Source organism: Aegilops tauschii, chromosome 2, assembly GCF_002575655.3.
Source record: "Aegilops tauschii subsp. strangulata cultivar AL8/78 chromosome 2, Aet v6.0, whole genome shotgun sequence".
Taxonomy (NCBI): Eukaryota; Viridiplantae; Streptophyta; class Magnoliopsida; order Poales; family Poaceae; genus Aegilops; species Aegilops tauschii.
In genome coordinates, this window is record NC_053036.3 from 156,698,236 (window position 1) to 156,770,324 (window position 72,089).

The following is a 72,089-nucleotide window of genomic DNA, read 5'->3' on the forward strand; positions in this document are numbered from 1 at the left end:
CATACTGCTTCCGCCATCAATCAGAACGCGGGAGAATCGGGCAGCCCGCCTCTCCGTTGCGAGGGTGACATCCAGCACCAATGCGTAGGAGCCAGGGGATGACATCACCTCTGGGTGGTCGGCCCGGCTCCAGTTGATAGGCCTTTCGGACCAATGCATGAACTCAGGGTTGCTGGAGGCGACTCAGTCGACCTCTTGGTGCTGTCGGCGCCGGCTGCGCTTGTCTTCGACCTGGCTTGTGAAGACGACATAGGCGGGGTGTTCATCAGGGAACTCGTCTTGGATGGTTCTGACTGCTGGTCGAGCAGCCGGCTGCTGGGGGGCTGGAGGCGGCGGGCCAGGAGGCGGAGGCGGCACCAGCCCCTCGCCCTTGGAGATCCGGGTGAGCCAGTGGCACTTTCGGGTCGTGTGGTTGGATGGCTTCGTGCCGCTGTAGCACTTGCAGGGGGCATCGAGAGTCTGCTCGTAGGAGAAGGCCGGCTGCCAAGCCGGCCTGCCGGCCTTCTTGGGAGCGCGCCGCTCTTCGGGCTGCTCGTCTTCGACTGTGGCCACCTGCCGACTGGTGAAAGGTGGCATAGGGGCCTTGTGTTTGTGGTCCTTCTGGTAGGGGCGCCGATTGGAGTCGCTAGCCGACGTCTTAGGAGCCGGAGCGAGCACCTTCCCAGAGGCGTCCACTCGGAGCTCGATCTTCATCGAGGAGTCGGCTATGGCGTACTTGTCTGCAATGACCAGCAGCTCGTCGAGGGTAGCCGGCTCATCGCAGAGGAGTCGGTGCTTGAGGAGGGTGCCCTCTCGGCACCCGGCGGTGAAGTATTCGATGGCCTGCACCTCGGGCACCCCCTCGCAGGAGTTGCGGAGCTCGGCCCACCGCGTGAGGTAGTCGCGGGTCGATTCGCTGGGCCCTTGGACGCATAAGGAGAGCTGGCGGGGCTTGGGAGGCCGCTTGTACGTGCTGGTGAAGTTGCAGACGAAGACTTCCGTGAAGTCCAGCCAGCTGTTGACGCTGTAGGGCTTGAGGCTGTTGAGCCAGGTGCGTGCCGTGCCTTGCAGCATGAGAGGGACGTACTTTACTGCTACGCGCCTGTTGCCGTTCGCTATACTGACGGCAGTAGAGTAGTCGATGAGCCAATCTTCCGGCTTCACAGAGCCGTTGTACTTGGGCGTGTCTCTGGGGAGCGAGAACCCTTTGGGGAAGGGCTCGTCGTGGATGCGGGGGCCAAAGCATGGCGGGCCGACATCGTCTTCTTCTTCTAGCACCAGGGATCGAGCTAGGCGGTCGATCCGGTGGCGGGCGTCGCTCTCGCCAACTCCACCACGGCGGCCTAGTCGGCCACCGAGAGTCGGATGCGTGACAGGCGGCGGGGTGGGACACCTCTCTCCACGAGGCGAGGGAGGAGGCGGATTTCCCTGGCGCTCCACCGCTCGAGGGCGGCCTTCCGCGTCGCGCTCGATGGTGATTCGAGTCCGGCTGCGGCTAGCAGCTGGCTCCTTGTCCTTCCTTGTGTGGGCGCCGCTCGTAGTCGGCGACCGGGATGTCACGGCGTGCTCTCGACGCGGGGGAGGACTCTCAGCGCGGGCGCCGGCTTCATGCCGTTCTGTGGCTGCATCGATCAGCTACTGGATACGTCTTGTCATGTAGGGGAGCTCATCAGCCCCCAGCCCGTTCAGCTCTTCTGCTGCCGCCTGAGCGGCTCGCAGATTTTCGAGCGGTGTGGCGTAAACGAGGCGGTCCGCCCCCAGCATGCTGGCGATGGCCGCGCCGCACTTCTTGACGAGGCCGACTCGGCTCGGCCCGCTGTGAGGCGGCGTACCAAAAGCGGCGCGGTCGACTTCGCGCTGGTGGGCCTCAGTGAGGGCGAGACGACGTGCCTCCAAGGTCTCGTCGTCGGCATCGGCCGGGATGGGGATGGACAAGTCATGCATCGCCGCCTGTAGGTCGTCGTGGGCGCTCTCGCCCGAGTCGGCGACGTGGCTGACGACCAGCACCTCAGTGACAGCGCTGCTGCCGCTGTCAGCTCGAGGGAGAGGGTTGTCGAAGACTACCACGTCGGAGGGGTAGGCGTCAAACGATGCCGTGTCGGAGTCGACAAGCATCGGGTCAGTGGAGCCGACCGACTCCAAGTCTATAGCAAGCTCGCTGGAGACGTGAAGCTGGTCGAGGACGCTGGCGAGGCGGCTCTCGGGGTAGTCCGTGCCCGCGTCGGACGCGGGCTCGTCGGAGATGCGAGTCTCGCCAAGAAGATCGGCGAGGCAGCTTGCCGCGGAGGCATCGTCGACGCCTTGCAGCGCGTCGGGGCAAGCGCCGTTGGGCGTAGCAGGCTGGCTGTGCTCGCGGGGGAGAAAAAGGGTTCCCGTCCAGAACAGGTCTCCGGACGACGGTGCACCTAGCCCCAAGGTGGGCGCCAAATGTCGGGTGGTAGGTGCGACATATGCCAGTAAAACATCGCCGGTGCCTAGAAACGGGATGAGGCGAAGACATGCACGCCGGCGGATCTTACCCAGGTTCGGGGCTCTCTGTGGAGATAACACCACTAGTCCTGCTCTGCGGGGTCTCCGCATGATCACTAGATCAATACAAGTTGCTACAAGCGCTCCTTGAGCTGTTTGGATAGAGGAAGAGGAAGGGCGAGGCTAGCTCTCCTTTTCTCTCTAGGTGGTGTGTGGAATTCTATTCGATCCCCCTTTGCATGGGTGCCCCGGGGGGTTTATATAGGCCTACCCCCCAGGGGTACGATGGTAATCCGGCTGGGCGCGGGTCCCAGCCGTTAGTGTCTATGCTCGCCGGCTTCTCCGCCGGTCATTGTGGCCCGCCGACTGCCCGCCTCTTGGCCGGTAGGCCGGCCCCACCGCTTGGGGGCTTTGTCGGCGGCTGGTTACTGTTGCCTCACCTCTGATGACGAGGGCTTTGTTGAGGTAAGCGTGGCTACAGTGTCACCGGCTTGCGAGCTTTCACTGTAGCCTTACCTCGTCTTGTCTCCTTAATGGGGCGCATGTTTCGAGGGAGGGAGGTAGCCGGCTATTGGGAGCCGGCCACATCCCTGGCTGACTAGAGGAGGCCAGGCCGCCTTCAGATGTCTCTCTGGCAAAGGGGCCCGCCGCCCACGGGCCGTATTGGCACCTGTCGTGGGTGACATCGAGGCCAACATGGCTACAGTGCCGCGCCGGATGGGGGATGGCTGGCCCGTACGGCGCCCTGTGGCCATGCCTGTTCCGGGATTCGGGGGTAGTGGGTTGTACTGTGGCCACACCCCATCCTATTACCGCTATGTGGGTACAGCCTTGGTGGGTGCAGTCTTGGCCGGCTTCTGGGAGCCGGCTTTCTTCATGGCCGGCTTCTGGGAGCCGGCTTTCTTCATGGCCGGCTTCTGGGAGTCGGTCCTCTTGCGGCCGGCTTCCTGGAGTCGGCTATCTCGTTTCTTTCTTGGAGGAGATTTTTGAGGCTGGGTTGCCTTCTGGGAGTGGGCCCTCGGCCGGAGGAAGGCAGCCCTATGCTTTGTATGCTTGAAGGCTTGAATGGCCTGGTAATTTTTTTTTGAGGAGCCAGGGGGAGTCGGTTAGGCTACCCGTGGCTATTTACTCCGACAAGGGTAGGAGCAATTTCCAATATGCTGGCAAGACTGGCATCCATGATTACCATATTTAGCTGAGCGATTTCTTCACAATGTTCAGGAGGCAAAGAATCCATTAGAGTATTCAGGTTGGCAGGCCTTCGGCTGAGAGCATCAGCCACCACATTAGCTTTACCCGGGTGATAATTTATACCGAGGTCGTAATCCTTAACCAACTCGAGCCATCTTCGCTGACGAAGGTTTAGATCGGGCTGAGTGAATATATACTTGAGACTCTTGTGGTCGGTAAATATCTGGCACCTCTTTCCAATAAGATAGTGTCTTCAAAGTGTGCACCACCGCAGCCAATTCCAAATCATGAGTGGGATAATTTCCTTCGTGCGGCCGTAGTTGTCGGAATGCATAGGCCACAACCTTGCCATCTTGCATAAGTACACATCCAAGGACTTTTCTGGAGGCGTCGCAATAGACATCAAAACTGCGGTAGATGTCGGGAAGAGTCAATACTGGTGCTGACGTCAGTCTGATTTTTAACTCATTGAAACTCCATTCGCAGTCCTCGGTCCATTCAAACTTCTTATCCTTCTTTAGGAGTTCTATCATTGGCTTGGCAATCTTAGAGAATCCTTCAATAAAGCGGAAATAATACCCGGCTAGTCCAAGGAAAATCCGGATTTCTGAGACTGTCGTGGGTGCGGACCAATCAAGCACATCTTTCACCTTACTTGGATACATGGCTATTCCTTCTTCTGAGAGAACATGCCCTAAAAATCCCACTTGCTTGAGCCAAAATTCTCATTTGCTGAACTTCACGTAGAGCTGATGGTCGGGGAGTCTTTGCAAAACTACTCGGAGATGATTGTCGGTGTACAAAAGTAGGGGTCTCCTTTTGACCCCTTTACTTGTGCACGAGCAGTCAGAGCCGCGCCCGCGGCCACACTTAACAGGGCAAAGGAGGGAAGCCGGAGGGAAACCGAAGCACAAGACAAACAAGGCAACGCCAAGACCAAGAAACACAAAAGAGCAAGAGGGCGAGGTGGACTCCTCCGGCAAGACCCTTGCCGGGGCAGCCTCCGCAGCCCCGGCAAGACCCTTGCCGGGGCAAGTTGCCCGATGCCAGCAGAACAAGCCACCCTTGAGCCCGCGGGTTCCAACAGCACCAACCAACTACATTGGAACCAAGGCTTGGGAGGCACCTCTGTGGTGGCATGCAGATCTTCGTCAAGATCATGAACACACAACATCAGATGAGGACCAGAAGACGACGACGCTTGGCGAGATCCTTGCCGAGGAGATCCACGGGACCCCCAGCAAGACACTTGTCAGGGATGACCACGATGCCGCGGCAATACCCTTGCCAAGGCCCCGGCAAGGCCCTTGCCAAGGACATGCAGGTCTTCATGAAGGCTCCACCACCGCGCCAGCCCAGCAGCCAGCGAACGTGGCGCCACGACGCCTCGTCAGCTCGGACGCGTGTCGAAGCCAGGTGAGGCGGCGACAGTTGGGACGTGCTTCCATGCCATCCCCGATAAAGGGAGAGGGGAACATCGGCAGCACATTAAATGTGTTTGTCCCACGGTGCCAGAGGATAGTGTCAGGACCCCGATTCTAAGTCACACCGATCTAGCTTGTAACACCTCATATCACTTTGCGGCCTCACGCACGGCATTCCCACGGGTGTCGCCTTACCATGGCCCGGGACCGTTTGCGCCTTTTGGCTCACGTATATGATAATGTCGCTAGCATCCATATGACAGAGAACCCGGGCCGACATGACTAGTCGTGAACCCAAAGTGGCACTAACTTACGGGGACAGGCATACGTGAATCAACATCGAGCATGTCGGTCAGCAGCGTGCGAATCCGGGCTGTAGCACTGGGCTAACAGGACTCCGGGAACCCGGGCTGTAGCAGGCTAGGCAGGACTCCGGATGTCACCGCGTGACATTTCCCCGAAGGGACAGACACAGGAACGAAGTGAATCACATGCCGGCCAGTCAGGTGTCCGGAGCAGTAGTGTTGGGCTAGCAGGACTCCGATGAACCGGCCTGTAGCGGACTACTCTGGTTCATGGAAGCACAAGACTACATTTCCCCATAAGAGAGGCTACCAAGGATAAGCAACTAGGTTGTCGGATCCCACACATACCAAGCATTTCAATCATACACGCAATATGCTCGATATGTGTTAATACAACATGGCATCACAACATAACTCTACGACTCAAGTACTTATTCATTAGGCTCCGAGGAGCGAGATATTACAAACATGGGTCTTATGACCCAACATTCAGAGCATACAAGTCAAAGCACATGTGGAAGCTTAACATGTCTGAGTACAGACATCTACAAATGAAAAAGGCTGAGAAGCCTGACTATCTACCAGATCCTACCGAGGGCACAAGATCGTAGTTGAGGTATCAAGCTAAACGTCGAAGTCCACACGGAACTACTAGCGAGACTTACGTCTCTCTGCAAAACATAAAATAAGCAAACGTGAGTACAAATGTACCCAGCAAGACTTACGTCAGAACTATTTACATATGCATCAGTATCAAAGGGGGTGGTGGAGTTTAACTGCAGGAAGCCAGCTTTGACTCGGTGGCTATCCTAAACTACGACTGCAAGTAACTCTTTTGAGGTGGCGCACACGAGTCCACATATTCACCATATCAATACACCACTATGGATCCGCTCCCGTCTCCCTACGAGAACGCCATCCATAGCACTCACGCTTATCTTGCGCATTTTAGAGTATCCACTTTCACTTGTCTATGAACTGTACAGGCAACCCAGAAGTCCTTTTCCGCGGACACGGCTATTCGAATAGATGATGTTAACCCTGCAGGGGTGTACTTCTTCACACACGCTCTCGCCACTTACCACCATGTACACTTCGTGTATCTCGGCAACCTTCAAGCGGAAGCCTGGCGAGGGAGTCGGCCACGACCTGACTAACCACACAAGTCTCTCGTCCAGGTTTATCGCCTATTCGGGTTCCATCCGCAAGGAGATCCAGCCGGGATGTCGCTCACGGCCCCAAACGATGTGTGCAGGGTTCCCGAGCCCACCATCCGGGTGCCACTTGGTACACCGGGCCACTGTGCCTAGTCTGTCCCAAGCCCACCTGTACCGGGTGCCACTTAGTAGACTACTAGCACTACCTACAAACACCAGAAACTAGTTGCAACTCCTGGACAGAGATCATGTTGATTAATAAGTCGAGAGGGGTCGAGTTACCGGAACCCAATGCGTGGTAGTAACTGTTCATGGATCACAAACACAGAACTCAGTTCCTGAGGACGGCTGCAATGAGACAACCCACCATGTACTCCTACATGGCCTCTCACCGCTACCTTTACCAAATCGTGTTCACAGACTTAGCTCTCACACAGTAGGACATGTTCACCACATTCCAATTCGTCCCCGATTAATCAGACCTGACTCAACTCTAAGAAGTAGCAGGCATGACAAACAAGCATGAATGAGTAGGCACATCAGGGCTCAAACAATTCCTACTCATGCTAGTGGGTTTCATCTATTTACTGTGGCAATGACAGGTCATGCAGAGGAAAGGGGTTCAACTACCGCAACATGTAATAGTTGAATCGTTGTTGTCCTAATGCAGTAAAAGAGAGCAGGAGCGAGAGAGTGGGATTGTATCGAAATGAACAAGGGGGTTTTGCTTGCCTGGCACTTCTGAAGATAGTATAGCTCTTCATTAGTGTCATCGATCTCATCGCCGGATCAACGTCTACTGAGGGGGAAAAAATACCGGCAATAGAGAGGAAACACAATCAATGCAATGCACAATATGATGCATGATCATGACATGGAAATTTGAGTGTGTTGGGCTAATGCAACTACAACCAGGTGGGTCTGTGCTTATTTGAAGCAAAGATTCAAATACAACTCAAGTTATGGCTTCATATATGTGCATTAACATGTTTGACCTAAACAGCAAGGTTAAGTTGCTCTAACATGCATGAAACCAGTACATATGGATAAATTGGATTTTTTTGATCATTTTTCATATATAAATCTTTTCATTCTGAGCTATAGATTATTTTCTATGATTTTTAGAAGTTTATAGGATATTCAGGAATTTCCTATATAAGAATAAATCCAGAAAAAGGTTAACTGCGTCAGCATGACATCGTGCTGACGTCAGCAGGTCAAAGGCGCCAGCTCAGGTCAAACCTGACGGCTGGGACCCACATGTTAGTGTAACAACTAACTAACAGAGTTAGTTAGTGTTACATTAGCACTAATCTAGGTTAATTAGGGCCTGGGCCCACATGTGAATGAGTCAACCAATTAACTAAGTTAATTTGCGCTAACTAAGCTAACACCTAAACTAAACAGGGGCATGGCCCACACGTGAGTGACCCTGGGGGGTCAAATCCCTGGTCAACCGGGGCTAATCCACCGGCGACTCGACGCCGGCGAGGCCAGACGCGGCGGCGAGGTGCGGGATTCCTCCTCCGGCGACCAAATGGCCGGCGGAGGGCATCTACGTGATGCGGACGAACTCGCGCATCGAGTGGTGGTGGCAGTTGGGCCCGGGGTGGTCGGGGTTGTCGCCGGCGTCGTCCTGGGTGGTCGCCGGAGCTCGGGTGAGCTCGAAGTCGACGCTACGGTGGCCGGGGAGGCTCATGCGGGGCACCTACGTGCTCTACTTGGCGCGGGAAGGAAGTTGAGCACAACGGCCCGACCGCTAGGTGGCCGGAGGCTCGGCGGCGGCGGTCACTGGCGGCGGCGCGTGCGGGCGAGCAAGGTGCGGCGGCTACGGCGCACGAGAGCGAGAACGGAGAGGGGGAAACGGTTCGGTGGCTCACGGCGGTTGCAGCAGGCGTCGAAGCGGGCTCGGGGAAGGCCGGTCGGCGACGATTCGATGATGGGAATCCGCGGCGGCCGACGATGAAGAAGAGGTCGGGGAGGCGTTTTGAGGCATCTGGCGTCGAGTGGGTCGACGGGGAGGACGAGGGCGTCGAGGCGGAGGCCATGGACACGTCGGCGAGGCGAGGGAGGGTCTGTGGCCGTGGCTACGGCGAGCGGTGATGACGGCGGCGCTCGGGTGTGTTCGGGAGAGAGCCAGGGAAGGGGATGGGTCGAGGAGGTGAGCGAGGGGGTTCCAGGGGGTGCATGGCGTCTCCAGCCAGCTCCAAGTGGTGGGCGGCAAGAAGGAGGAGGCGTGGCGAGCTCGGCGGTGTCGCGGTGTCCCTCCTCTGCCTACTGGCAGAGGTAGGCGATGACTGGCACCAGGCCAGTGGGCTGGGCCGTGCTGGGCCAGGCCAGGTAAGCGCCAGGCAAGTGCTTTCTCCACTTTGTCTTCTAGTTTTCTTCTTTTTTCTATTTATGCAATTTTGTTTTAATTAGGTTTTTCAAACCAAATTGCTTTTAAAATTTCTGAAAAATAGTTGTGGGCACTAAATGAATTATTCCAGAGGCCCTCAACTAAATCCAAAATTGTTGGAGCATTTAAAATATTTATATTATTTAAATGCCCCAATTCAAATACAATATGAGTTAATTCAAATAACAAGAATGGCCAAAAAATATGTGCATCATTTTTGGCAGAGGTTTTCACCTTTATCAAAAATCATGAACTTTTCTAAAGGGCATTCTGGGTTTATTGAAAGATTTAAACTTGAACCTAGTTGAATTGATTTAGTGTCAGGGCTTGGTCATCCCCAATTCAAATTTCCTTGGAATTTAAACATGATGCATGCTCACTGATGCAACTATTTACAGTCATGAATCTAGGGCTATGACAACTCACCCCCACTAAACAAGAATCTCGTCCCGAGATTCAAGCGTAGGGTAAGAGGAAGTGAGGACACAAAAGCTAACACAATCTTCTCGATCCAAATTCCCTCATCGAAGATGTTGATTCATTGCTTCAAATTGATCTTGTCATCTTTGCTTCCGTGATCTTCATCCAACACGATGACGATAGAAGAAACTCTATAGGAACCGATCTTCTTAAAGATCGAGCAACTTACGATCAACTCACGGAATGAGATGTTGAACATCTCTCGAGCTACGACACGAAGCATACATCCAGAGGGATGGAGTGAAACAGAGAACGAGGATCCAAGTTGATAAGCACAATTCCATGCTGAATAAGATGGTGCATGGTTTCAAGATAACGAGGAGTTATCTGCCATGATTCCATAATGGCACCTTAGGGAAAGGTGACTTGTAGAAATATTCCCTTAAGTGGCAAAAAGAATTACTTTTGATTCAGAGATCATTGAAACTCTTTATACCAGCTTAAGGCAAATCACAACAATCGTTTGGCGGAGTTCGGGAGAACGACACACTCGGGCTAGAATGGATGATGTGGACTACCTTGTTGAAGACAACGCAAGGGATGATTTTGCCTGCGCGTGCTCCTAAGAACTTGAGCATTTCCATACTCATCAAGGTCTTACCAACATTCGTGTCGGGGATCCTGGCAACACATCATACTACCATGATGAATAGTGATGGACAATCCAGATGTAAAGGAAGACAACACTTTCTCAGATTTCACCTTAGCGAGGCCAAGGGAACGAAATCTAGATGATCGACCGAGAGACATTTAGCACTCCGCTTCTAATGTTCTTCTTGATGTACTAGCATAACCCATTCGATATGGTTTGATATCTTGAACATCAAGTAGAAGGTCGTACTTCGGGAGCGCAAGAATCCATAAGGAATAACTACGGAAGTAAATCCTACGGAATCCTTATGGGGAGGTGGCCAACTTTATCAATCAGGATACTACAATAATAGGTCTTTCGGCTGGATGTGTTGGCCACGACATCCACTTACCGAGTTACAGAGACCAATATTATAGTTCTTGGGAGGCGTTCCAACCATCATATCTACCTGAGGTTCAGATCTGGCTGGTATCAGGATATTTCAGACAGCATGTCCGGAAAAAGGAAGTTTGCAACACAAACCGACGGGATGGAGTTGTGAGGTTCTCGGGAGATGAAGTTTAGTAGCAAGCTCCAAAACATGAGCGGGTTCTGCTACAAACATGTGAACACATTGTCCTAGATAAGCATGGCCACAGAGTAGTCTTACAATAAAACACTACCGAGTTCTGGTTGGGAACCATCTTCGAGGATATCGAAGCCCTTGCATAAGTCCAGATCCTAAGAAGGAACTTCTTCTCCTTGAACAATCAGTGGCTTGGTGTGCTAGGGATACGTATGGGATGAAGGTAGCTAATCTGTCAAACCACAGAATACTTTGCACGTGCGTGACTGACTTGCGATGATCCCAGGGAAGCAAAAAAAATCTTTCTCGAACTCACGGCGGCAACTTGCACCAAATGCACATGAATTCGAGGAAGTCACTTCTTCCATCCAAGCATAAGCTTCATGATCAGAACACAAAGGCATTGCTTACAAAGTTTTCAACACTAGGTTGATGTTCAACATGAATCATGGGGGAGACAAAATGCTGCTGATGGGCTCAACGGCAACTCATCAGAATTTCCATATCACTGGACTTCCACCATCATGTGAACACAGTGATAGCATTGGTCAGACCCAAAGATGTAATGGTGTATGCTCGAGGGATCAACCACGAGTAGGAAAACATTACGAACATCGTTGGTTCTGATTTGACTTGACGATAGCCCACACTCAAGTCAAAGTTTTGTCAAGGCAATATATCCAACAACTGATCACGAGGATGTAACGCCCACGATGCGGCTATATCTCCCACGTGTCGAGGCACGACTTAGAGGCATAACCGCATTGTGGTTTTGTCGCAAGAAGGGTCATCTTCACACGATCCCATGTAATGAACAAGAATGGGATAAAGAGTTGGCTTACAATCGCCACTTCACACAATACATAAATAAAACATACATCATTCAGAGATACACACATAGGTCCGACTACGGAACCAAAAGAAAAGAAGACAACCCAACTGCCAGATCCCCGATCGTCCCAACTAGGCACCACTACTGATCAATATGAAAAGAAACAACACAGCGAACAAGATCTTCATGGAGCTCCCACTTGAGCTCAGTTGCGTCACCTGCACTGTTATCGTCGGCACCTGCAACTGTTTTGGAAGTATCTGTGAGTCATGAGGACTCAGCAATCTCACACCCGCGAGATCAAGACTATTTAAGCTTATAGAAAGGAAAGGGTAGTGAGGTGGAGCTGCAGCAAGCACTAAGCATATATGGTGGCTAACATACGCAAATAAGAGCGAGAAGAGAAGCAACGGAACGGTCGTGAACTAGCAATGATCAAGAAGTGATCCTGAACTCCTACTTACGTAAAACATAACCCAGAAACCGTGTTCACTTCCCGGACTCCGCCGAGAAGAGACCATCACGGCTACACACGCGGTTGATGCGTTTTAAATAGGGTCAAGTGTCAAGTTCTCTACAACCGGATATTAACAAATTCCCATCTGCCACATAACCGCGGGCACGGCTCTCGAAAGTTTAATACCCTGGAGGGGTGTCCCAACTTAGCCCATTATAAGCTCTCAGGGTCAACGAAGGATAAACCTTCTCCCGGGAAGACCCGATCAGTCTCGGAATCTCGGTTTACAAGACATTTCGACAATGGTAAAACAAGACCAGCAAAGCCGCCCGGATGTGCCGACAAATCCCGATAGGAGCTGCACATATCTCGTTCTCAGGGCACACCGGATAAGTCAAGCTACGAGTAAAACCAGACCTCGAGTTTCCCCGAGGTGGCCCCGCAGGCTGCTCGGTTCGGACCAACACTCGAAGGAGCACTGGCCCGGGGGGTCTAAAATAAAGATGACCCTTGAGTCTGCAGAACCCAAGGGAAAAGGGGATAGGTGGTAGCAAATGGTAAAACCAAGGTTGGGCCTTGTTGGAGGAGTTTTATTCAAAGCGAACTGTCAAGGGGTCCCATAAATCACCCAACCGCGTAAGGAACACAAAAACAAGGAACATAACACCGGTATGATGGAAACTAGGGGCGGCAAGAGTGGAACAAAACAACAGGCATAAGCCCGAGCCTTCCACCCTTTACCAAGTATATAGATGCATTAATAATATAAGAGATATTGTGATATCCCAACATAAACATAATCCAACATGGAGCAATCTTCATCTTCACCTGCCACTAGCAACGCTATAAGAGGGGCTGAGCAAAAGCGGTAACATAGCCAAACAACGGTTTGCTAGGAAGGGTGACAAAGGTTAGAGGTTCATGGCAATATGGGAGGCATGAAATAGCAAGAGGTAGGTAGCCCAGCATAGCAATAGAGCGAACAACTAGCAAGCAAAGATAGAAGTGATTTCGTGGGTATGGTCATCTTGCCTGAGATCCCGCTAGGAAGAAGAGCGAGTCCATGAAGAAGACAAACGGATGTAGTCGAACGAATCCTCACAACTCCGGAACGAAACCGAAGCTAACGAGAGAAGCAACCGAGAAAGAAACAAACAACATAATAAACAACCACCACATACACATGGCATGATGCAAAAACAAATATGATGCATGTCCGGTTTAATGAGGCATGGCATGGCAAAGTGCAACAAACAACACTACAAATTAAGTGGAGCTCAATATGCAATGATTTGCATATTGACGAAACACCACATCAAATATTTAGTTCTCTCTCGGTTATGTACCCAACAATATTAAATGTTATTAAACATGGCAAGGGGGTGAAGCATATGGAAACTACCTATTTAGGCAAGTTTAAATGAGGCCGGAAATAACAAATAACAATTCTGGAAAATCCCGATATGTTATTTAGCAATTTAAAACAAACACAACTTTAAACATTTAAATGTTGTTATCATGATGCGGATGACATATGCAAGGTATATGCAATTTTATGAAAGTGTTGGTATAAAATGATACGAGGCATTTGTTACCGTGGTGGAAGAAAGCGGGTGCCACGGCAACGAATCCGAAAATGATGCCACAGCAACATAACGGTGATCCGACAACTCGTCGAGATGTCGGTGCAAAAGAAACTGTGGATGAACGGAACATGCAAACGATGGTGGGGTGATCCCGGTTACCGGGTTCCCACATGACGGTGGCAAGGAAACGAGGAACGTGCAAGGACCAATTCGGACATGGTGCAAACACGGGCAACTCAAACAACACATGCTTTCGTTCCACGGACGTCGTCTCGGGTTATACCTTCGAGGCGTGACTTTTCGGAACGGATCAAGTTCGTAGAGGAAGTAGTTGTACACGGCGATGGTATTAGAAGTAGTGGTTCACATCTCGCAATCGTGCAAACTCCGTAGATGTTCGGGGTCATCGGTAGAGGTACTTGACGCAATCCATGCAAACGGTGCTTGTTCGGGCATCGGTCTTGACGAAGGTGTACTTGGCCAACGTAGTGGTACTCGACGTCTTGTCGAACCCAAGCGATGGTAGTCGTACATGACGCATTGTGGAAGTAGTTGAACTCGCGGTCTTCGCGGCGACGGTAGTCGTACACGTATTGACGAGGTACTTGACGTTTCAGTGTGTAGTCGTTCGAGCGTCCGTGTGGTCTTGCCGATTCCAAGGTTCTCAGTGGAAGCCATGGCACTCCCTGGTGGCACCGAGGTGGTCTAGTAGCAGTAGCAAGGGCGTCGGGGAGGTGATGGCCGTGGCAGGACTTGGCGTACGGAGGAGGTTCGAGGCGGCAGCGTAGAGGAGGAACACCGGCGACGCGGCTGCGGGCACCAAGAGGCATGGCTCCGACGGACAGAGCCGGAGACGAGGTGCAGGAGGGCGGAGAGGGACTCGGCGGGACGGCCTAAACCTGCTGCTGATGGCGCTCGTGGCCATGGGACGCGGAGGCCAAGGTCGAAAGCGAGGCACGGTGGCTTGAGGAGGCGGACGAGCTCCAGGACGGGCGCGGCTGGTGGTTGCCGCAGGTCTCCGGCGACGGGCGGCGCGACGGAGAGGCTACGCGGGGACGGCACTGCGTCTCTTGCGGCGGCTGCTGCAGAAGCTTGGGGCGCGGCCATGGCTGAGGGAGCAGAGGAGGGGGCGAAGCAGAGGAGGAGGCTTGGGCGCTGGAGGGAGCAGCAAGGCAGCACCATGGAGGGCGCGAGCAGAAGGGAGCTCCTCTCCCTCGCTCGATGCGTGCGTGTGTGTGAGTGACGGTGCAGGGAGGGACGAGAGGGAGAGAAGGGGAATCGATCGGGCTAGGGTTATGGCGCGGCTGGGCCTTGGGCCAAGTGGACTGCGGCTACAGGAGGCCCAAGTGGCCGGCTGTGATTCTCTCTCTTCTCTCTCCCTTATTTCTTTTTAGCAAAAAAATATTAGAGAGAAGAAAAAGAAAGATAGGGTTAGGGAAAGAATTTGCGCATGCGGACAACTTTCCCGGACTCACAAAAATGCGCTTGATCCAGGAAAAATAGAAGTGGCCTAGTTGGACGATATAAATTCAAATGCATTTGAATTTAATTCAAATGATTTGAAGGAAGTGAGGGTTGGGAAGGTCCAAAAATGTTCGGATTTTTGGTGGGGCTCCGGAATAAGATGAAAAAATATAATGCGAGGTTGGAGACCAAGAATTAAGATAACAAAGGCATTGGGATATTTGCAAGTGTGTTATGGTGAACTCCAACTAATGGAATATTTTAATATAGCTCCCTAATAATACTGGGAGGATATATGTTATAAAGAGAAATCACCATGTGCATTTCCCTCGATTTAAATGGATCGAAGATCCATGCAATTTACTTGGTTGAGTTTTAAAAATTAATGACATGATGGCATGATGCAATGAAAAATAAAAGAGCAAGCAGAAAAGAAACACACGGCGATCACGAAAATAAGGAAGTCTTCTGAAGCGTCGGTCTCGGGGCATTACCACACTCCACCACTACAAGAGGATCTCGTCCCGACATCTAGGATGGCACCGGAAAGATACGGAAGAGGAAACGGTAAAACAAATTGCTTCTTTGACAAACGAGTGAAACCAAAGAACCTTGAGAGGTCGCAAAGCTTGAAGAAATGACACGACGGAGGTGAACAAAATTTACAACATTCCGTTCAGCAAGAGGAACAAGGACCATTGCGAGAACCTTTGTAGGTTGAAGAATATGAGACAAGAGCTTAACGGATCAAAAAGAATATGAAAGCACACCGGTAGAAAAGAGAAACAAGGAACACCATGTGAACCTTGAGGTTAATTGACACGATAGATATTTAAACCACTCCGGTTAAAACAAGATAGGGAAGGAATAAGAATGATATAATTTGGGCAGCACTCCGACTGTAAATGGAAGGAATTGAACATGATCTTGACAATATGAGAGGATACTCGATGAAATTAACAACACATTGCCTCCGGAACTACTGAAAGAAAGGCACAAGGGGTAAGAAAGATTTCATACAGCACTCCGGTTGAGGGAGGAGACAAAACTTGATAAGAAGAGAGAACTCGAATGAAAACACGACACTCCGGCTAAACGGATAAGAAAGGAAAAAAATTACATGATCTTGACAAAACAAGATGATTTGTCGAAGAGAGCAACATCACAATGCCTCCGGGACAAACGAATAGAAGATAGATCGTCGGAAAAAGATAACGGAGAAGAAAATGACAACTTCTGCCACAAATGAGCTTGGAAAGCATCCTTCCAAGAAGGTTATAACAGAGTTGTTGGGAAAAACCAACAACAAAAGGATATGATGCTCGTGGGCTTATGGAGACATATCAAAACATGAGGTGAAATTTTGCCACTAACAAAAACAATTGCTTGCTTGAGATCAATGAAGAGATGAAATCTTCTCTCGCTGAGAGGATAGGAGAAAACTTGGATCATTGATAAGCACCATAATAGCAACATTCCTTAGGGAAGGCTTTAGGTGAAACATGACACAAGATAGATCCAACGAAGAGATTGGTGGATTTAAAATATCTCATTCTTGACAACATGTGAATCATGAAACGCGAACTCAAATTGTCAAGAATGACATAACACCACCTCAAAAGGTAAGAGAAAGAATTGCACTTCGGAATGCAAGATGAAGAATTCTTGAACTTCTCAAAACAAACATGTGTTGAGCACCATGTTTATTTTGAGTATAGCCTGGCGGATCATAACTTCAAGAGAAATCTTGAAGAACAATTGAAAAATGAAAGGAATCCTTGACGAACCACCATGTAGAGCCTCCATGAAGAACTTCGGTAATAAAAGAATGATCAAAAGAAATGGAAAGTTGAAAAGAACTCCGGGAGAAGCCTTGCAATGATTAGATGAAGCTTTGAAATGATATAATTGAAATAACTTGGAATTCCGGAAAGAAAGATGAAAAAATGAAATCAAGAATTTTGATGAACCTCCGGAATAAGGAATTGAATTTACTCGATGAAACAAGAATAAGAATTACATTATGCTCATCCTTCACCAATTAATTGATGAGAAGCAATGGATTTGTCATACTACTTATTCTCGTAGAAAGGATTAAGATAGATATTGCGCAAACTAGTGAAGGTCTTCATCGAAACACCGGTAGGATTGAAACAACGAATAAATTTATATGATAACGAGGGAAGAGAAATCTTGAACGAACCACCGCGAGAATTGAAAATGAACGAAGAAAATATCAAGAAATACCGGGAAGAATTAGAAAATGAACAAAGATACTTGAGAGAATTTAGATACAGGTGAACGAAGAGATCACGAGCTGATTAGAGAATAATTGGACGATGCACCAGAATAATATGGAGATGACCGAAGAGACATCAATTTAGAATAATTGGTGAACGAAGCTGAAAACTTAGAACGAAGAAATCTTCTGAGATGATGGCCTTTGGATGAACAAGAAACGAAAACAACTCTGAAATGCTCCGGATGGGTAAGAAAAGAATTACGCAATTGGAAACAATTTGAGAGGATGGCAACAAGTAAGAACCATGAATCTTCAAGAGAACGGACCAAGATTCACGAGAAATTCTTCTTCGGTCTTCAAATGTGGAGAATGATGATGAGAAACACCACCATGAATTATTGAGGCACTCCGGAACCATGAAGAATAGAAAGGTTGAATCAACAATGAAATGAATTTGAAAGATCTTGGAGAAAGACATTTGACTGATGATAATTCATTCTTACGTCAAACTTTGAAATGAATTTGAGAATAACTCCAGAAAAGTTAGAAGAGTCAGGTAAGATCCTGGGAAAAGACCTGTGGGTTAGGGCCCACTCAAAAGAAACACCGTTGAAATGATTACTTAAAAAGGAGATTGCACCGGTTGAATTAAATGGATCAAAAGAGATAACAACCTGGAGATAGCTTGAACGGATTGGGAATGGAAATGCGAGTCTTCTGAGATATCTTCAGCACTCCAGATAACATAAATAGCAGGAGGTGGATGATTAAGAGATGCACCGACATGAGAAAGCATTTGAAACGAGGAAAGGGTATGATCGACAAAGCTTGAATTGAATCCACCGGAGAAGAAAAGAATGAAGAATGATGAACTTGAAGTTTCGTAAGCATCTTCATGGAAAATCACCGGATAAGAACATTGAAAGAAAAGAATGAAGAGACTTCGCATCAATAAAAGGATACATGATTGAGAAATCTGAGTCCTTAAAGAAAAAGGGTGGGAGGGCGGGAAAAACAAAGGCAACTTGGGACGGATGAAACGAACAATGTTGGGAAACTGAGAGGTGATCTTGCGAATGTTGAAACGGTTGGATCCACTTGAAGAGAAGCACGCCGGTTGGAAATAGAATTAAGATGGCAATCTCGATGATCAAGAAGGATTAGTATGAGAACACCGTTTAGGATAAGGTATGGAATCAACACTTGCATTGAAGCAACTCTAATACCACAACTTAAAACAAAACAGAAAAAAAACAAAGGATTGGCTCGCAGAATAAGCCGGAACAAACATATGATAGAGATTTCGTCCGAAGTTTTCGTGGTGGGGCCCACACGGACTCGATCGTACAGCACCATCATGGACAAGGCAGTGCACATGACATACTAAGCGTCCCCGAGTCGGCATAGCCAAGGACTCTTTAAGACACTACGAGACCACTATAAAACCAACCGTGTACAGTCGGACCACTAGACGTCGAACCCCAATCTCATATCATGCGTCTGTCGGAAAGATATCCTAAGAGCTACTTGAATTCCCACTTATAAACTCCCGAAACTTTCGGGTTATGCAATCAGGTGTTGGGGATACAGGGGACACAAAATATGTCACCCAAACTAACAATACCTAGATCCAGCTGTATCCATCCTTCAACACATAACCAAGAAACCTTCGGAAATCGTTTACCTCAACCTTCGAAAAACATCCGTTATACGAGTTATGGCAATACTCCCGAACTCCCGCCCCAGTACTGCGTGGCGTCGAGGTGATCTCACCAACAACTGCATAAAAGAGATTTCGATGTCGGCGAAACTCAGGTATTCCAGAACTGCAATGATAAAATTGTGACGACAACACCTCGGAGCTCAACTCCCCGGGACACTGCCACAACCCCTAAATGTCAGGAGGCACCAAGAACAATGTTCTCGTCACAAAACCATCGGAACGATTCCAAGATACCCGCGTGATCCTAAATTTTTTTTTTTTAAATTTGAGGAGAGAAGAGTCAAAACTTCTACGTCAGGAGGCCTCACCAGAGCGACAAAGGGACTGAGGAGTAAAAAGAATCCTACTCTCCGATATATATAATCCTAAGACTCAAAACATTTTTGTTCTAGACTCAACAACGCCAGCGATTCGATCAAGCAGGGGGCTCCTAAGTCGGGGATGGCTCTGATTACCAACTTTTAACGCCCACGATGCGGCTATATCTCCCACGTGTCGAGGCACGAGTTAGAGGCATAACCGCATTGTGGTTTTGTCGCAAGAAGGGTCATCTTCACACGATCCCATGTAATGAACAAGAATGGGATAAAGAGTGGGCTTACAATCGCCACTTCACACAATACATAAATAAAACATACATCATTCAGAGATACACACATAGGTCCGACTACGGAACCAAAAGAAAAGAAGTCAACCCAACTGCCAGATCCCCGATCGTCCCAACTGGGCACCACTACTGATCAATATGAAAAGAAACAACACAGCGAACAAGATCTTCATCGAGCTCCCACTTGAGCTCAGTTGCGTCACCTGCACTGTTATCATCGGCACCTGTAACTGTTTTGGAAGTATCTGTGAGTCACGAGGACTCAGCAATCTCACACCCACGAGATCAAGACTATTTAAGCTTATAGGAAGGAAAGGGTAGTGAGGTGGAGCTGCAGCAAGCACTAAGCATATATGGTGGCTAACATACGCAAATAAGAGCGAGAAGAGAAGCAACGAAACGGTCGTGAACTAGCAATGATCAAGAAGTGATCCTGAACTCCTACTTACGTCAAACATAACCCAGAAACCGTGTTCACTTCCCGGACTCCACCGAGAAGAGACCATCACGGCTACACACGCAGTTGATGCGTTTTAAATAGGGTCAAGTGTCAAGTTCTCTACAACCGGATATTAACAAATTCCCATCTGCCACATAACCGCGGGCACAGCTCTCGAAAGTTTAATACCCTGCAGGGGTGTCCCAACTTAGCCCATTATAAGCTCTCACGGTCAACGAAGGATAAACCTTCTCCCGGGAAGACCCGATCAGTCTCGGAATCCCGGTTTACAAGACATTTCGACAATGGTAAAACAAGACCAACAAAGCCGCCCGGATGTGCCGACAAATCCCGATAGGAGCTGCACATATCTCGTTCTCAGGGCACACCGGATAAGTCAAGCTACGAGTAAAACCAGACCTCGAGTTTCCCCGAGGTGGCCCCGCAGGCTCCTCGGTTCGGACCAACACTCGAAGGAGCACTGGCCCGGGGGGGTCTAAAATAAAGATGACCCTTGAGTCTGCAGAACCCAAGGGAAAAGGGGATAGGTGGTAGCAAATGGTAAAACCAAGGTTGGGCCGTGCTGGAGGAGTTTTATTCAAAGCGAACTGTCAAGGGGGTCCCATAAATCACCCAACCGCGTAAGGAACGCAAAACCAAGGAACATAACACCGGCATGATGGAAACTAGGGGCGGCAAGAGTGGAACAAAACACCAGGCATAAGACCGAGCCTTCCACCCTTTACCAAGTATATAGATGCATTAATAATATAAGAGATATTGTGATATCCCAACATAAACATAATCCAAGATGGAGCAATCTTCATCTTCACCTGCCACTAGCAACGCTATAAGAGGGGCTGAGCAAAAGCGGTAACATAGCCAAACAACGGTTTGCTAGGAAGAGTGACAAAGGTTAGAGGTTCATGGCGATATGGGAGGCATGAAATAGCAAGAGGTAGGTAGCGCGGCATAGCAATAGAGCGAACAACTAGCAAGCAAAGATAGAAGTGATTTCGTGGGTATGGTCATCTTGCCTGAGATCCCGCTAGGAAGAAGAGCGAGTCCATGAAGAAGACAAACGGATGTGGTCGAACGAATCCTCACAACTCCGGAACGAAACCGAAGCTAACGAGAGAAGCAACCCGGAAAGAAACAAACAACATAATAAACAACCACCACATACACATGGCATGATGCAAAAACAAATATGATGCATGTCCGGTTTAATGAGGCATGGCATGGCAAAGTGCAACAAACAACACTACAAATTAAGTGGAGCTCAATATGCAACGAGTTGCATATTGACGAAACACCACATCAAATATTTAGTTCTCTCTCGGTTATGTACCCAACAATATTAAATGTTATTAAACATGGCAAGGGGGTGAAGCATATGGAAACTACCTATTTAGGCAAGTTTAAATGAGGCCGGATATAACAAATAACAATTCCAGAAAATCCCCATATGTCATTTAGCAATTTAAAACAAACACAACTTTAAACATTTAAATGTTGTTATCATGATGCAGATGACATATGCAAGGTATATGCAATTTTATGAAAGTGTTGGTATAAAATGATACGAGGCATTTGTTACCGTGGTGGAAGAAAGGGGGTGCCACGGCAACGAATCCGAAAGTGATGCCACGGCAACATAACGGTGATCCGACAACTCGTCGAGATGTCAGTGCAAAAGAAACTGTGGATGAACGGAACATGCAAACGATGGTGGGGTGATCCCGGTTACCGGGTTCCCACATGATGGTGGCAAGGAAACGAGGAACGTGCAAGGACCAATTCGGACATGGTGCAAACACGGGCAACTCAAACAACACATGCTTTCGTTCCACGGACGTCGTCTCGGGTTATTCCTTCGAGGCGTGACTTTTCGGAACGGATCAAGTTCGTAGAGGAAGTAGTTGTACACGGCGACGGTATTAGAAGTAGTGGTTCACATCTCGCAATCGTGCAAACTCCGTAGATGTTCGGGGTCGTCGGTAGAGGTACTTGACGCAATCCATGCAAACGTTGCTTGTTCGGGCATCGGTCTTGACGAAGGTGTACTTGGCCAACGTAGTGGTACTCGACGTCTTGTCGAACCCAAGCGACGGTAGTCGTACATGACGCGTTGTGGAAGTAGTTGAACTCGCGGTCTTCGCGGTGACGGTAGTCGTACACATATTGACGAGGTACTTGACGTTACAGTGTGTAGTCGTTCGAGCGTCCGTGTGGTCTTGCCGATTCCAAGGTTCTCGGTGGAAGCCATGGCACTCCCTGGTGGCACCGAGGTGGTCTAGCAGCAGCAGCAAGGGCGTCGGGGAGGTGATGGCCGTGGCGGGACTTGGCGCACGGAGGAGGTTCGAGGCGGCAGCGTAGAGGAGGAACACCGGCGACGCGGCTGCGGGCACCAAGAGGCATGGCTCCTACGGACAGAGCCGGAGACGAGGTGCAGGAGGGCGGAGAGGGACTCGGCGGGATGGCCTGAACCTGCTGCTGATGGCGCTCGTGGCCATGGGACGTGGAGGCCGAGGTCGAAGGCGAGGCGCGGTGGCTTGAGGAGGCGGACGAGCTCCAGGACGGGCGCGGCTGGAGGTTGCCGCAGGTCTCCGGCGACGGGCGGCGCGACGGAGAGGCTACGCGAGGACGGCACTGCGTCTCTTGCGGCGGCTGCTGCAGAAGCTTGGGGCGCGGCCATGGCTGAGGGAGCAGAGGAGGGGGCGAAGCAGAGGAGGAGGCTTGGGCGCTGGAGGGAGCAGCAAGGCAGCACCATGGAGGGCGCGAGCAGAAGGGAGCTCCTCTCCCTCGCTCGATGCGTGCGTGTGTGTGAGTGACGGCGCAGGGAGGGACGAGAGGGAGAGAAGGGGAATCGTTCGGGCTAGGGTTATGGCGCGGCTGGGCCTTGGGCCAAGTGGACTGTGGCTACAGGAGGCCCAAGTGGCCAGCTATGATTCTCTCTTTTCTCTCTCTCCCTTATTTCTTTTTAGCAAAAAAATATTAGAGAGAAGAAAAAGAAAGATAGGGTTAGGGAAAGAATTTGTGCATGCGGACAATTTTCCCGGACTCACAAAAATGCGCTTGATCCAGGAAAAATAGAAGTGGCCTGATTGGACGATATAAATTCAAATGCATTTGAATTTAATTCAAATGATTTGAAGGAAGTGAGGGTTGGGAAGGTCCAAAAATGTTCAGATTTTTGGTGGGGCTCCGGAATAAGATGAAAAATATAATGCGAGGTTGGAGACCAAGAATTAAGATAACAAAGGCATTGGGATATTTGCAAGTGTGTTATGGTGAACTCCAACTAACGGAATATTTTAATATAGCTCCCTAATAATATTGGGAGGATATATGTTAGAAATAGAAATCACCATGTGCATTTCCCTCGATTTAAATGGATCGAAGATCCATGCAATTTACTTGGTTGAGTTTTGAAAATTAATGACATGATGGCATGATGACATGATGCAATGAAAAATAAAAGACCAAGCAGAAAAGAAACACACGGCGATCACGAAAATAAGGAAGTCTTCTGAAGCGTCGGTCTCGGGGCGTTACAGAGGACCAATCGATGGAGATATCATCTTTCTTCAACACACTCACAAAAAGATGTCCCTTAAAATGAACTAAGCTAGGCAAGCTTTTATCTTCCAACTCTCCAAGTTGTTGTTTGGCTTAACCAACTAGCTCAGGAGTATCCAACACAGATTCTTGGAGAAAGAGTGGATTATTGGAAAGCCAACTTGTTCACGAACTCAACATATCGGTCAGGGGACAACCTGGTGGTACTTCCAAGAAGATATTTGGAAAATCACGATCCACCGACATGTTATTAAGATCGAGAACAATCTTGATTTTCAGGGCGAGACGATATGATCAAATGAGTGAGGATTTGACAAAATCCTAACTCATCAATCGAAGAGTGCACCAGAAATAAGGACAAGGTAGCACGATCAACCCTAGTATAGTGATTCGATAACCAACATGCTAAGAATGATATTAATGTCCATTAACTACCAAGCAACACGGTTGCTCGGAGTATTGATTTCACACATCATGGTTGACTTGTCGGCATTCTGGTTGTGACAACACGGAACCGAGGAATGAACAATGATGGTAAGAAGTATCACTGCGTCAAGAATTCATAAGAGGTGGTGCAATTCTCATGACATTCTTGTCATAAGATGGTAATACCTCAGGGTAGAACAGAACAAAAGCTGGATTGGCATTTTGATCTGCGGGATACAACCACTTTGACCAGTCCAAGAAATGGATGAGGTACTGGAGTTTGTTTCTCCTAGTCATTCCAGAATAGAATGGCTTGACGGACCACAAGAATAATAGGCATCAATGAACACAATCGCACACATACTCTTGGCTATCAATTGATAGATGAAGGTCGGAATACAACTAAAGAGGGACAACTCAAAGGGACATATATCTTTCTGAGTTGTGGACGCATAGATTAGTATGTCGAGCAAAGCTCAACATTCCTTCCGGATAACCTATGCAGAAAGGTAGGACTGGTAGATTCACAATGCAGACTGGAGGACTCATCAAGAGCACTCTTATTGTGATCTTTTGGTTCAAGAACTTCTGCCATAAGCAGTTCATGGTATTTGGAAGAAGGATATACCACGGACCTCGAGGACTATCGCAAAGGTTACTAATATCCTAAAGGAACTAGCAAACACTACCAACATGAATGAGTAGAGTGAATCTCGGGTTCAAGAACCCAGAATAGAATGCCTACCAACTAAATGTCATCACGGGATGCTTTCGAGAATAATGGCCAGAATCATCACACTTGGGATACAGAGCATTGCTAGATTACTGGGTGGTCCTCTATGACACCTAGGGTCATAATAATAGCTCCAACATATATGTCGAGGGAATGGAGTACCTCAACAGACCGATTAGTGTGCTTAATCCGCCCCAAAAGGACATCAGGTACGGGAGGAAGGGATTTGCAAATGCATCAGACTGTTTAGAAACCTGGGATGACTCGGATAGCATAACGACTGTAAATACTCAAAAATACTTGAGACATCCTGCAAAATAGTGGCATAACCACTCAACATCACAATATCAAGGTTCTGAGGCCAGCTATGGACATACGGAAGTGGTAGAAACTGAACTGAGACTTGAAACTATCAATTCTATAAGTATATGGATTAGTAACACGTCATCCTGATAGATAGATGAGAAGGCCTAGTTCTTAATCCCCGTAGGAAAGAAAAGGTTGACTCAGATCAGAAGGGCATAAGGTATAAGGAGTAAAAAGAGCCTTACGTTCCCTTCCACAATCAATTCCCTTATATAACTAAAGCATTTCTAGACTCAACTTTGACCAGTTTGGCTTGGTAATCCTACAGGCAGTGAGGCTCTGATAACAAAGCTGTCAGGACCCCGATTCTAAGTCACACCGATCTAGCCTGTAACACCTCATATCACTTTGCGGCCTCACGCACGGTATTCCCACGGGTGTCGCCTTACCATGGCCCAGGACCGTTTGCGCCTTTTGGCTCAGGTATATGATAATGTCGCTAGCATCCATATGACAGAGAACCCGGGCCGACATGACTAGTCGTGAACCCAAAGTGGCACTAACTTACGAGGACAAGCATACGTGAATCAACATCGAGCATGTCGGTCAGCAGCGTGCGAATCCGGGCTGTAGCACTGGGCTAACATGACTCCGGGAACTTGGGCTGTAGCAAGCTAGGCAGGACTCCGGATGTTACCGCGTGACATTTCCCCGAAGGGACAGACACAGGAACGAAGTGAATCACATGCCGGCCTGTCAGGTGACCGGAGCAGTAGTGCTGGGCTAGCAGGACTCTGGTGAACCGGGCTGTAGCGGACTACTATGGCTCATGGAAGCACAAGACTACATTCCCCCATAAGAGAGGCTACCAAGGATAAGCAACTAGGTTGTCGGATCCCACACATACCAAGCATTTCAATCATACACGCAATATGCTCGATATGTGTAAATACAACATGGCATCACAACATAACTCTACGACTCAAGTACTTATTCATTAGGCTCCGAGGAGCGAGATATTACAAACATGGGTCTTATGACCCAACATTCAGAGCATAAGGGTCAAAGCACATGCGGAAGCTTAACATGTCTGAGTACAGACATCTACAAATGAAAAAGGCTGAGAAGCCTGACTATCTACCAGATCCTGCCGAGGGCACAAGATCGTAGCTGAGGTATCAAGCTAAACGTCGAAGTCCACACGGAATTACTAGCGAGACTGACGTCTCTCTGCAAAACATAAAATAAGCAAACGTGAGTACAAATGTACCCAGCAAGACTTACATCAGAACTATCTACATATGCATCAGTATCAAAGGGGGTGGTGGAGTTTAACTGCAGCAAGCTAGCTTTGACTCGGTGGCTATCCTAAACTACGACTACAAGTAACTCTTTTGAGGTGGCGCACACGAGTCCACATATTCACCATATCAATACACCACTATGGATCCGCTCCCGTCTCCCTACGAGAACGCCATCCATAGCACTCACGCTTATCTTGCGCATTTTAGAGTATCCACTTTCACTTGTCTATGAACTGTACAGGCAACCCAGAAGTCCTTTTCCGCGGACACGGCTATTGGAATAGATGATGTTAACCCTGCAGGTGTGTACTTCTTCACACACGCTCTCGCCACTTACCACCATGTACACGTCGTGTATCTCGGCAACCTTCAAGCGGAAGCCTGGCGAGGGAGTCGGCCACGACCTGACTAACCACACAAGTCTCTCGCCGGGGTGTCGCTCACTGCCCCAAACGATGTGTGCAGGGTTCCGAGCCCACCATCCGGGTGCCACTTGGTACACCGGGCCACTGTGCCTAGTCTGTCCCAAGCCCACCTGTACCGGGTGCCACTTAGTAGACTACTAGCACTACCTACAAACACCAGAAACTAGTTTCAACTCCTGGACAGAGATCATGTTGATTAATAAGTTGAGAGGGGTCGAGTTACCGGAACCCAATGTGTGGTAGTAACTGTTCATGGATCACAAACACAGAACTCAGTTCCTGAGGACGGCTGCAATGAGACAACCCACCATGTACTCCTACATGGCCTCTCACCGCTACCTTTACCAAATCGTGTTCACACACTTAGCTCTCACACAGTAGGACATGCTCACCACATTCCAATTCATCCCCGATGAATCAGACCTGACTCAACTCTAAGCAGTAGCAGGCATGACGAACAATCCTGAATGAGTAGGCACATCAGGGCTCAAACACTTCCTACTCATGCTAGTGGGTTTCATCTATTTACTGTGGCAATGACAGGTCATGCAGAGGAAAGGGGTTCAACTACCGCAGCATGTAATAGTTGAATCATTGTTGTCCTAATGCAGTAAAAGAGAGCAGGAGGGAGAGAGTGGGATTGTATCGGAATGAACAAGGGGGTTTTGCTTGCCTGGCACTTCTGAAGATAGTATAGCTCTTCATTAGTGTCATGGATCTCATCGCCGGATCAACGTCTACTGAGGGGGAACAAATACCGGCAACAGAGAGGAAACACAATCAATGCAATGCATAATATGATGCATGATCATGACATGGAAATATGAGTGTGTTGGGCTAATGCAACTACAACCAAGTGGGTCTGAGCTTATTTGAACCACAGATTCAAATACAACTCAAGTTATGGGTTCATATATGTGCATTAACATGTTTGACCTAAACAGCAAGGTTAAGTTTCTCTAACATGCATGAAACCAGTACAGGTGGATAGATTGGATTTTTCTGATCATTTTTCATATATAAATCTTTTCATTCTGAGGTATAGATTATTTTCTATGATTTTTAGAAGTTTATAGGATTTTCTGGAATTTCCTATATAAGAATAAATCCAGAAAAAGGTTAACTGCGTTAGCATGACATCGTGGTGACGTCAGCAGGTCAAAGGCGCCAGCTCAGGTCACACATGTCAGTGTAACAACTAACTAATAGAGTTAGATAGTGTTACGTTAGCACTAATCTAGGTTAATTAGGGCCTGGGCCCACATGTCAGTGAGTCAACCAATTAACTAAGTTAATTTGCGCTAACTAAGCTAACACCTAAACTAAACAGGGGCATGTCCCACACGTTAGTGACCCTGGGGGGTCAAATCCCTGGTCAACCGGGGCTAATCCACCGGCGACTCGACGCCGGCGAGGCCAGACGTGGCGGCGAGGTGCGGGATTCCTCCTCCGGCGACCAAATGGCCGGCGGAGGGCATCTACGTGATGCGGACGAACTCGCACATCGAGTGGTGGTGGCAGTTGGGCCCGGGGTGGCTGGGGTTGTCGCCGGCGTCGTCCGTGGCGGTCGCCGGAGCTCGGGTGAGCTCGGGGTCGACGCTACGGTGGCCGGGGAGGCTCATGCGGGGCACCTACGTGCTCTACATGGCGTGGCAAGGAAGTTGAGCACAACGGCCGGACCGCTAGGTGGCCAGAGGCTCGTCGGCGGCGGTCACAGGCGGCGGCGCGTGCGGGAGAGCAAGGTGCGGCGGCTACGGCGCACGAGAGCGAGAACGAAGAGGGGAAACGGTTCGGTGGCTCACGGCGGTTGCAGCAGGCGTCGAAGCGGGCTCGGGGAAGGCCGGACGGCGACGATTCAACGATGGGGATCCGCGGCGGCCGACGATGAAGAAGAGGTCGGGGACGGCGTTTTGAGGCATCTGGCGTCGAGTGGGTCGACGGGGAGGACGAGGGCGTCGAGGCGGAGGCCATGGACACGTCGGCGAGGCGAGGGAGGGCCTGTGGCCGTGGCTACGACGAGCGGTGGTGACGGCGGCGCTCGGGTGTGTTCGGGAGAGAGCCAGGGAAGGGGATGGGTTGAGGAGGTGAGCGAGGAGGTTCCAGGGGGGTGCGTGGCGTCTCCAGCCAGCTCCAAGCGGTCGGCGGCAAGAAGGAGGAGGCGTGGCGAGCTCGGCGGTGTCGCGGTGTCCCTCCTCTGCCTACTGGCAGAGGTAGGCGATGACTAGCACCAGGCCAGTGGGCTGGGCCGTGCTGGGCCAGGCCAGGTAAGCGCCAGGTAAGTGCTTTCTCCGCTCTGTCTGCTAGTTTTGTTCTGTTTTCTATTTATGCAATTTTGTTTTAATTTGGTTTTTCAAACCACATTGTTTCTAAAATTCTGAAAAATAGTTGTGGGCACTAAATGAATTATTCCAGAGGCCCTCAACTAAATCCAAAATTGTTGGAGCATTTAAAATATTTATAGTATTTAAATGCCCCAATTCAAATACAATATGAGTTAATTCAAATAACCAGAATGGCCTAAAAATATGTGCATCATTTTTGGCAGAGGTTTTCACCTTTATCAAAAATCATGAACTTTTCTAAAGGGCATTCTGGGTTTATTGAAAGATTTAAACTTGAACCTAGTTGAATTGATTTAGTGCCAGGGCTTGGTCATCCCCAATTCAAATTTCCTTTGAATTTAAACATGATGCATGCTCACTGATGCAACTATTTACAGTCATGAATCTAGGGCTGTGACGGATAGACTCATCCACCGTACACCTTTCCACCTCCTGTGTGCCCCTGTGGCAGCCCCTTTTGCCTATAAAAGGAGGCCCGAGGCGACCAGGAGGGGGATTCGGATCTTTTGGGCAAGTTGCACCCCGTAGCTAGCTCAAGAACACAAGAACACTCGAATACATCCACCAAAGTAGGACTAGGGTGTTACGCATCTTCGCGGCCCGAACCTGGGTAAACGATCCATGTGCTTCCTTTTAGACCCGCTCTTTGCACAACCCCACGCCCGCCAACCGTAGAAGGGATCCCAGTGTTTCCATAGGTGTCGGTTTCCCCCGACATCTTTGGCGCGCCAGGTAGGGGGCACGCAGTTGTGAGAATCTGGTCTAGCAGGTAGTTTAGCAGTTTCTCATCGCCATGGCTCCCAAGAAGAAGACGATCTGACAGTCGGCTCGTCGGGAGCCAAACGGCTCGTACCAGTGCGGGCGAGTAGCGGGCCGGTCGCGGACAGAACCCAAGCCGCGGCCCGCGAGCACCAACATCGCCCTGGCAGTCAGAGCCTGGGGAGCGGTGTCGTTCGTGCGCGAGACGACGGGCCGCACGCCGCCAAATCCAAAGACGGAGCTGGGCCCCCACAGGCGGCGCGGGGCCCTCCAAGGGTGGCGCCGTGCCACCTAAGGGCGGCGCAGCAACCTCCAAGACGCCTACGCCGGCGCCCACGACGCGCTCTTCCCAGGGTGTACGCGACGAGCAGCGTCATCATGTTGGTGACCCCGGACGCCGCTGTGGGAAGAGTCCTGTGCATCATTCGCGGGACGGAGGAGGCCAGCACGCCCACCGAAGTGCTGGCGAAAATGGCGCGCAGCCGCCAGGCCGTGATAGAGCTCCTTCTAACGCGGTTAGAAGTCGGAGCGCGTCACGGTCCACGCAGCTTTCGCCGCCACCCACGCCAGCAGAAGCTTTGGTGCACGTGCAGCTGCTCCTCGACTTCCCTCCGGCCGTGGAAAAGCTCGACGAGTGGAGAGCCACCATCCGGAGCCTTTTCACTGTCGCCAACAAAGATGAACCGCGACCGACGGGGCCGTCGGGCCGACGCTCCGTCGGGGCACCCCCACGCCAGCGGTGGGAAGACCGGAGGTGCTGCAGCCACGGTGCACTCTCCTCCCCCACGCCAGTTGTCGTGGGTGCCGGTCCGTCGTGATGACGCTTGTGATAACATTTCCATAGCGTCGTCCGACGCACGGACCCACCGCGATCAGCGCCAAGTTCTTCGGGAGCGAGCCCATGAAGACGCTCGAACCACCATCGAGCGCTGGCGCGACACATGCCACCAGTCGGATAAGCGGGCGGGGCCCGCTATGGACCACCCAGCACCAGGAGGCTCCGGCGGCCTATCTTACAAGGTGGGTTGCCCAGCCTTTACCCGTGAGCTGCGACAGTTCCAGTGGCCGTCCCACCGCACGTTCAAGCCCGACGTCAGCAAGAAGTACAATGGCAAGACCCATCCGTCAGAGTTCCTCAGCATCTACACCATCGCGATGCAAGCCGCTGGAGCTCGTGACGACAAGGTGCTTGCCAATTACTTCCCGTTGGCCCTAAAACACAATGTCATGTCTTGGTTGATGCACTTGCCGGAGGATTCCATTTCTTCTTGGTCGGATCTGTGTCATGAGTTCGTTGGTGCCTTCACCGGAGGCCACCAAGCTCATGGCCAGGCGAGTGATTTGCATATCATGTCCTAGAAGGAAGGTGAAACCCTGCGCAAGTACATACAGAGGTTCAGCCGGGTGCAATACAACATCCCAGATGTTCATCCCGCCGCCCTGATTAGCGCATTCCATCAGAATGTGCGTAACTGCAAGATGCGTGAAGAGCTGGCAATCAACAAGGTCAAGGATGTGGTCGAACTTTACGTTCTGGCTGATAGATGCGCTCGAGCCGAAGAGGAGAGGAAGTACCCCGGCGAGGACACCGGTGCGGAAACCGACTCCACTGTCGAAGACATCGCCACCCCGACGAAGAAGGGTCGGCGTCACAACAGGAAACACAAGGGCAAGGTTGTGCTTGCCGTCGAGGGATCCGACGATACCGGCGCTGCCAAGAAGGCCAAGGCAGACGACCCCGGCAAGGACATTGCCAGGTGCGCCGCTTGCCGGTCCTTGGCAGCTGCAAACAAGCCAGGGGGCTCCGACTTGCAGTATTGCAAGAACTACCGCACCAAGGGCCACGACCTCCAGAACTGCCGACAAGTCGAGCTTCTTGCTGAAAAGCAAAAAGCCGAGTATGAGAGGCGGGACAAGGAGAAGGGTCAGGATGGCGCTGAAGGATCCGGCAAGAAGCGTGGTGGCCAAGGAGGCCGCCACGGCAAAGATAACCAGCAAGAAAGGCCCGCTCGGGGCCGCAACAAGAAGCAGGAAGATGATGATCATGACCAGGACGACGAGTCCGGCGAGCAAGAGTTTCAGAAGGCTACAGAGGCCATGTGTGTCGATGGTGGCGCCTCGCTGCATACTTCTCACCGCCAGCTCAAGCAGTGGGCGCGTGAGATCACAGCAGCGGAACCATCGTTCGACGCTCAGTAGCCACTGAAGTGGTCCAGCACGCCCATCATCTTTGACGCCGAGGACCACGTTGATCGCACAACTGCGGTTGGGTGTTTGCCGTTGTTGGTCTCGCCAACGATATGCAACCTCAAGGTGAACAAGATGCTGGTTGACGGCGGGGCCGGTCTGAACTTGATCTCGCCCGTTGTGATCAAAAGGTTACAAATTCCTGATGGAGACCTTGAGGAGACAGGCACGTTTCACGGGGTCAACCCGGGAAGGAGCCAGCCGAAGGGGAAGGTCACGTTGCCTGTGACGTTTGGAGGCGAGTTGAACTACAGGACGGAGAGGATTGTCTTCGATGTAGCCGAGATCCCCTTGCCCTACAACGGGATCCTCGGCCGCTCGGCACTAGCCAAGTTCATGGCGGCGTCGCACTACGCCTATAACATGCTGAAGATGCCTGGGCCGATGACCATCATCACCGTTCCTTGCGACAAGAAGGATGCGCAGATCTGCGCCAACCAACTTTACCGGGAAGCAGTTGCAGCGACTGCCGCTAAGGCACTTGCTCCTGCCGCTGAAGCCCCGGGAGGGAAGAAGAAGACCAGCAAGACCTCTCGCACCCACTCCGGCAAGCGCACCTCTTCGGAGTGTTGTGCTACCGTCAAGGACATGCCAGAGAGCTCCACCGGCAAGAGCAAGAAATCCAGAGCTGCACCGCCAGAGACCAAGAAGGTGTCCATCAATGAGGATGGCACGGGAGGGGATTTCACCATAAGCTCCACCCTCGACAGCAAATAGGAAGGCGCGCTCATCACCTTCCCGTGGGCGAATGTCGACGTGTTTGCGTGGCAGACATCCGACATCCTCGGCGATCCCAGGGAGGTGATTGAGCACCACCTTGCTGTCTGTCCTCATGCGCAGCCCGTCAAGCAGAAGGCCAGGAAGCAGGCTTTGGAAAGGCAAGAGTTCATCACTGTCAGATCACGGGTTCCGGCAAAACCCTCAAGGTTCAAACACTGGGGTGCGCACGAAGATCTCCCCCTACCGATCCACGTCCTAGCTTCGCTAAGATCTCAAGGGCTAACTCGACGAATTCGCAACACAAGGGACACAAGATTTATACTGGTTCGGGCCACCATTGTGGTGTAATACCCTACTCCAGTGTGGTGGTGGTGGATTGCCTCTTGGGCTGAGGAAGAACAGTACAAGGGGAAGAACAGCCTCCTGAGGCGGGGTGTTCTTGTGCTTGGTGAACTTGAGTGGGTGAGGATCAGTCAAGTTGGGATGAGATGCCTCTTGATGAGTTATCTGCTACGGTGGTGGCTAGTCCTATTTATATAGGCCCTGGTCCTCTCCCCAAATATTGAGCGGAAAGGGAGCCAACAACGGCCAATTTGAAAGGGGACAGCTAGTACACCTTATCCTGACTAAAGCAGTCTTCTCCTGCAAAAGGCTCTGGTGGTTCCGCCGCCTTGGGCTCCATGGTGACCTCCGTCTTGCCGTGCTGCTGGTCTTGGTCTCGTTGCACTGATATGGAAACCTTTGCTTGACGCCTCGGTACTCCGCGCCTGCGCTTGCCTCCTTAGCACCAAATAGGAAACAAGGACACTGTGCACGCTGGCGCCCACTTGGCGCCCGCCTGGTCTCGGTCGTCATGGCTCACGTCACGAGAACCTCACGAGGTTTGCCTTGCCTTGATCTCTCCGCCCCTCGCGAGCCAACCTGGTAAGGCCGCTCCCGAAGGGGTCTTGCGCCCTCCGTCTCGCGAAGCTTGGCCCCTCGCGAGGGTCTTGAGTGCTTGTTGGTGAAGATGGGCCGTACGGGCCCACTCGTAGAGGCACACCATGGGCCGCAGGCAGGCAAGTCTGGGGACCCCCATTCCCAGAACGCCGACAGTAGCCCCCGGGCCCAAGGCGCGCTCGGGCTTGGCTTCGAGGCGACGCCAAAGGTCAAGCGCGGAGCACCGCGGGCCCCAATAGCCTGCGGCCTTGGTCGACGCGTGGCGGTTGATTGGACGTGGGCGTCTCCGCTTCCCCACGCTGCCTCGGCAACTACCCGACTTGACAAGTCCCTATGACATGCAAGGAAAAACCATCATTACCTGTGATCGTGGGGGGCGCTGGTTGCCCTTCTCCTGCTATAAATGGGGACGGGGGGCAGAGCCCCCATCGCCCATTTCTTCCCATCCACTTGCTTCTCCTCCTCAGCTCCATCGCCGAGACCAATGGCGCCCATCCGAAGGTTTTCCGCTGCGGAGAAAGGAAAGACTCCCCTTGACGGGCCGGTGCCACTCCCGCCGAAGAAGAGGCCGGTCCACCGCCGCGACACGGTGACGATGCAGGTGGTGATGAGGCGTTGGTGTGAGCGTCCTCCTCCTAGGTATCCGTTACCCCTGTACGCCCAAGCCGGGGGCTCAGGAGGGAGAGGCGACGATCGTCGGTGCGCGCGTCGTGGCCATGGTCGCCCTGCCGCGGTGGTGCGCGTTGCAGCCCCTAGAGTCCATGCCACGGACTCCTCGCGCGAGCTCGTCCTGTGGGCGACGATGCCCCCGAGCACTTGGATCCGCTTCCCTTCCTTCTTCTCAGCTGAGATGCCGTCGAGGGTGCCGCTTGAGCTTTGGCTGCAGCACACCGACTGCGACACGCCGACGACTGGTGCGGAAGTTGAGGCCGTCTCCTCGGGGAAGATCTTCATGACCCGAGGCTAGGGTGAGGTTGCCCGAGTGTGTCGCGTGGAGGGCGCCCTTGCGATCCATTTCGTGTACGATGGCGCCTCCACGCTGTTCTTCAAGGTCTTCGACGCAGAAGGCCGCCGTCTGGAGTGTTGCCCCAGGTGGGGTCATCAAGCTCGTGCCACAGCTGGGGCAGGGTCTGCTGCCCGCGTCGCCAGCGGCTCCTCTGGAAGCCGCAGCTACACTTGGGAGTCCAGCGATTCTACCGAGCTCTACGAGACTCCGGAGAAGAGCGACGATAGCTACGTGCCCCCAAGCTCTCGCCGAGCTCAGATCAGGGCTGCAGCGTTTGGCCGCCGTCGCCGATCTGGATGAGGTTGGCGCCGGCCTCTGGTGGCCCACTGTTGATGATGGCGTCGTCCACAGGGGGGCGTGTAGATAGGATTCCCTAAGTTCTTGTCTTTTGTTCCCTGCGAGGAATCAAGAAGTGCCCCGCGGGGGTGTGTAAAGGTTTTGTAATGCCTTTTGTCAATATTGTCCTTATTATGAACTTGCGCGAGCGCGAGTCCTGCTTCAACTCGGTCTCCCTTTCCGACCACGCGACAACTCGGTGCTCTACGCTGACAGGTCCCGGTCCCCAGGCAGGCTGCAGCCGTCGCTGGTATGCCAGGTCACGTGCCGTGGTCAATGCCAGGAGGTGAGTGGCCCGAGGTCCAGTAAGAGTTCCTGAGGCGCGATGCTCAGGAGGTCCCTTTAGCGCTCAAGCAGCCGTCGAGAGGTAAGAAAGGGGGGTGACGTTGCTGGAGCAGGGCTGCGGTTAGTATGGTTCATAATCCTGAGCGGTTCAGCCAACCCGGGCTCGTGACTTATCTTGACGGTCCGGGGTCCATTCCTCATGATGCGCCAGATTCGTGCATAGGCATCCGAGCACAACTAAGCCAGGTCCGTGCGAGCCTCCCCCCTTCTCCACGCTCTCATTCGCTACGTCCTCAGGTCCCGACCCTCGAGCGAGCTCAGCCACCGCTGGTATGCCAGGTCGCGTGCCGTTGTCAAGGCCAGGGGGTGAGGGCTGGAGAGCCAGTAGGAGCTCCTAAATCGTGATGCTCAGGAGCCCCCCTTTTAATGCGCAAGCGGATTGCATGGGAGAAGAGGGAGCTCGCGGTTCCGCCTGCCGGCGTCTTCAGGAGATTCCTGCGAGCCAGCAGAAGGAGAGACACAGTTTGCCATTATGGTTGCCTGTCTGCCGCTGGTTGCTCCGCGAAGAGATGAAGGAACTGAGGGCCTAGTGAGGTGACGTGCGCAGGGCATGCCGCGATTCAGAGCTCGGCCGCTCAGGTTTGTCGACGTTGCAGGGGCAGACCCGAGCACAAGCGTCGTGCCAGCGTGAGTAGCCCCCGTGGCTGGTGATAATCAAGCAGGTGATAGTCATAGGTAGGTTAAGCATGGAAAGCATACTGGCTTAAGTAAATGCAGGGAAGATACATGCCACTGGGTCAGGCCCAAGCGGCTTGGGGATGATGCAGCCCGAGGGGCGCCCCCAGCAACGTAAGCTAAAGACATGAAAAGGGATAAATGCCACAGGGACGGACCCACGTGACCTGGGAACGATGCAGCCCGGGGGCGCTCCCAGCTAAATAAACTTGGAAAATGTCACCTGGTTCTGTTGATGAAGGGATGTTGGGGCAGCTGAAGGTACGCAGCAAAGGGGTCGCTCCTCATGAGCCACCAGGGACCTGAGCCTTGGGAGGCTCTGGGGGTCCAGGCGGTTCCTTGAGGACCGTCTCCATCTCTGTCAGGACGGCGTGGTGCCTGGCCTCCTGAGTCACCAGGGTGCGCCGCGAGTTGCGCTGATAGGCGGACGCTGCGCTCGGCAAGCCAAAAGGCATGCGAACGTAGCTGTGCGGTGGGTGAGGGAGTCCTGGACTAAGGGGTCCTCGGGCGTCCGGCCTGTTAGCTATGGGCCGGACTGATGGGCTGTGAAGATACGAAGACCGAAGACTGCACCCGTGTCCGGATGGGACTCTCCTTGGCGTGGAGGGCAAGCTTGGCGACCGAATATGTAGATTCTTTTCCTTTGTAACCGACCGTGTGTAACCCTAGATCCTCCCGGTGTCTATATAAACCGGAGGACTTAGTCCGGAAAGAGAGATTCATTACCATAGTCATACAGGCTAGACTTCTAGGGTTTAGTCATACATGCTAGACTTCTAGACTCCCACGGAATTCCGGAGTCGTCTCTGGTTATAAGTTCCGAACCAGGTGAGCCCGCGGATGCCGAACTTGATCGTTTATCGATCTTCGAATTCAGCGCCTCATATATTTTCCAACACTCGCCCTTGAGTGATGTGTTAAATTCGTTGAGAAATCTATCCTTGGCGGGGGACTCACAGCCGAATTATGTCCGGCTCAAGCTGAAGGCTGATGATGAAGGAGAATTTCGCTTCCCACCCGCCACCCACTCTGTAGCCACTATCGAGGACTTAACCGACATGCTTGATTATGGCTCCGAAGACATCATCGGTATGGACGACGATGCCGACAAGGAGCAGGGCCAAAACCCTCCATTCATTGGGCGATGGACGGCCACTTCTTCCTACAACGTATACATGGTGGATACGCCTAAAGAAACTAACAACGATGACAAAGAGGATCCAGTTGAAGACAAACCTCCTGAGACAAAGCCCAGTCGCCGGCGTTAGCGGCGCCGCTCTAAGTCACATCGTACAAAAGACAAGAACACCAGCACCGGAGAAAACAATACTCCTGACGATGCCGAAGACAATGAAGACCTTGTTGGCGCAACCTCCGAACAGGATGAACAGGCCATACACGAAGACTCGAAGGACAGTAACTATCTTCCGCTCTCCGAGGAGGAGGGAAGCCTCAGCAACGAGGATTTTATTGTGCCCGAGGAACCTCTCGAGCAGGAGCGCTTCAAACGCCGGCTAATAGCAACTGCAAGAAGCCTGAAAAAGAAGCAGCTACAGCTTCAAGCGGACCAAGATCTGCTCAATGATAAATGGACCGAAGTCCTGGCCGCCGAAGAATACAGCCTTGGTGGCCCAGCCAAAAGCTGCCCGAAGCGTAGATTGCTACCTCAGTTTGATGACGAGGCGCTGGAGCCCGTACCACCATCGCACAATGCGGCAGGCCAACCACAACTTGGTCCGGATAAAACGGCAACTCAAGCCGAACACCAGACCGCCCCACCTCGCTGTAAAGGCAAGAATAAAGCAGCTCGGGGTTGTACATACAACCTTCGACAGGACTTGGATAGTAGAACAGGGCACGCAAGATCGGTCTACGGATCGCGAGGACGTGCCGCGACACACGACGACAGCTACCTATTCGGACGTGACAAACTTAGCCACACCCGGGTAGAAAACCGCAAATGGACTCCATCGGAGGTACGCCGCAGTGTGGCCCAGCATAGAGGCGCCGCACACCCTCTTTGCTTCACAGACGAAGTAATGGAGCATGAATTCCCAGACGGGTTCAAACCCATCAATATCGAATCGTACGACGGAACAACGGATCCCGCGGTATGGATCAAGGACTTCCTCCTCCATATCCACATGGCCCGCGGAGATGACCTTCATGCCATCAAATACCTACCACTAAAACTCAAACGACCAGCTCGGTACTGGTTAAACAGTCTGCCAGAGAATTCTATTGGCAGCTGGGAAGATTTGGAAGATGCCTTTTGCGACAACTTCCAAGGAACGTATGTCCGGCCACCGGACGCCGATGACTTAAGTCACATTGTCCAGCAGCCCGGAGGGTCAGCCAGAAAGCTCTGGACTAGGTTCTTAGTAAAAAAGAACCAAATCGCCGACTGGTCGGACGCGGAAGCCCTCGCGGCCTTCAAACATAGCGTCCAGGATGAATGGCTTGCACACCACCTCGGTCAAGAGGGACCTAAATCCATGACAGCCCATACCGCTCTAATGACTCGCTTTTGCGCGGGAGAAGACAGTTGGCTCGCTCGTAGAAGCAACACCGCCAGCGACCCGGGCACTTCCGAAGTCCGAGACGGCAATGGCAAACCACGACGAAGCAAACACAACAGTCGTGATGATAATGAAAGATCACGCGACACAGCGGTCAACGCCGGATTCAGCAATCCCAAACACGGTCAACGGAAAAAGCCACTCAAGGCGAACCGAGACGGACCATCCAACCTAGACAGGATATTGGACCGACCCTGCGAGATTCACAGCCACCCCGATAAACCAGCTAATCATACCAACAGAAACTGTTGGGTCTTCAAGCAGGCCGGCAAGCTCAACGCCGAACACAAGTGGAGGAGGCCACCAGGCGATAGGGACGATGAAGAGGTTCACCAATCAAACACCGGGGTTCAGAAGCAATTTCCCCCCGAGGATCGATCAACCCTGGAGCGGAAGTAGCTGTTCGGCTTCCGCCGCCCACCTCTCATATACACGCAAAATTCGTACCGCGCATACATCACTACACACTCAAGATACCATGGGCATCAGCGGAAGCACAATACGGACAAGCCGGCAAGCATTCCAGTAACATTTTTTATCTACTTTCTTTTTACTTCTTTCTTCATTATCTCTTAAAAATAGGTGACGCAAAGGACAAGCATCTAAACCGACTCCATCGGAGTTCGGATCCGTACACTCACCTAAGGGGCTACCCTCCATCAAGGATTCCCCTCGCCGAGGACAGGCGACGCAGACATGCGACAGGAGGTCCAAAATAACTTTTTGTAGACCGCACTCTTTATTTCGAGCCTGTAACATGCCTTTTTCCTCCGCCTTCGACCCCGGGCATGTTAAATAGCCATGGTTGTGGTCTTTATATATATAAAGTAATCATTGGCATATCGCTCAGGTCCCAGTAAACATTATCCGAATTAATCATTCGTGTCTTTTCGCCAATGAATATGGCCCCTATGGTTGTTTCACAAATATACCTCGGCATAACCTGCCAGGGGCTCGGTATGGGAACAAATGAGTTGCCAACAAAGTCCGAACAGCTTTACAGCGTACTTCGGCGTCGCGAGTTTGGCCTTATATGCATCAGCTCCGAATCATGTCTTGGGTCAATGGTTGGGTTTCCCGGCTCTTGTGCTTGCTACCTTATGTTCCGCTCTATCGGCTAGGGTAGTAAAGGGAGAACTACTGCGATTGTGCTTCCGGTTCATCTGGTCAAGCACCTCAGTAGAGAAAGCCGAAACTGACTGTCATGATGCTGCGAGAGCTGGTCAACCACTCAATGACTTATCGGAATCTGTCGTGATTCCCTCCGTGTCACACGAAGGACCTTTTTTAGGTCATATATGTAACGCACCATATTGGAATAAGCCGTACGCATACCAGGGCTATATCGTGGTACCCCCTATTAAACTCCTATGGGTAAGTGAAAGTGTTAATGCCCTATAGTCTGATTGCCTGGTTCGCCGCATTATCACCTCCTTCACGGACCAAGACGTTGGGTCAAGAGTGATTAAATGCTTTTCCAAACACCCCCATACTCCCTACGAGGGGGCTGAAGCCGACGACGGGAAAACTTTCAGATTATATTAAAACGGCCGCACAGGAGGAACACAAGCTTTCGAGCAAAATATAAAAATAGATTAACTATAAAATTGTCTTTTACAATTCTCATACACATCACTCGAACATTATGTCTTTCGAGCATTGACCCTCTATCAAGCGGGCGGCCTCTAGGACGTCTTCAAAATAATGCTCCGGTTTGTAACGGTCCTTGCCCTTGGGTGGACTCTTCGCCGCAACATCGATGGCCTTCATCCTCCCCCAGAATGTCTTGACATGGGCAAAGGCCATCCGTGCACCCTCAATGCACGCAGACCACTTCACAGCGTCGATACGTGGCACCGCATCAACGAGTCGCTGCACCAAGCCAAAGTAGCTATTCAGAACAGGCTCAGTCGGCCACAGCCGGATTATGACGTTCTTCATAGCAGTGTCGGATATCCTATGAAGCTCGGCCCATTGAGACATCTGTTCATTTAGCAGCAGAGGGCGCGTCGACGCACCAAATTGTGACCAGAATAGCTTCTCCATTGCATACCCCTCTTGCGCTTGATAAAACTGCGCCGCATCGGAAGAACTCTTCGGCATGTCTAAAAACTCGTTCGGAGAACTCCATACTTGGTTAAGCTGAGCATAGTTCGGATCGCCGAACTTAGTCTGTAGCAAAAAGGGCTTACCGGCCGCAATCTCCCCAGCTTGCCGGATCTCCTCACGGGCTTCTCTGGATTCAGACCGCGCTTCTCTTGCCTCTCGTACGGCCTTGCCAAGTTCAGCCATTTTGGCTTTATTTTCCTTCTCAAGAAGTTCACAGCAGCTAGCAGCATTTTTTATTTCGAGCGCCATCATGGATATCTTCTCCTCGTCTTGGCGTCGAGCAGCTTGTTCGGCTTTTAATTCAGCCGATGCCTTCTCGGCAACCGCATTACTAAGCCGGGCCTACTCCTTGGCCCGGGCCAGCTCCGCCCGAAGAATTTCAACGGCGGCAGCGCCATCTGCAGTCATGCATATTCCAGTATATAACCTTTAGCGTCATGCTTATATAACAAAAATGTATGTGAAGGGACTGCCCCAAATACATACCTTGCAACTCGTCCAGGCGCATATTAATTAATGCGATGCCATCCTCTTCCACATCAAGCTTCCGCTGCAGCTCGGCAATATCCGTAGTCTGGGAAGTAGCCAGGGGGAAGCAGCCTGTGTTTCAGTTAATCAGATTAGCCCTTGAGTATTTCTTCTTGATCCTCCGTTCGCCTCCCATGTGGAGCCAACCCGAGTCTCAGGGGCTACTACCTATACACAGGTGCATCTTTGCAAATAAAATATAGTTGAAAACATTATATTACAAACCTCGAAGCCTCTTCACAGGCTCATGAAGGCTTCATTCAATCCGCTCTTCGCAGACAGAATCTTGTCGACCACCGTACCCATCAAGGTGCGCTATTCCTCCGAGACAGATGCTTTTCGCAGCATATCCCGTAATATATCCAATGTCGCCGGGTCTCCGGAAGCCGCTCTGGGAGCACGACCATCCTTTGAAGGAACCCGTTCACCCGTCTCCAAAATCATCGCTGGCTAAAAACCGGACATTCCGGGGCCTTCATTATTGGCCCACGTATCCCAAACGATTGGAGGTCCACCTTTGGGTACTGCCTCCTTCATACCCTGCACCGCTTGTTGATCAAGAATAACCCTCCGAGATGACACTTCGGAGTCGGCCGCCTTATTGGGCGAGGAGGTCGAGGGAGGCGTCTCGCTTTCCATCATCTCTGGGAGGATATCTCCCAAAGAAGAGGAGTGCCCAGAAGAACTATGTGCCGGACTGTAAAAATACACAAGCACGTTACGTATCTCTTCGATAACAGGAGAGAAGCGGGACGTTATCAAAGTACCCTGGATTCACTTACGATTTGGTTGAGGGCTTGTCCTCACGACAGAGCTATTCACTGGCATCACCTTCCAATCCCGAGCCGCTCGACGGTGGCATCTTGCCTCTCTTAGGAGACCGCCCCTCCCAACCTTCGGAGGCGGTCCTTTTCCTCCTGAATGGAGAAGGGATGCTGGCTTCTCTTTCACCTTCGTCTTTGGGCGAGGAAATATCGATTTCTCTGGACTCAGTATCTGATTTACCTCCGGAGCGAAGGTCATCCCGGGTCTTCTCACTCTCCACCTTGCCCTCCCTTGCCGGTATCTGGTACGGTGCCGGTGCCAGCATCCGTGTTAACACGGAGTCTGCTGAGTCTTCGGGAAGAGGGGTCGGACACCTAATCTGTTTCGCTTTCTTTATCCAGCCCTGGAAAAGGATGGTTTGCTTAATATCTTATCACAGGATATCTGATTATAAGGTGTTCGGCGGATAAGTACTTACCAGGGTGTCCGGATGGTTACAGTCTAGGCCAGTATCTTCGGTGGTGTCCGGCCATTGTTTTCGTCTCCCGAAGAATAATTCCCACATTCCGTCGCGCGTAGTGCCAAAGAAGTTCTGAAGAGTCTGTGGCCCTTCTGGGTTAAACTCCGACAGGCGGAGAGGCCGTCGCTGGCACGGTACGGTCCAGCGGACTAACATTACCTGAATAACGTTGGCGATATTGATATCCTTTTCAATGAGGCTTCGGATGCGACTTTGTAGAGTCTGCACCTCGTCAACTGATCCCCAGTCTAACCCCTTATTAATCCATGATGCAAGCTGAATTGGGGGGCTGGATCAAAACGTAGGCGTAGCTGCCCACTTGGAACCATGGGGCTCGGTGATATAGAACCACTCCTGCTGCCAGAAGTCGGAAGATTCCTTGAAGGATCCTTTTAGCCAAATCGCGCTGGTAAGCTTGCTCACTGAGGCACCACCGCACTCCGCCTGCTCCCCCTATCACTTGCGGTTTCACATTAAAGTTCTTGAGCCACAAGCCGAAGTGTGGAGGAGTTCGGAGGAAGGCTTCGCACGTGACGATAAACGCCGAGATGAGGAGAACAGAGTTCGGGGCGAAATCGTGAAAATCGAGTCCGTAATAGAACATGATCCCCCGGACGAAGGGATTGAGGGCGAACCCTAACCCTTGGAGGAAGTGTAAAATGAACACGACCCTCTCGACGGATCTAGGGGTAGGGATAACCTGCCCTTCCGCAGGAAGCCGATGGAGGATTTCTGCGGTAAGATATCTTGCCGCCCGAAGCTTCGCGATATCCTCCTCTGTGACAGAAGAAGCCACCCACCGGCCTTGACGGCTGGGTCCGGACATGACTGAGGCTCGCGGAGATTGAAACCTACGTGTTGGAACTTGAGGTAGTAAGGGTTGAGGGAGAAGCAAGCGTGGAGAAGAAAGACAGGTCTGTACCCCTTTATAAAGGCTGTGAATATCGAACGCCTCCTCCCGGGCCTTAAACCTTGCCTATTCCAAAGGAGTTGTACCCTAAGGACGGTTGGGTTACCCACGTCTGTGTCGATAAAAGAATCCCTTAATAAGGGGACACGGTCTCTGCTTGGATAAGACGTGTCAATAACAACCACGTTTCGGAACGCGTGGCCGCAGGCGAAATAACGGTCCGAAATTATGGCCGGGCAAGCGTGATGTCACGTTGTAAAAATTTGTCAGTGGATTGGACCCATGGAATATTATGTTCTCTCTGCGGTTGTGTGCGGTGAGTGTTACAGGTCCGGATACAATCATCACGTCCGGAGACTATCTTGGAGTTCGGAAAGAAGGGAACACGCCTTGCAATGCCGAAGACAAATCTGCGCGCCGGACTCCTCGTCATTGAAGCCAGGTTCAGGGGCTACTGAGGGAGTCCTGGACTAAGGGGTCCTCGGGCGTACGGCCTGTTAGCCATGGGCCGGACTGATGGGCTGTGAAGATACGAAGATCGAAGACTGCACATGTGTCCGGATGGGACTCTCCTTGGCGTGGAGGGCAAGCTTGGCGACCAAATATGTAGATTCTTTTCCTTTGTAGCCGACCGTGTGTAACCCTAGATCCTCCCGGTGTCTATATAAACAGAAGGACTTAGTCCAGAAAGAGAGATTCATTACCATAGTCATACAGGCTAGACTTCTAGGGTTTAGCCATTACGATCTCGTGGTAGATCAACTCTTGTAATACTCATATTCATCAAGATCAATCAAGCAGGAAGTAGGGTATTACCTCCATAGAGAGGGCCCGAACCTGGGTAAACACTTCGGGACCCCCTACCTCATGTCTCCTGTTACCATCGACCTTAGACGCACAGTTCGGGACCCCCTACCCGGGATCCGCCGGTTTTAACACCGACAGTGGGCCCTCGCAGCGTCCCACGCGCGAAGGCCAGAAGGGCTCCTGAGACGCAGCCCTGTTGTGCCCTGGGATGTTGATGCAAATGCGCAGCCCGGCATCCTCGCCTGGATGGGAGGCTGCGCTAGGTGAATGGCGATTGCCGCGCATGGCCCTCGCATCTTGCAACTCCTGGGTGGTCCCGGTAATGAACTCCTGAGCACTCGGCGCTCCCCGTCTTGTGTCCTCCTGAGGGTGACGCACCACGAAGCATGCCTCCAGATGGTGCCCGAGCGCCTCCCTCGTGATGTTGGCAAGGTCTGAGGCCCTCCAGAAGAGAGCCCCCGAGCCCTCCCCAAGAAGGGTGCCGGGCGCGCTTTCCTACGCGATGGAGGGAGGCGCCCCAGGTGCGGCCGCCGATCCAGACGTGGCGCCGCTTGCCTGAGGCCCTGCGCGGGGCAGCTGCTTCTTCTTCTTGGGGGTGGCCTCAGGAGGGCACTCGCCCTTGCTGTCGGGGTCCTCGATTGCTGCAGCTTGGAAGGCACGCTCGAGGGAGCACACTGCGTCTCTTTCTTCGCACGGGACTGTGATGATTCTGCTGCTTTCTGGCATCTTGAGGACATTGTAGCTGTGGTGGGCCACCGCCAGGAACTTTGCCAGTGCTGGGTACCCGAGGATCGCATTATATGGCAAGTGGATGTGGGCGACGTCGAAGTCGATGAGCTCGGTACGGTAGTTGGCGTGCTGTCCGAAGGTGACGGGAAGGCGGACCTGCCCGATCGGGGTAGTGGAGCCGTCGGTCACTCCTGAGACAGGCTTGGTGGGATGAAGCTGGTCATACGGCACTTGGAGGTTGTCGAACGTGTCGAGGGACAGGACGTTGAGTCCTGCGCCGCCATCGATGAGGGTCTTGGTGACTTGTACGTTGCTGATGACTGGTGAACAAAGCATCGGGAGGGCGCCAGCGGTAGCCGCACACTTGAGCTGATCTGCCAAGCTCAACGTGATGGCGCACTTGGACCATCTGAGCGGGCGCGTGGCCTCGAGCTTGGGGAGGACTGCATTCACTTCATGAGCAAACTGTTTGAAGATACGCCGCGAGGCTGGGGCTTGAGCTCCGCCCAAGATGCAGGCGATAGCACACGGCTCCTGGAAGCCCCCAGCCCCCTCGTCTTGATGGTGGTCGTCATTCCTTCTTGGTGGTGGCGGTAGTGGAGGAAGACCGGCGTTGCCCTGAGGACGATCTTCATGAGGCTGATCCCTCCAGGCGCCCTCGCGAGGCTGATCCTGCCAGCGGACCTCACGAGGCCGGTCGCGCCACTCCTGGCGCGGGCCACGGTCATCCCAGCATCCGCCACCATGTCCTCCTCCTCGGCAGTAGCCCCAGTTGTTGCGCTCGGGGCGACGACCAAAGCGTCCTTCTCGAATGGTTCTGAGCTCTTGACATGTAACGCCCACGATGCGGCTATATCTCCCACGTGTCGAGGCACGACTTAGACGCATAACCGCATAGTGGTTTTGTCGCAAGAAGGGTCATCTTCACACAATCCCATGTAATGAACAAGAATGGGATAAAGAGTTGGCTTACAATCGCCACTTCACACAATACATAAATATATCTCATACATCATCCAAATACAAACATATAGACCGACTACGGTCAAAATCCAGATGAAAATAAGACAACCCCAAATGCTAGATCCCCGATCGTCCCAACTGGGCTCCACTACTGATCATCAGGAAAAGACACATAGTAACGACCACGAAAGAAAACAAGAGGGGTGCACCGGAGGAGATAGGAGCGCCGGATTGCAAAACGGACAACGGGGAAAATGCTCGGATGCATGAGACGAACACGTATGCGAATGCAATGCACATGATGACATGATATGAAAATGCATGACATGACAAAATACAAAACGAAAGACAAAACCCGACAACGGGCAAGAGTCGGAGTTACAAATATGGCAAGTTACATGCGGGGTGTTACAACACTCCACCACTACAAGAGGATCTCGTCCCGAGATCTAGGACTGAAAGAACTCTGGATATTCGGAACGGAGATGGTCCTCGCATTCCCAGGTGGCTTCCGGGTCAGAATGGTGCGACCACTTCACTTTCAGGAATTTGATTGACTTGTTGCGAGTCTTGCGCTCAGTTTCTTCAAGAATAGCAATGGGGTGCTCATGATAAGAAAAATCTTCTTGGAGGTCAATCTCTTCGAAGTTGATAGTGCGCTCAGGCGTCTTGAAGCACTTGCGAAGCTGTGACACGTGGAACACATCGTGCACATTCGCGAAGTTGGAAGGAAGCTCAAGTTGATAGGCGAGGTCGCCTCTTTTGCCAATGATCTTGAAAGGACCCACGTATCTAGGGGCAAGCTTCCCTTTGATACCGAAGCGACGAGTGCCTTTCATTGGAGAGACGCGGAGGTAGACATGGTCTCCGATCTTGAAAGCCAAATCACGATGCTTACTATCATAGTAACTCTTCTGACGCGATTGCGCGGCTTTGAGATTATCACGGATGACTTTACACATTTCTTCAGCTTCAGTGATTAAGTCATTGCCAAGAAGTTGGCGTTCACCAGTCTCTGACCAATTGAGAGGAGTACGACACTTTCTGCCATAGAGAATCTCGAATGGGGCCTTGCCCGAACTCGCTTGGAAGCTGTTGTTGTAGGAGAATTCAGCATATGGAAGACAATCTTCCAATTTCATGCCAAAGGAAATGACGCAAGCCCTGAGCATATCTTCAAGAATTTGATTGACTCGCTCGACTTGGCCACTAGTTTGAGGATGGAAAGCTGTGCTAAAGCGAATGTTTGTGCCCATGGCCTTCTGGAAGGAGTCCCAGAACTTAGAGGTGAAGATGCTTCCACGATCTGAAGAAATCAATTGTGGAATGCCGTGCAAGGAGACAATTCTGCAGGTGTAAAGCTCTGCCAGCTGAGCTGCTGTGATGGATTCTTTGATAGGAAGGAAATGAGCCACTTTAGAAAGCTTGTCGATGACAACGAAGATAGCATCATTTCCGCGCTTGGACTTGGGAAATCCAGTCACGAAGTCCATTTCGATATGATCAAACTTCCACTCTGGGATAGCAAGAGGTTGGAGGAGACCAGCTGGTCGTTGGTGTTCTGCTTTCACTCTTCGACAGACATCACATTCATTCACGAATTGAGCAATTTCTCGCTTCATTCGAGTCCACCAATATGACTACTTGAGGTCATGATACATCTTCGTACTCCCAGGATGAATGGAAAGGAGAGAATTGTGCGCCTCGTTCATTATGACTTTCCTTAGATCACCTTTAGGAACCACAATCCGGTCCTCGGAGAACAAAGTGTCTCTGTCATCAATGCGATAGCACTTGTATTTGGAAAGACCCTTATCGATACCACGTTTCACCTTCTTCACCATGGCATCCAGGAGTTGTGCCTCACGAATTTGATCTTCCAAAGTAGGAGATACTATGAGGTTGGCAAGAAAGCCTTGAGGAACAACTTGGAGATTCAGCTTGCGAAAAGCTTCACAAAGATCCGGTTGGAAAGGCTTGAGGATTAAGCTGTTGCAATAAGCCTTCCTGCTTAAAGCATCTGCAATGACATTAGCCTTGCCTGGAGTATATTCAATACTCGGATTGTACTCTTGAATCATTTCGACCCATCGAGTCTGCCTGAGGTTGAGGTTGGGCTGAGTGAAGATATACTTGAGACTCTTGTGATCAGTGAAAATGTCCACTTGTCTTCCCAACAAGAGATGTCTCCACGTTATCAATGCATGGACAACTGACGCCAACTCAAGATCGTGAGTGGGGTAGTTCTTCTCGTTGGGCTTCAACTGACGAGGGGTATAGGCCACAACTTTCTTCTCTTGCATTAACACAGCACCGAGACCTTGGAGAGAAGCATCACAGAAAACTTCATACGGCTTGGATTCATCAGGAGGAGTCAAGACAGGAGCTGTGACAAGTTTCTCTTTGAGAGTGTTGAAAGCAACGTCACATTCAGGAGACCAGACATATTTCACATGCTTCTGTAGGAGGTTGGAAAGAGGCTTTGCAATCTTGGAGAAATTCTCAATGAATCTTCGGCAATAGCTTGCAAGACCAAGAAAACTGCGGAGCTGCTTGACATTTTGAGGAGGTTCCCAATTCACAACTGCGGACACCTTCTCGGGGTTAACAGCGATGCCCTTGGCAGAGATTATGTGACCAAGGAAAAGAACTTCATCGAGCCAAAACTCACATTTGGAGAACTTCGCATAGAATTGATACTCTCTGAGCTTGTCGAGCACCAATCGCAAATGTTTGGCATGATCCTGCTTATTCTTGGAGAAGACCAAGATATCATCGAGATACACCAGAACGAATTCATTGGTATAGGGGTTGAAGATGAAATTCATCATCCGAGAGAACACTGGAGGAGCATTGACAAGGCCGAAAGACACGACAGTATATTCATAAGAACAAAAGCTTGTTCTGAATACTGTCTTGGGAATATCTTCTTCACGAATGCGAATCTGATGATAACCCATACAAAGGTCAAGCTTCGAGAATACTTTAGCCCCTTTAAGTTGCTCAAATAGCTCATTGATGTTGGGAAGTGGATACTTGTTCTTGATTGTCTTCTTGTTCAATGGACGGTAGTCGACACAAAGTCGGTCCGTGCCATCCTTCTTCTTGACAAAAAGAACACCACAACCCCATGGAGAAGAACTCGGTCTGATCAAACCCAGACGTTCTTGTTCATCGAGCTGCTTCTTCAATTCCTTCAGCTCGTTGGGTCCAAGCTTGTATGGACGCTTGCAAACGGGTTCAGTGCCAGGCTCTAGTTCGATAACGAACTCAACTGGATGATGAGGAGGCATACCCGGAAGCTCTTCTGGAAAGACATCTTGATACTTGCAAACGACTGGAATTTGAGAGATGGCATTCAATTCGCCCTTCTCATTGAGAGAGAAAAACCGAATGGTTTCAACATGAGCGGCAAAAATAATCACATCCTCAGAAGAGTGTGTCAATTGAATTTCCCTGGCAGCACAATCAAGTTGAGCCTTGTGCTTAGAAAGCCAGACCATCCCGAGAATAAGATCGATGTTCGAGTCACCAAGAACAATTGGAGAAGACTGAAATTTATAGTCGCCCATCTTGATGGAAACATCGGGAGCAACCAAACTAGAAGACAAAAGCTTACCCGGAGAAACAACTTGCATAACTTTGGATAAAATTTCTGTGTCAACATTGTGCTTCGATGCAAATGGGTATGACAAGAAAGAATGCGATGCACCAGTATCAAAAAGAACTTTTGCAGGAATATCATTAACTGAGATATTACCCATTATCACATCAGTAGATTCCTCCGCTTGAGCTGCATTCATCATGTTCACCTTTGCAGACTTTGGATTATGCTTGACCACTGCATTGCTGGAAGATCTGACAGGAGGAGGAGGAGGAAGACGCCTTTGGTTGAAGCACTTGTTAGCATAGTGACCTTTCTGCTGACATTTGTTGCAAGTCACCTCTGAGAGTGGACGGTGATAAGGAGCATTGGACTTTGGAGCTTGATTCTGAGACTTTTTCTGATAGCCAGAGTTGGAAGAGTTGGAAGAACCATGGCCACCTTTGTTCTTCTGCTGGTAAGGCTGACGAAACGGAGGAGGAGGAGGCAACCAGAACTTCTGTTGCTTAGCTGTCACAAGTGAGGAAGAAGAAGACTGAATTGTGTCTCTGACTCTCTTCTTAGAAGCTTCACACTTGAGCTGAGCAGCCTCTTGCTTCAGTGCCATATTGTAGAATTGATCAAACTGAGTAGGCTCAACAAGAACGAGAGCTAACTGCAGATCCTCTTTAAGGCCACCTCTGAAGTGATAGATCATGCTCTTTTCATCAGGAACGTCTTGTTTAGCGAAGCGAGCAAGTTTCTGAAACTGAATGTTGTATTGATACACAGACATGTTGCCTTGCTTGAGATTGCGGAACTCCTCACGCTTGCTCTCAACAACACTTTGTGGAATGTGGTGCGCTTTGAAGTCCCGACAGAAGTCAGTCCAAGTGATCACACGACCTCCTCTGGAATCTTTGTATTGTTGAAACCAATCAGCAGCTTGGTCCTTGAGCTGGAAAGAAGCGAACTTGACATAGTCCTCAGGCCTGACATTGCTACATTCAAAATGCTTGTTGATGTCCACGAGCCAATCATCGGCATCCGTGGCCTCGGCACAGTAGCTGAAAGACTTGGGCTGATTTGCGAGAAACTGGTTGAGAGTGGCAAAGTGAAACTGATTGTTGCCTTGACCTTGATTGCCTTGATTGCCTTGCCCTTGAGTACGTTCTTGCAAGAGTTGCAAAATCATTTGAGCATTGGCGTTGGTGGCTGCCATGATTGCTTGCCATGCCTCCGGAGGTGGAGGTGGTGGAGGAGGGTTCGCTTGACTCCCTTCATTGCGATCCGGATTCTGGCGCGTTGGCGGAGCCATCCTGAAGAGGGTGACATCCGTTAGCATCTTGATAGACAAATAAATAAGTAGAATCAACGGATAGAAATTGCAACATATAGTCTTCACAATAAACATTCGAACGAAGATGAACGAATGAATTCCGTAGTAAATCATCACACTTCCATAAGTTGAGAAGCCACTTGAAAAAGATAAGGAATGAACATATAAATTCGAAGCAACTCGAATACCACAATACAAAATGAAACAAAGTATTGGCTTGCAGAATAAGCCGGAACAAACATATGATAGATATTTCGTCCGAAGTTTTCGTGGTGGGGCCCACACGGGCTCTATCGTACAGCACCATCATGTACAAGGCTGTGCACATAACATACGAAGCATCCCCGAGTCGGCATAGCCATGGACTCTTTAAGACACTACGAGACCACTGTAAAATCAACCGTATACAGGCAGACCACTAGACGTCGAACCCCAATCTCATATCATGCGTCTGTCGGAAAGATATCCTAAGGCTACTTGAATTCCCACTTATAAACTCCCGAAACTTTCTGGTTATGCAATCTGGTGTAGGGGATACAGGGGACACAAAATATATCACCCAAACTAACAATCCCTAGATCCAGCTGTATCCATCCGTCAACACATAACCAAGAAACCTTCGGAAATCGTTTACCTCAACCTTCGAAAAACATCCGTTATACAAGTTATGGCAATACTCCCGAACTCCCGCCCCAGTACTGGGTGGCGTCGAGGTGATCTCACCAACAACTGCATAAAAGAGATTTCGATGTCGGCGAAACTCAGGTATTCCAGAACTGCAACGATAAAATTGTGACGACAACACCTCGGAGCTCAACTCCCCGGGACACTACCACAACCCCTAAATGACAGGAGGCACCAAGAACAATGTTCTCGTCACAAAACCATCGGAACGATTCCAAGATACCCGCGTGAACCTAAATTTTTTTTTAGTGAAATATGAGGAGAGAATAGTCAAAACTTCTACGTCAGGAGACCTCACCAGAGCGACGAAGGGACTGAGGAGTAAAAAGAATCCTACTCTCCGATATATATAATCCTAAGACTCAAAACATTTTTGCTCTAGACTCAACAACGCCAGCGATTCGATCAAGCAGGGGGCTCCTAAGTCGGGGATGGCTCTGATTACCAACTTGTATCACTTCTATCTTTGCTTTGCTAGTTGTTCGCTCTATTGCCATGCTCCGCTACCTATCACTTGCTATATCATGTCTCCCATTTTAGCCATGTCAGCCCCTAACCATCCTTTCCTAGCAAACCATTGTTTGGCTAAGTTACCGCTTTTGCTCAGCCCCTCTTATAGCGTTGCTAGTTGCAGGTGAAGTTGAAGTTTGTTCCATGTCGGAACATGGATATGTTGGGATATCACAATATCTCTTATTTAATTAATGCATCTATATATTTGGTAAAGGGTGGAAGGCTCGGCCTTATGCCTGGTGTTTTGTTCCACTCTTGCCGCCCTAGTTACTGTTATACCGGGATTATGTTCCTTGAGTTTGCGTTCCTTACGCGGTCGGGTGATTTATGGGACCCCCTTGACAGTTCGCCTTGAATAAAACTCCTCCAGCAAGGCCCAACCTTGGTTTTACCATTTGCTACCTAAGCCTTTTTCCCCCGGGTTTTCGTGAGCCCGAGGGTCATCTTATTTTAACCCCCCCAGGCCAGTGCCCCTTCGAGTGTTGGTCCGAACTGAGCAGACTGCGGGGCCCCCTGCTGGAAACTCGAGGTCTGGTTTTACTCGTAGGATGTCTCATCCGGTGTGCCCTAAGAACGAGATATGTGCAGCTCCTATCGGGATTTGTCGGCACATTCGGGTGGCTTTGCTGGTCTTGTTTTACCATTGTCGAGATGTCTTGTAAACCGGGATTCCGAGACTGATCGGGTCTTTCCGGGAGAAGGTTTATCCTTCGTTGACCGTGAGAGCTTATGATGGGCTAAGTTGGGACACCCCTGCAGGGTATTATCTTTCGAAAGTCGTGCCCGCGGTTATGAGGCAGATGGGAATTTGTTAATGTCCGGTTGTAGATAACTTGTCACTTGACCCAATTAAAATACATCAACTGCGTGTGTAGCCGTGATGGTCTCTTCTCGGCGGAGTCCGGGAAGTGAACACGGTCTGAGTTATGTATGACGTAAGTAGGTGTTCAGGATCACTTCTTGGTCATTGCTAGATGACGTCCGTTCCGTTGCTTCTCTTCTCGCTCTCATTTGCGCAAGTTAGCCACCATATATGCTTTTGCCGCTGCAGCTCCACCTCATTACACCATTCTCCCCTACAAGCTTAAATAGTCTTGATCTCGCGGGTGTGAGATTGCTGAGTCCTCGTGACTCACAGATTCTACCAAAACAGTTGCAGGTGCCGACGATGCCGGTGCAGATGATGGCGTCGATCTCAAGTGGGAGTTCGACGAGGAACGTGGTCGTTACTATGTGTCTTTTCCTGATGATCAGTAGTGGAGCCCAGTTGGGACGATCGGGGATCTAGCATTTGGGGTTGTCTTATTTTCATCTGGATTTTGACCATAGTCGGTCTATATGTTTGTATTTGGATGATGTATGAGATATATTTATGTATTGTGTGAAGTGGCGATCGTAAGCCAACTCTTTATCCCGTTCTTGTTCATTACACGGGATTGTGTGAAGATGACCCTTCTTGCGACAAAACCACTATGCGGTTATGCCTCTAAGTCGTGCCTCAACACGTGGGAGATATAGCCGCATCGTGGGCGTTACATGACAGTCACTGGTGTTGTGGCTATGCAGGTTATGGAAGGCACAGAACGGTCGGCTGCTCTTGGATCACTCGGGCTGGTCTCTGCCGTGCTTGGTGTCTGGCTCCGTCGCGAGCACGGCTGCTCCCTTGCACTTCACGTCCTTGGCCTTGGCTTTCTTCTCCTCCGGGTCCGCAGTCGGGAGCTCAAGGAGGGAGAGGCGCCCCTCCTCAGCTCTTGCGCACTTGGTCACCAGGTTGAACAGCTCCTCCTTCATCTTGACGTCGCGGACGCCATCAGAGAACGCGGAGATGATGGCCTCGTCCGTCACCTTGGGGATCTTGAGGCGAACGTTGTTGAAGCGCTGGATGTACTTCTGGAGGGTCTCTCCTGGTTGTTGCTTGACGCGGCATAGGTCACCCACGGCCGGTGGGCGGTCGCGAGTGCCCTGGACGTTTGCAATGAAACGGTCGTGCATCTCGTTCTAGGAGGAGATCGAGCCTGCAAGCAGGTTCAAGAGCCAGGAGCGGGCACCATCCTTGATAGCCATGGGGAACCAGTTCGCCATGACTTTCTTGTCGCCGTTGACCGCCTCGATGCTCAGCTCGTAGAACTGCAGGAACTCCGCGGGGTCGGGGGTGTCGTCGTAGCAAGGAGGCAGATCCGGCTTGAACTTGCCCGACCAAGCGACACTACGCAGCTCGGGGGTGAAGGCGCGGCAGCCTGCCGTGGTCACCGGGACTCTGTGTTGGTGGGGAACTTGTCCTTGATGGGGTACGCGCACCGCCACCGCAGGCGGCACACGGTCTTGCCGTGGTGGCGCAGGGAGCGCGGGGGCGTTTTCTCGTGGCCGAGGGACTTCTTGGCAGCTTCTTTCTTCTTGCGCGGGCGCCGGACATGGCAAGTCGGGCCGTGGGGCCGTGCGGCTTGGCGCCATGACTCCGTCTTGGGGCAGAGGTGGTGGAGGCGCTTCATGGGCTACACTGCCCGCGGCTGGCAGAGGGCGAGGCAGCGAGAGGGACGGCGCAGGGGAGCCCCCTGCGGCGCTGACAAGCTCGGCGATGCGGTCGAGCCAGTCCTCGTAGAGGTCGTCGACGGGGCGGTAGCGCAGGAGCTCGCGTGCCATACACAGCGCGGCCTGCGCGTCCACGTGAGCGCGGCAAGCGTGGGATGACGAACCGGCCGGGGTCAGTGATGGAGTGGTAGTGCGGCCGTCCCGCCGCACCTAGGGGTGCAGCGAGGATTCTTGCTGCTCGTTCCCCACCGGGCTGGTGGCGGCGTTGGCGGCGGGCGACGGAGAACGACGGGGTGGCCTGCCGACGGGAGCCATCTGAGCAACGCGGGCGATGAGGGCAGCCCGTCGCTCAGCGCGAGCGCGACGTGCGTCTGCCATGGAGATGATGAAGCAACGGGATGCAGAGCGACGAAAGGGAAGCTTCGGCGCACCCCTACCTGGCGTGCCAAATGTCGGATCACGGGTTCCGGCAAAACCCTCAAGGTTCGAACACTGGGGTGCGCACGAAGATCTCCCCCTACCAATCCACGTCCTAGCTTCGCTAAGATCTCAAGGGCTAACTCGACGAACTCGCAACACAAGGGACACAAGATTTATACTGGTTCGGGCCACCGTTGTGGTGTAATACCCTACTCCAGTGTGGTGGTGCTGGATTGCCTCTTGGGCTGAGGATGAACAGTACAAGGCAAAGAACAGCCTCCTGAGGCGGGGTGTTCTTGTGCTTGGTGAACTTGAGTGGGTGAGGATCACTCAAGTTGGGATGAGATGCCTCTTGATGAGTTATCTCCTACGGTGGTGGCTAGTCCTATTTATATAGGCCCTGGTCCTCTCCCCAAATATTGAGCGGGAAGGGAGCCAACAACAGCCAATTTGAAAGGGGACAGCTAGTACAGCTTATCCTAACAAAAGCAGTCTTCGCCTGCAAAAGGCTCTGGTGGTTACGCCACCTTGGGCTCCATGGTGACCTCCGTCTTGCCGCCCTGCTGGTCTTGGTCTCGTTGCACAGATATCGAAACCTTTGCTTGATGCCTCGGTACTCCGCGCCTGCGCTTGCCTCCTTAGCACCAAAGACGAAACAAGGACACTCTGCGCGCTGGCGCCCGCCTGGTCTCGGTCGTGATGGCTCACGTCATGAGAACCTCGCGAGGTTTGCCTTGCCTTGATCTCTCCGCCCCTCGTGAGCCAACCTGGTAAGGCCGCTCCCGAAGGGGTCTTGCGCCGTCCGCCTCGCGAGGCTTGGCCCCTCGCGAGGGTCTTGAGTGCTTGTTGGTGACGATGGGTGATACGGGACTGCTCGCAGAGCCACGCCGTGGGTCGCAGGCAGGCAAGTCTGGGGACCCCCGTTCCCAGAACGCCGACAATCACGGAGGAGATCAGGAAGTTGGAAGCGGCAGGCTTAGTGAGAGGAGTACTCCATCCGACGTGGTTGGCTAATCCAGTGGTGGTGCGCAAGGCAAATGGGAAGTGGAGACTGTGTATTGACTACACAGATATCAATAAGGCTTGTCCCAAGGACCCTTTCCCGTTGCCGCGCATCGACCAGATTGTTGACTCCATGGCTGGGTGTGATCTGTTATCATTCCTTGACGCCTACTCAGGGTACCACCAGATCTTCATGACAAGGGAAGACGAAGAAAAGACAGCATTCATCACACCATGTGGTACGTATTGTTTTTTACGGATACCTTTCGGGTTGAAGAGTGCTGGCTCAACGTTTGCAAGAGCAGTCCAAATTGGTTTTGTGCCCCAGCTACATAGAAATATGGAAGCATATATGGATGACATAGTGGTCAAGACCAAGGATAGGGCAACACTTGTACAAGATCTGGAGGAGACGTTTGCAAATTTGCGCAAGATCAACCTCAAGTTGAACCCTGAGGAGTGTGTCTTCGGAGTTCCGCCCGAAAAACTAATACGTCAACGTCGTATCTACAATTTTTTATTGTTCCATGCCAATATTATAAAACTTTCATATACTTTTTGGCAACTTTTTATACTATTTTTGGGACTAACATATTGATCCAGTGCCCAGTGCCAGTTCCTCTTTGTTGCATGTTTTATGTTTCACAGAAACCCCATATCAAACGGAATCCAAACGGGATAAAAACAGACGGAGAATATTTTTGGAATATTTGGAGAATATGGGAAGAAGAATCCCGCGAGACGGTGCCCGAGGGAGGCACGAGGAAGGGGGGCGCGCCCCGCCCCCCTGGGCGCGCCCCTGACCCTCGTGGGCCCCCTGTAAGGCGGTTGATGCCCTTCTTCGGCCGCAAGAAAGCTAATTTTTGGGAAAAAATCACGGCGAAGGTTTCAATCCAATCGGAGTTATGGATCTCCATATATACACGAAACGGTGAAAGGGCACCAGAAGAGAATGCAGAAACAGAGAGAGACAGAGAGGCAGATCCAATCTCGGAGGGGCTCTCACCCCTCCCACACCATGGAGGCCAAGGACCAGAGGGGAAACCCTTCTCCCATCTAGGGAGGAGGTCAAGGAAGAAGAAGACGAAGGGCCCCCCTCTCCCCTTCTCTTCCGATGGCGCCTGAACGCTGTCGTGGTCATCATCATCACCGCAATCTTCACCAACAACTTCACCGCCATCATCACCAACTCTTCCCCCCTCTATGCAGCGGTGTAACCCCTCTTTTACCCGCTGTAATCTCTACTTAAGCATGGTGCTCAATGCTATATATTATTTCCCAATGATGTATGGCTTTCTTATGATGTTTGAGTAGATCCGTTTTGTCCTATGGGTTATTTGGTGATCAAGATTGGTTTGAGTTGCATGTTTTATTATTGGTGTTGTCCTATGGTGCTCTCCGTGTCGCGCAAGCATGAGGGATCCCCACTGTAGGGTGTTGCAATACGTTCATGATTCGCTTATAGTGGGTTGCGTGAGTGACTGAAACACAAACCCGAGTAAGGGGGTTGTTGCGTATGGGATAAAGAGGACTTGATGCTTTAATGCTATGGTTGGGTTTTACCTTAATGATCTTTAGTAGTTGCGGATGCTTGCTAGAGTTCCAATCATAAGTGCATATGATCCAAGTAGAGAAAGTATGTTAGCTTATGCCTCTCCCTCAAATAAAATTGCAATAATGATTACCGGTCTAGTTATCGATTGCCTAGGGACAAATAACTTTCTCGTAACAAAAAGCTCTTTACTAAAACTAATTTAGTTGTGTCTTTATCTAAACAGCCCATACTTTTTATTTAGGTGCTCTTTATTATCTTGCAAACCTATCCAAAAACACCTACAAAGTACTTCTAGTTTCATACATGTTCTAGGTAAAACAAACGTCAAGCGTGCGTAGAGTTGTATCCAGGGCCGGGCCGGCAAAATCCGTGGCCCTGTGCGAAACAAAAAAGGGGCCCTATCTCGCTAAAAAAATGAACTAACGAGCAAAAAAAATTGCGGGGAAAACTAATGAGCAATTATAATGTGTGTGTATATCTCACAAAAAAAATTATAATGTAAATAATATAATGTCAATGTTTTGCAATTAGACGAATCGTCTAACTCACCTATTTTGGGTCATGTTCGGTTGAATTGCTACATTGTGATCTTTATAATTGGGGGGGGTAAGACCAATCTCTAACGAAGTAACGATCCCTGTCAAAAGTTAATTAGGAAATTAAGAATTAGAATTTACGAGTAAAAACTGGAGGATTTGCTAAGAACCTAAAGGCTGGAGTCGTTCAATCGAACACGGACTGATCCGACGAGTCGACGAGTCTGAAAATTAAGAGGAAGCTAGGACGACAACGACAACGGCCTGAATCTGATCGCTCTGATGAGGCAAAGGCGACCACCGCCGAGACTATCGTCTCCTTTTTTTCGTCTCCTGACTCTTGTAGCGGCGTCGACGGAACTGCTGTTGGTTTCCCGATCGAAGCGATCCCGATTGACTGGTATAGCGATCCCTTTTTTTTGACCCACGATCACGTTTCCATCGCTAGAGAGCAGTTTCCATTTTTCTTTGGGAAAGATTGATCTTTTATTTTAGGAATTGGGAAAGATTGATCGAGTCCGGCACGAGCCGACGAGCTCCAGTACTCTCGACGGCCTCTACTCAGTCCCAGCTCCAACGCCTAGCGGCCTAGTGCGGCAGCTCCTACGCATTTTTTTCTTTCAAAAATACTAGGCCTATATAAGAAACATTGGGCTCCCCAAAATTATGGGACCTGTGCAGGCCGCACATTTGGTACCACTATGGGCCCAGCCCTGGTTGTATTGGTGGTCGATAGAACTTGAGGGAATATTTGTTCCACCTTTAGCTCCTCGTTGGGTTCGACACTCTTACTTATCGAAAGAGGCTACAATTGATCCCCTATACTTGTGGGTTATCAAGACCTTTTTGTGGCGCCGTTGCCGCGAAGCAATAGCGTGGGGTGAATATTCTCGTGTGTGCTTGTTTGCTTTATCACTAAGTAATTTTTATTTGCTGTTCTTAGTTGTTTTGTATCTTTAGTTATGGGTAGGAAACGCAAAATACCAAAAAAAATAGTTGTACCTACTGAACCAATGGTTGAAGAACCACTCAAAATCTATCACACTCCTGAAGCTTATTACTTGGATCATCTTCGATCCCTATGTGCTCGTGCTGAAACCCCAACTAGCTTTGTTGAGGGCAAATCTTTAGATGAGCATGCTTGTTATGTGCGACACCGTATATCTGAAAAAGGGAAACTTTTACTAGAGCAAATTCATCAATTGCAATGCTATGCTTGGAATTTATGTGAAATATATGATTTTACTTGTTGTTCTAAAAACCCTAAGAAACACCTTCCCTATCAATGTGAGTTTAGTTATAATGGAATCGTATCTTCATATGCTAAGGGTGTTTATAGTTACTATGTTGTTCAACAAATTGAAGAATTTGTTGCTTTTAAGGGTGCTTATGAAATTGCTTCTTTGATTGAAAAATATGATGCTACTCTTTACAAATCTGAAATTTTTGCCATACTTAAATATTGCTATGATAATTATTCTTCTAATGCCTGTGTTGAACCATATATTGAGGACTACTCCGCTGTCCAAGAAGAGACTAATATTTTGCAGGAGTCTATGGAAGAAGAAATTGATGAAATTGTGAGCTCATTGGATGAAAAAGATGAGGAGGAGAGCGAAGAACAAAAGGAGGAAGAGCGGATTAGCTACCCATGCCCACCTTCTAATGAGAGTAACTCTTCAACTCATACGTTGTTTAATTTCCCTTCGTGCTTACCGAAGGATGATTGCTATGATGACTATTATGATCCCGTTGATTCTCTTGAAATATCCCTTTTTGATGATGCTTGCTATGCTTGTGGCCAAGATGCCAATATGAATTATGCTTATGGAGATGAACTTTCTATAGTTCCTTATGTTAAACATGAAATTGTTGCTATTGCACCCACGCATGATAGTCCTATTATCTTTTTGAATTCTCCCAACTACACTATATCGGAGAAGTTTACCCTTATTAAGGATTATATTGATGGATTGCCTTTTACTATTACACATGATGATTTTGATGAATATAATATGCATGTACTTGCTGCTCCTACTTGCAATTATTATGAGAGAGGAACTATATCTCCACCTCTCTATGTTTCCAACACGATAAAATTGCAAGAAACTGTTTATACTATGCATTGGCCTTTACTTTGTGTGCATGAATTATTCTTTTATGACATGCCGATGCATAGGAAGAGAGTTAGACTTCGTTGTTGCATGATGTATGTTACTTTGTGCTCACTACTAAATTACAAATCATTGCTAATTAAAATTGGCTTTGATATACCTTGGGATCTGGGTGGATTCACTACTTGAGCACTATACGCCTAGCTTAATGGCTTTAAAGAAAGCGCTGCCAGGGAGACAACCCGGAAGTTGTAGAGAGTCATTTATTTCTGTTGAGTGCTTTCATATAGTTAAAAAACAAAAAAATAAAGAGGGGAACCTAAAACTTTTTCAAAAAGAAAAGCGAAAGTGAGAAAGACGAGCATTGTTAAAGTGGGAGCTAGCCTTGAACTTTGTTCATGCTCACGAAAACTTTGTGAATCTTGATTAAAGAAAATTTTCAACAAAAATAATTATCCCCTTGTACAATTCCATTGTATTATAAAAATAATGTGCCAAGGTTTGCCTTTAGGATGTTTACAATGCTTGTTGGTTTGTACGGTGCAGGACAGAAACTTTCGCTGTAGTGCATGATTTTACATTTTTTTACTGGAACGTCAAATGGTTCTGATTCTTTTTGCACTATATTTCTATACAAATTATTTATTTTTCCTAATTTTTGCAGAATTTTTCAAGTATCATAAGTATGGTGAATGTTCAGATTATGGCAGACTGTTCTGTTTTACACAGATTCTGTTTTTGATGCATAGTTTGCTTGTTTTGGTGAAACTATTGATTTATATCAGTGGATTAAGCCATGAAAAAGTTATAATAAAGTAGAGACAAAGCAAAAACAAAATATGAATTGGTTTTAAACAGTACTTAGAGTAGTGATTTGCTTTATTATACTAACGGATCTTACCGAGTTTTCTGTTGAAGTTTTGTGTGGATGAAGTGTTCAATGATCGAGAAGGTCTCGACGTGAGAAGAAGGAAGAGAGGCAAGAGCTCAAGATTGGGGATGCCCGAGGCACCCCAAGTAAATATTCACAGAGACTCAAGCGTCTAAGCTTGGGGATGCCCCGGAAGGCATCCCATCTTTCTTCAAAAAGTATCGGTATGTTTTCGGATTCGTTTCGTTCATGCGATTTGTGCAAATTTTGGAGCGTCTTTTGCATTTAGTTTTCACTTTTCTTTTTTTTTGCACCATGCTGGTATGAGATAGTCCTTGGTTGATTTATACAATGCTCATTGCACTTCACTTATATCTTTTGAGTATGGCTTTATAGAATGCTTCATGTGCTTCACTTATATCATTTGAAGTTTGGATTGCCTGTTTCTCTTTACATAGAAAACCGCCATTTGTAGAATGCTCTTTTGCTTCACTTATATTTGTTAGAGCGTGGGCATATCTTTTGTAGAAAGAATTAAACTCTCTTGCTTCACGTATATCTATTTAGAGAGATGACAGGAATTGGTCATTCACATGGTTAGTCATAAAATCCTACATAAAACTTGTAGATCACTGAATATGATATGTTTGATTCCTTGCAATAGTTTTGCGATATAAAGATGGTGATATTAGATTCATGCTAGTGGGTAGTTGTGGATTGTAGAAATACTTGTGTTGAAGTTTGTGATTCCCGTAGCATGCACGTATGGTGAACCGTTATGTGATGAAGTCGGAGCATGATTTATTTATTGATTGTCTTCCTTATGAGTGGCGGTCGGGGACGAGCGATGGTCTTTTCCTACCAATCTATCCCCCTAGGAGCATGCGCGTAGTACTTTGTTTTGATGACTAATAGATTTTTGCAATAAGTATGTGAGTTCTTTATGACTAATGTTGAGTCCATGGATTATACGCACTCTCACCCTTCCATCATTGCTAGCCTCTTCGGTACCGTGCATTGCCCTTTCTCACCTCGAGAGTTGGTGCAAACTTCGCCGGTGCATCCAAACCCTGTGATACGATACGCACCATCACACATAAGCCTCCTTATATCTTCCTCAAAACATCCACCATACCTACCTATCATGGCTATGGAATTCCGAGATATATTGCCATGCAACTTCCATCATCATCATATACATGACTTGAGCATTTATTGTCATATTGCTTTGCATGATCGTAAGATAGCTAGCATGATGTTTTCATGGCTTGTCCTTTTTTATATCTTTGCTACGCTAGATCATTGCACATCCCGGTACACCGCCGGAGGCATTCATATAGATTCATATCTTGTTCTAGTATCGAGTTGTAATATTGAGTTGTAAGTAAATAAAAGTGTGATGATCATCATTGTTAGAGCATTGCCCCAGTGAGGAAAGAATGATGGAGACTATGATTCCCCCACAAGTCGGGATGAGACTCCGGACGAAAAAAAATAAAAAAAGAGAAAGGCCAAAAAAGAGAAGGCCCAAAAAAAGAAAAAAAAGGGAAAAAATGAGAGAAAAAGAGAGAAGGGGCAATGTTACTATCCTTTTACCACACTTGTGCTTCAGAGTAGCACCATGTTCTTCATATAGAGAGTCTCTTGAGTTATCACTTTCATATACTAGTGGGAATATTCATTATAGAACTTGGTTTGTATATTCCGATGATGGGCTTCCTCAAATGCCCGAGATCTTCATGAGCAAGCAAGTTGGATGCACACCCACTTAGTTTCCAGTTTGAGCTTTCATACACTTATAGCTCTAGTGCATCTGTTGCATGGCAATCCCTACTCCTCACATTAACATCAATTCATGGGCATCTCCATAGCCCGTTGATTAGCCGCGTCGATGTGAGACTTTCTCCTTTTTGTCTTCTCCACACAACCTCCACCATCATATTCTATTCCACCTAGTGCTATGTCCATGGCTCACGCTCATGTATTACGTGAAAGTTGAAAAGGTTTGAGAACATCAAAAGTATGAAACAATTGCTTGGCTTGTCATCGGGGTTGTGCATGATTTGAATATTTTGTGTGGTGAAGATGGAGCATAGCCAGACCATATGATTTTGTCGGGATAACTTTCTTTGGCCATGTTATTTTGAAAAGACATGATTGCTTTATTAGTAGGCTTGAAGTATTATTGTTTTTATGTCAAATGATAGACTATTGCTTTGAATCACTCGTGTCTTAATATTCATGCCATGATTAGATACATGATCAAGATTATGCTAGGTAGCATTCCACATCAAAAATTATCTTTTTTTATCATTTACCTACTCGAGGACGAGCAGTAATTAAGCTTGGGGATGCTGATACGTCTCCGTCATATCTATAATTTTATTGTTCCATGCCAATATTATACAATTTTCATATACTTTTTGGCAACTTTTTATACTATTTTTGGGACTAACATATTGATCCAGTGCCAGTTCCTGTTTGTTGCATGTTTTATGTTTTGCAGAAACCCCATATCAAACGGAATCCAAATGGGATAAAAACGGACGGAGAATATTTTTGGAATATTTGGAGAATATGGGAAGAAGAATCCACGCGAGACGGTGCCCGAGGGAGGCACGAGGCAGGGGGCGCGCCCCTGACCCTCGTGGGCCCTCTGTAAGGCGGTTGATGCCCTTCTTCGGCCGCAAGAAAGCTAATTTTTGGGAAACAAATCACGGCGAAGGTTTCAATCCAATCGGAGTTACGGATCTCCATATATACACGAAACGGTGAAAGGGCAGTAGAAGAGAACGCAGAAACAGAGAGAGACAGAGAGACAGATCCAATCTCGGAGGGGCTCTTGCCCCTCCCACGCCATGGAGGCCAAGCACCAGAGGGGAAACCCTTCTCCCATCTAGGGAGGAGGTCAAGGAAGAAGAAGGCGAAGGGTCCCCCTCTCCCCTTCTCTTCCGGTGGCGCCGGAACATGCTACCTCTTGAGCACTGCGTTGGTTTTCCCTTAAAGAGGAAAGGGTGACGCATCAAAGTAGCGTAAGTATTTCCCTCAGTTTTTGAGAACGAAGGTATCAATCCAGTAGGAGGCCACGCACGAGTCCCTCGCACCTACACAAACAAATAAATTCTCACAACCAACGCGATAAGGGGTTGTCAATCCCTACACGGTCACTTATGAGAGTGAGATCTGATAGATATGATAAGATAATATTTTTTGTATTTTTATGATAAAGATGCAAAGTAAAGAAAGTAAAATAAAAACGGCGCTAGAAATAACTTGTTGTCGGGAGATTAATATGATGGAAAATAGACCCGGGGGCCATTGGTTTCACTAGTGGCTTCTCTCAAGAGCATAGTATTTACGGTGGGTGAACAAATTACTGTTGAGCAATTGATAGAATTGAGCATAGTTATGAGAATATCTAGGTATGATCATGTATATAGGTCACCCTGTGCATTCGGTTTTTTCGGTTTCATTCGGTTCGGTTTATACGGTTTTTATACTTCGGTTTATATGGTTTTATACAAAATACGGTTCGGTTTCAGTAATAACCATTTAGTTTCGGTTTGGTTTTAGTAATAACCAAAGTTGACGCAAATTTGAATTACATATATTTTTTTCTCAAAAGAAAATTGGTGTTGTCTCCAAATAATGGTACTAGGCTAGCATTACCACCAGGGACGTACATGCATTTAGAGCTAAAACTAGCCTACATGCATACTTATGTTAACCCATTAAGATTTAAGAGTAAAGACCGTTGACTTTTCAAGCTGACATGACGTGATGATTATAGTGCATAAGATCGCCTACATGCATACGTGTACTCAGACTTAAATTTCTCAAAAAAAGAGACCTGAATTGACGTTTTTCTAAGAAAATCTGAATTGATATGCAAGAGCCCATGTCTCATCACACAACAGCAAGCCCACGTGCACAGAATTATTTATCAAGCCCACTCAAGCTTCAGCCCGCCAGCCCAACACATCAATAATCTCCACTGTCGTTGTTGCGTTCACGTGAGAATAGTCCCACCTCGCCAGTTGATGCAGCGTGTAGCCGGCTAGCTGGTTATATAATGGAGCGGCCTTCAAGTAGACAAACGCACACAGCTCTGCGCCTCTCTCTGTTGGCCCTTGAATGCACAAATTTTCCAGTTCGGTTAATTCGGTTTTAAACCAAAAAAACCGAGGATCAAATGGTTCCTAAATTTCAAAACTGAAACCGAGAACCAAAAAAACAGAAATTTTGGTTCAGTTTGGTTTTTTTGGTGTGGTTTTTGGTTTTCGGTTCGGTTTTGCACACCCTGATATATAGGCATCACGTCTGAGACAAGTAGACCGACTCCTGCCTGCATCTACTACTATTACTCCACACATCGACCGCTATCCAGCATGCATATAGAGTATTAAGTTCATAAGAACAGAGTAACGCTTTAAGCAAGATGACATGATGTAGAGGGATAAACTCATGTAATATGATATAAACCCCATCTTGTTATCCTCGATGTTAACAATACAATACGTGCCTTGCTTCCCCTACTGTCACTGGGAAAGGACACCGCAAGATTGAACCCAAAGCTAAGCACTTCTCCCATTGCAAGAAAGATCAATCTAGTAGGCCAAACCAAACTGATAATTCAAAGAGACTTGCAAAGATAACCAATCATACATAAAAGAATTCAGAGAAGATTCAAATATTGTTGATAGATAAACTTGATCATAAACCCACAATTCATCGGTCTCAACAAACACACCGCAAAAGAAGATTACATCGAATAGATCTCCACAAGAGAGGGGGAGAACATTGTATTGAGATCCAAAAAGAGAGAAGAAGCCATCTAGCTAATAGCTATAGACCCGAAGGTCTGAGGTAAACTACTCACACATCATCGGAGAGGCTATGGTGTTGATGTAGAAGCCCTCCGTGATCGATGCCCCCTCCGGCAGAGCTCCGGAACAGGCCCCAAGATGGGATCTAACGGGTACAGAAGGTTGCGGCGGTGGAATTTGGTTTTTGGCTCCGTATCTGGTAGTTTGGGGGTACGTAGGTATATATAGGAGGAAGGAGTACGTCGGTGGAGCAACAGGGGGCCCACGAGGGTGGAGGGCGCGCCCAGGGGGTAGGCGCGCCGCCCTACCTTGTTCCCTCCTGGTTGATGTCTTGACGTAGGGTCCAAGTCCTCTGGATCACGTTCGTTCTGAAAATCACGTTCCCGAAGGTTTCATTCCGTTTGGACTCCGTTTGATATTCTTTTTCTGTGAAACTCTGAAATAGGCAAAAAACAGCAATTCTGGGCTGGGGCTCCGATTAATAGGTTAGTCCCAAAAATAATATGAAAGTGTATAATAAAGCCCAATAATGTCCAAAACAGAATACAATATAGCATGGAACCATCAAAAATTATAGATACGTTGGAGACGTATCAGAACGCTGCCGTGGTCATCATCATCACCGCAATCTTCACCAACAACTTCACCGCCATTATCACCAACTCTTCCCCCCTCTATGAAGCGGTGTAACCCCTCTTTTACCCGTTGTAATCTATACTTAAACATGGTGCTCAACGCTATATATTATTTCCCAATGATGTATGGCTATCTTATGATGTTTGAGTAGATCCGTTTTGTCCTATGGGTTATTTGGTGATCAAGATTGGTTTGAGTTGCATGTTTTATTATTGGTGCTGTCCTATGGTGCTCTCCGTGTCGCGCAAGCGTGAGGGATCCCCGCTGTAGGGTGTTCCAATACGTTCATGATTCGCTTATAGTGGGTTGCGTGAGTGACTGAAACACAAACCCGAGTAAGGGGGTTGTTGCGTATGGGATAAAGAGGACTTGATGCTTTAATGCTATGGTTGGGTTTTACCTTAATGATCTTTAGTAGTTGCGGATGCTTGCTAGAGTTCCAATCATAAGTGCATATGATCCAAGTAGAGAAAGTATGTTACCTTATGCCTCTCCCTCAAATAAAATTGCAATAATGATTACCAGTCTAGTTATCGATTGCCTAGGGACAAATAACTTTCTCGTAACAAAAAGCCCTTTACTAAAACTAATTTAGTTGTGTCTTTATCTAAACAGCCCCTACTTTTTATTTACGTGCTCTTTATTATCTTGCAAACCTATCCAAGAACACCTACAAAGTACTTCTAGTTTCATACTTGTTCTAGGTAAAGCGAACGTTAAGCGTGCGTAGAGTTGTATCGGTGGTCGATAGAACTTGAGGGAATATTTGTTCTACCTTTAGCTCCTCGTTGGGTTCGACACTCTTACTTATCGAAAGAGGCTACAATTGATCCCCTATACTTGTGGGTTATCACAAACTTCTCGGGTTCTTTGTGTCACAGCGTGGGATCGAGGCGAACCCAGACAAAATCAAGGCTATCGAGCAGATTGAGGTGCCCAAGCGGATCAAGGAGGTGCGTCGGCTCAACGGCTGTGTTGCCACCATGAGCCGATTCATCTCCAAGTCTGCTGAGCGTGCCCTTCCCTTTTTCAAAATCTTCAAAAAGGCGGGCCCAATGGAGTGGATCCCGGAGGCCAAAGCGGCATTGCAGGACCTGAAGAAATACCTCTCCTCTACACCAGTACTAGTTGCGCCTAAACCACAAGAGCCATTGCTGCTGTATCTGGCGGCGACGAATCAAGTGGTCAGCGCCGCGCTAGTGGCGCAGAGGGAGGTCGACGAAGAGGCAGTGGCAACGACAGGACCAGCGGACGGCGAGCCAGAGATTCCCCCGGTAGGGCCTGGCGCCGGCAAGGCAAGGCCCCCGGCAGAGTCTGATACCATCGGGGCGGGGCCCGCGCAGCCAAATGAAGTGGTGCAAAAGAAGAAGATGATGCAACACTCGGTTTACTTTGTCAGCTCCCTCTTGCAGGGGGCTAGGTCGAGGTACTCCGGTGTGCAGAAATTGCTCTTCGGCCTCCTTATGGCCTCGAGGAAGCTGCGTCATTACTTCCAAGCACACGAAATCACCGTCGTTACCCGCCTCCCGTTGCAACGGATACTGCATAACCCATACGCAACCGGGAGGATCGTGGAGTGGGCCTTGGAACTGTCGAGCTTTGGTTTGAAGTTTGAAAGTACTTCAACAATCCAGAGCAGAGTCCTGGCGGAGTTCATTGCGGAATGGACCTCAACGCCCGACAAAGTGATCCAGGAGACCACTCTCCCCAGCAAGGAACCAAGTCGCAACTGGATCATGTACTTTGATGGGGCTTTCTCGCTGCAAGGCGCCGGTGCCGGTGTGCTGCTAGTCGCACCCACCGGAGAGCACCTCAAGTATGTAATCCAGATGCACTTTCCCTGGGAGATGTCCACAAATACACCGCTGAATAAGAGGGGTTGCTTGCCGGTCCCAGGATCGCAGCAGACCTCGGGATTAAGAAGCTCATTGTCAGGGGTGATTCACAGCTTGTCGTCAGGCAAGTCAACAAAGATTATTAGAGCCCATTGATGGAGGCCTGTGTAGATGAGGTGAGGAAGCTGGAAGAGCGCTTCAACGGTATACAAGCGGAGCACGTTCCCCGAGTGGAGAACGACATCGCCGATTACCTGTCGAAGCGCGCTGCGTTCAAGCTACCCGTGGAACCAGGTACTTTTGTGCTTCGGTTAACTCAGCCATCCATTGAACCATCAACAGAGCAGAACAAACGAAGGAAATCAGGCCCCGGCAAGTACTTTCCCGCCGAGCCCCCTAGGGCCGCCGGCAAGGATGCTGCCGTGGGAACTGAGCCTGCCAAGGGGAAACTGACTCCGGTAGGGCGTCAAGCCCTAGCCGTAGAGACGGCCGCTCCCATGGCAGAAGAAATGCCTTTAGTACTTTCCCGCCGAGCCCCCTGGGGCCGCCGGCAAGGATGCTGCCGTGGGAACTAAGCCTGCCAAGGGGCAACTGACTCTAGTAGGGCGTCAAGCCCTGGCCGTAGAGACCGCCGCTCCATGGCAGAAGAAATGTCTTTAGTCCTTGCCGTCGAGCCCCAGGCTCCGGCATGGGCACAACATACCGTCCGATTCCTCCAAACAGGGGAGCTTCCTGAGGAGCAGGAAGAAGCGGAGAAAGTAGCCCATCGGTCTGCTATGTATTAGTTCGTCGATGACGTCCTGTACAGGAAAAGGCCGAACGGTGTGAAACTGAAGTGCATCCCCCGGGAGGAAGGACTGGAGCTGTTGGCGGAGATACATGGAGGCATATGTGGCTCCCACATAGGGTCGAGGGCCCTTGCCGGCAAGGCGTTCTGGCAAGGTTTCTTCTGGCCCACTGCCCTCCAAGATGGAACGGCACTAGTAACCAAGTGTGAAGCGTGTCAGTTCCATTTGAAGAAGCTTCATCAACCAGCTCAACCCCTTCAAACAATTCCTCTCTCGTGACCATTTTCGGTCTGGGGGCTCGACATACTGGGCCCTTTCCCCCACGCTGTCGGGGGCTTTGAGTACTTGTACGTTGCGATCGACAAGTTCACAAAGTGGCCGGAGGTGGAGGCAGTGAGAAAGGTTAGAGCACAGTCAGTCGTCAAGTTGTTCAAGGGGCTAGTCTGCCGTTTTGGTGTGCCAAACGGGGTCATCACCGAGAACGGCACGCAGTTCACAAGCCACACCTTCATGCAATACATCCAGGACCTCGGCAGCAAGGTCTGTTTCGCTTCTATGGCACACCCACGGAGCAATGGCTAGGCGGAGAGGGCAAATGCTGAAGTACTGCGAGGCCTGGGAACAAAGACTTTTGACAAGCTGCACAAGAGTGGAAGGCGCTGGATTGATGAGTTGCCGGCGGTTCTTTGGTCGATCAGAACGACGCCAAATCGAGCCACCGGCCAGACACCCTTTTCCCTGGTATACGAGGCAGAAGCAGTTCTCCCCACAGAACTCACATACGGGTCACCTCGAGTGCTCACTTATGACGAGCTTGAGCAAGAGCAATTGCGGCAAGATGATGCAACGCTCCTTGAGGAAGATCGTCTTCGGGTGGCTGTGAGAGCAGCGCGCTACCAGCAAGCCTTGTGCTGCTACCATAGCCGCAAGGTTCATGCCTGAAGCTTTGAGGAAGGCGACCTTGTTCTTCGGCGCGTTCAATCGGCCAAGAATTCCAACAAGTTGACGCCAAAGTGGGAAGACCCTTATCGGGTAATACGAGTCACCAGGCCCGGCGCAGTTCGCCTGGAGACCGAAGATGCTATTCCAGTGAGAAACTCCTGGAATATTGAATATCTTCGCAAGTTTTACCAATAAGGAGCGGTTACCGGGCCCCCCGGCAAACCACCTTTTGTAAAAGCCTTGCCGGGAAGGCATGTAACCCTTTGTACAAAGCCAGGCGCAGACCCTGAGCATAAATAAATGAAGCGCTGGCACCCTAAGTTTTAGCATGCATGCTAGGTTAAGTCTCTCCCTCTTAGGGTTGATAGTGCTTAGCGGTGACTAACCCCTAGCATAGAGGTCGAGTGTGCGTTTCTCTATTCCTTTCCATCCTCTTTGGTTCGCAGGGTACATGGATGTTTCTGCTGAGCTGTTTGGAAGAAAGAGAATGAGCCGGCGCCCCGGCCTTGGCAAGCCAAGGTTGCCCGGGGCTGCAGATACAAGAATCCAACCACGGCAAGCCAAAGCTGCTGGGGGCTGCAGATTCAGATAAGTCTTTCATCCTCTGTTGGGCATTTCCGTATGAAGTTGGGGCGTATGAAACCTCGTTTTGCTCCTGGACCACCGTGCTCCCCCTTTTCCTGTACCCAAGTCCCTAGGTCGGAACCGGGTCGTAGTCGCGATGGCAAGGAAATAAACGAGCGGCCTAACTCTACTTCGCCCCTGTCTCCGCCAAGAACGTGAGAATGGTCGGCTGAAGAAAGCGGACGGCAAGGCCTGTTGCCGGGCGTCAATGTTTATCTTAAGAATAACAAGGATTCACTCCTTGGCATGGGCCTCAGTTATGCACAAAGAACCTGGCAAGCACCCTTTTTCATTAAAAACGTCCCATACAGGTACAGTTCATACGGGATGAAAAACATGAGCAAGGGGATTACAAATTTTAAATCTAACAAGTGCCCACAGGCTTACAAACTAAAAAGAGATAAGGTGCCCGTAATCCCTTTCTTGTCCCTCTCCCCAGAAGGTGGAGCAAGATAGCGGGAGGGCAAAAAGAGTGCCTAGGCGAGGTACGAGGGGCAGAAGGCACCAAGAGAACATCCCGGTGCCGGGAGGGGAGCAGGAAGATGAGGCAGCGGGCCGACAATACGCGACGATGGCGTTGGTGCCCACGTACTCCGACTTGACGGCCCCCACCCGCCTTCTTCACCTTCTCAAACCCTCCTACGCCAGCCACCCAAGGAGGCGACGGGGAATGCGCCGATGGAGAGCTTGGCGAGGAAGGCCCTCGACTAGGGCGCATGACCGAGAGAGGGGCGACACGGTCGATCGGAGTCGAGGTCGGCATCCTGCCGCTCGACGCCCTCGTCGTCGCTGTCGCTATCCTCCTCGTCACTCCCGCTTGAGGAGGAATCTTCATCGTCGGAGGAGCTCTCCACGCAGCACATTAGGCGAGTTCCAAGATCTCCAAAGACCTTGATGGAGAGCAGGCCGCCCTCCATTAACTTGAAGTAGAGGACGAGCCCCGCCGTCAGGCTGTGGACGCGAGCAAACGTCTTCCATCCGTGATGGAGGTACATGACATGAGGAGTGGGGAAGTCGACGTCGACCCACGTACCGCCGTTCCCACATCCCCTCATGTGCAGCCTGAGGGTCTGGGGTGGATCGAGATCCATCTCCCGAGCAAATGGGGTAGGGAGATGGAGACGACGATGCGGTGGCCGGTGCAGCCTGATGAAGAACTCACAGGGCTGGTCCCCGACGTGGCCCTCCATCGCGGGAGGCATCGCTGGCGAGGGCAAGGCTAGTGCACCGCCCCGTCCCCCTCTTCCACAAGCGCCACGGCGACCTCGGCCTCGCCCCCTCCCCCTTCCTCTCGTGTCCGGCTCCGCCGTCGCGGCCTCTTGGGAAG